This window comes from Salmo trutta, chromosome 4, assembly GCF_901001165.1.
Source record: "Salmo trutta chromosome 4, fSalTru1.1, whole genome shotgun sequence".
NCBI lineage: Eukaryota > Metazoa > Chordata > Actinopteri > Salmoniformes > Salmonidae > Salmo > Salmo trutta.
In genome coordinates this window covers 24,906,587-24,978,016 of record NC_042960.1, presented here as the reverse complement: position 1 = coordinate 24,978,016, position 71,430 = coordinate 24,906,587, and the positions used below count along the sequence as shown (strand labels likewise).

At 42.6% G+C, this 71,430-nt stretch overlaps 4 protein-coding genes across 13 annotated transcripts; 1 reads left to right on the top strand and 3 right to left on the bottom strand.

The window, feature by feature from the left end:
• Positions 1 to 931: 931 nt before the first annotated feature.
• Positions 932 to 7,093, bottom strand: LOC115192122 (paired box protein Pax-6). 7 transcript variants are annotated; one of them, XM_029750276.1, is made up of 8 exons: positions 6,900 to 7,093; positions 3,715 to 3,853; positions 3,131 to 3,298; positions 2,908 to 2,990; positions 2,537 to 2,693; positions 2,327 to 2,397; positions 1,963 to 2,107; positions 932 to 1,847 (listed from the first exon to the last, which is right to left on the bottom strand). In XM_029750276.1, exons 2-8 carry the CDS (start codon positions 3,800 to 3,802, stop codon positions 1,780 to 1,782), a joined length of 780 nt encoding a protein of 259 aa, XP_029606136.1. In that variant the 5' UTR covers positions 3,803 to 3,853; positions 6,900 to 7,093; the 3' UTR covers positions 932 to 1,779. The 7 variants fall into 7 exon arrangements, with proteins under 7 accessions (XP_029606136.1, XP_029606143.1, XP_029606141.1 ...); XM_029750283.1 differs by having other exon boundaries at positions 1,963 to 1,973; XM_029750281.1 differs by having other exon boundaries at positions 3,738 to 3,853.
• Positions 7,094 to 13,171: 6,078 nt separating this feature from the next.
• Positions 13,172 to 21,135, top strand: LOC115191628 (calumenin-like). Its single transcript, XM_029749415.1, has 6 exons — positions 13,172 to 13,184; positions 16,755 to 16,917; positions 18,841 to 19,085; positions 19,898 to 20,070; positions 20,612 to 20,707; positions 20,950 to 21,135. The coding sequence occupies exons 1-6, from the start codon at positions 13,172 to 13,174 to the stop codon at positions 21,133 to 21,135; spliced, it is 876 nt and encodes a 291-aa protein (XP_029605275.1).
• Positions 21,136 to 31,036: 9,901 nt separating this feature from the next.
• Positions 31,037 to 38,414, bottom strand: LOC115192121 (acidic repeat-containing protein). The gene is made up of 6 exons (XM_029750275.1): positions 37,330 to 38,414; positions 34,939 to 35,147; positions 34,699 to 34,767; positions 33,667 to 33,718; positions 33,474 to 33,510; positions 31,037 to 31,449 (listed from the first exon to the last, which is right to left on the bottom strand). The coding sequence occupies exons 1-6, from the start codon at positions 37,892 to 37,894 to the stop codon at positions 31,416 to 31,418; spliced, it is 966 nt and encodes a 321-aa protein (XP_029606135.1). The 5' UTR covers positions 37,895 to 38,414; the 3' UTR covers positions 31,037 to 31,415.
• Positions 38,415 to 40,829: 2,415 nt separating this feature from the next.
• LOC115192119 (splicing factor, arginine/serine-rich 19) lies at positions 40,830 to 70,773 on the bottom strand. Of its 4 annotated transcripts, XR_003877877.1 has the most exons (12): positions 70,529 to 70,768; positions 70,048 to 70,157; positions 69,872 to 69,951; positions 68,350 to 68,453; positions 64,475 to 68,221; positions 62,715 to 62,797; positions 53,931 to 54,218; positions 52,349 to 52,477; positions 49,859 to 49,897; positions 48,377 to 48,505; positions 42,423 to 42,514; positions 40,830 to 42,230 (listed from the first exon to the last, which is right to left on the bottom strand). XR_003877877.1 is itself a non-coding variant. In XM_029750273.1 (11 exons), the coding sequence occupies exons 5-11, from the start codon at positions 68,112 to 68,114 to the stop codon at positions 42,206 to 42,208; spliced, it is 4,230 nt and encodes a 1,409-aa protein (XP_029606133.1). In that variant the 5' UTR covers positions 68,115 to 68,221; positions 68,350 to 68,453; positions 69,872 to 69,951; positions 70,048 to 70,157; positions 70,529 to 70,773; the 3' UTR covers positions 40,830 to 42,205. The 4 variants fall into 4 exon arrangements, 3 of the variants coding, with proteins under 3 accessions (XP_029606133.1, XP_029606132.1, XP_029606134.1); XM_029750273.1 differs by lacking the exon at positions 48,377 to 48,505 and having other exon boundaries at positions 53,931 to 54,152; positions 70,529 to 70,773; XM_029750272.1 differs by lacking the exon at positions 48,377 to 48,505 and having other exon boundaries at positions 70,529 to 70,770.
• Positions 70,774 to 71,430: the final 657 nt, after the last annotated feature.

Sequence of the window (71,430 nt, the reverse complement as noted above, 5' to 3'; positions counted from 1 at the left end):
AGTGATAGACAGAGGGCCATGTTCAAAGACCGACAGTAGATAAGTGCTCTCTGATAAAGTTGAGTTGATGGGTTGGGTGGGTGGGTTAGGAGGTAGAGACAGTCCATAGGGGATAGTGGGGATGTGATTGTTTGAGCAGGGGTTAAGAGTGTCTTGCGTGCAACATCCTCTCGGAATCTCCACACCTCGTTAACTCTGAATCTAATTACACAAATTTAAACATTGCCACGGAAACCCACAAATAATTATGTTAGCATATAGGACCTAATATGGGCATGGCTGTGACTGAGTGTTTGTGTTGATTGTGAATATCAAGATTACAAGAACAGTATACGGTATACATATACACAGTGTGGGTATGTGTGTGTGTACATGTGCATGTGCATGTGTGTGCACATTCATGCCTGTGTGTGTGAGTGCGCACATTCATATGTGTGTGTGTGTGTGTGTGCGTGCATTTGCAAGTTTGTACGAGTGTGTTTCATGTCCTTGTGAGAATTGGTTTGTCTGTCAGTCAGGGCATTATTTACAGTGGGTGTGGTGATGTGAGTAACAAAAACAGGAAATCCACAGTCACATAGGCAGGAAATGCTCCTGCTCAGTGACAGAGTGAGAAATAAACAAAAGCTAAAGACCATAGAACACACAAGCTCCACCAGAAGTCTCTGAGGGGTGGTTCACTAACATAGATCAATATGTTACTGAAGATTTGGTAAATATTCTCACATTGAAATTAGCCAAAGTCTTTTTGCGTTCAGAAAGAAAGCCACTATCAGGATTCCTCTCTTTCCAGCCATTATTTCCCTGTTTTGTACAGTATATGTGGTGTAAATTCACTTGGATTGATTTATTTAAAAATAAAAGCAATGCGCATTAAAACTCTTACATTAATCAAGCTAACCGTCTTATTACTGTTAAATAACAGGCATTGTTTAGTTTCACATTTAGATTTTTATTCTTTGTTTAAACAGCTTCACAAAAAGGAATACACTAAAATGATTAGCATGTTAAAGACACACACATACACGAAATGCAACTACACACATACAAACACTCACTCATGTCTGCACGTACACGCACACACGCACGCACACACACACAGTGCTAAATGTACAGGCGAAGGAAAGGATTTTAAAAGGGGTAGGATTGCAAAAGTCAGATTGAAAGAAAGGTATGGAGAGAGGAATAGGACAAAAATATGGCATCACAGTAACATCCTTATTCACTAGTATTGGTTTTTGATTGTCTTCAACTCTCCTAGCTCATTGGTTACATTAATCCCTGCTCGAATGTCATTGATTAAATGAAATCCATGCTTGACTATGATTGGGGACTTCATTTCAATGCTTGATTGTCTGTTTGATCTGAACAAACATCAAAAGGATTGAGTGAGTGAGTGAGTGAATGAGTGAATGAGTGAGTGAATCTGCTGGGATCCAGCTCCAGTTCATCATTTGATTGCATTGTGCGCTGAGATCAAGCTTAATTGTAATTACTAGTCCCGTATCAATACTTGATTGTCATTGGCTGCATCAGGCCCATACTAGATTGTCATTGGTGGTTCCATGGCCATCCATGATTGTCATTGGCTGTTGCAGGTCATTGATACTTTTATTGGTCGTTTTTGTCATTATTAGAATGACTGATTGTAATCGCTTTGGATTGTAACGGATTGGGTGTTTGCGTATCTTAGTCTGTCACAGTCACAGTGAATAGGTGGATCTTCAGATACTGGCAGGTTTGGTGGTGGTCTAGTGTCATGCCGTAACTGTGTTATTCTCACTGGAGTCTGGTCCAGTACTGACCTAAGTCCTGCTCACTACCCGACACACCAGGAGAGAGATATCCTGGGAGACAAAGAGAGAGAGAAACAAAGACAAGAAGGATGAGTTAGCAAAGTGGTACCTAAACTAAATACTAGATCTTCACAGACACACATGCACACATGCTGCAGAGACTCACCTGTGTTGGAGCTGGCAGAGTGAGGGGGAGGCAGGTGAGGAGAGGGGTAAGAGAGGGAGTCAAACTTCCGAGCCAGGGGGGGAGGAGAGGAGGGGGAGGGAGGGAGCATGCAGGGGTAAGAAGGAGCGGACTGGGGTGGCAATGACTGGAGAGACAGAGAGAGCAAAGAGAAGAGGAGAGAGGGACAGTAACAGGACATGCAGGAAGAGAAAAGAGAGAAGATTGTTAACCAGTGATAGGACTGATGAGACAGAACAAAGATTCAGTGAAAGTTTTGGTTGAAAATGAAGGACCAATAGTCATGTTAACAATGGACGACATGGGGTTCATAGCACAATAAAAAATAAACATTTGTTGAATTTACCTGCATATTGGAGAAGACTGAGAGAGAGCCGTAGCCTGAGAGAGAGTTGTCACTGCGACTGTGCATTGAGGCTTCATCAAGAAACACAGAAATGTTTTAAAATAATATTGTATACAGTAATACACACACATACACACATACTGTACATTAACACACAAACACACACTTGTACAACTACAAATATATTTTAAAAAGTGAATGGTTTCTTACCTGAGCTGTTGCCATGGTGAGAGTGATAGACACCGGTGTTGAAGGAGGTGCTGAGGGGGGCGTGTGCCTGAGAACAGGAAGTCCCGCCCCCTGACCTCTTCTGATTGCGCAACTTCTCCTCCCTCCTCCATTTGGCTCGCCGATTGGAAAACCACACCTGTCAATCAATCAATCAACCAAACTGTAACCATTCAGGTGTGTTTGTGTTCGAATATAACAAATATGTGAAAACTGGTGGTCCCTGAGGACTGGTTTGAGAACTGCTCAGGTACAACTTTGGTAGCTGTCATACTCTATGCTGGCCACTAGGGGGAGTAAAGGATAAGAATAAAGAGACGATGGTTAAACAGACAGAGTGAACTGTTGGTTACCTGAATGCGAGCCTCTGGAAGGTCGATTTTAGCTGCCAATCTCTCTCTGGCAAAGACATCTGGATAATGTGTCCGTTCAAACTCTGTAAGGTGGAGAAAAATTTGTCAAGAAGCCCACACACAGATTCCCGTGGCTTTAAACTTAGCTTTTCCTTCATGTTTATAACTATAATTTAATTGAATCTCCACAGGCCTCAACTGAAGCCTGGGGCTGGGGTTAGACCTTTCTCCAGCGCGTCAATCTGCTCCTGGGTGAAACTGGTGCGATTCCTCTGGAGCTTTCTCTTGAGCTGGAGGTGATGCTGGGCGTCCTCTGCCTCATCCCTCTCTCTTTGCACTCCTTCTCCTCCTCCTACCATCCGCACACTCACGTCATCCACCACACAGCCATCTAATGGAAAGGGGGAGAGAGATTGTTCTAGAACAGAAGGATAATTGAAGCTCTTTTCTTGGTGAAATGAGTGTGTGTTTGTGTGTGTGTGTGTGTGTGTCCACCGTTACTGTCTGCCTGAGTGTAACAAGCGTTTATGCATTCTCCATATCTCCACATGTACGTATACATTTCACTGTTTTGTGTTTGTGCATTCTGTCACTGTAGGTTGGTGTGTGTGTGTGTGTGTGTGTGTGTGTGTATGTGTGTGTGTGTGTGTGTGTGTGTGTGTGTGTGTGTGTGTCTGTGTGTGTGTGTGTTTGTGTCTGTGTGTGTTGTAGCTGTTGACACACTGTTTCTGCTCAGTCATGTGGAAGATTCTCCAGCTCACCCTACGCTGACTCCACGAGTCACACAAACACACACACTATCTGTACCGTGCTGTGTTGGTTGATGGTACCAGTTGTTTGGCCCAGTCCAGCTGGATGTGTTCTGTAGATTCAGCATGCTGAGTTTCTCACACATAACACTTCCCCTTCACCTTCTCTCCTCCAATAAGAACACAGATCAGAACTACTGGAAGACAGGGGGAGGAGGAGATAAAGAGAGGGGAGGAAGAGGAGAGAAAGGTAGAGGAAATAAGTGATAGGGTACATACACTACCATTCAAAAGTTTGGGGTCACTTAGAAATGTCCTTGTTTTTGAAAGAAAAGCACATTTTTTGGTTAATTAAAATAACATCAAATTGATCAGAAATACAGTGTAGACATTGTTAATGTTGTAAATGACTATTGTAGCTAGAAACGTCTGATTTTGTTTTATGGAATATCTACATAGGCGTACAGAGGCCCATTATCAGCAAACATCACTCCTGTGTTCCAATGGCACGTTGTGTTAGCTAATCCAAGTTTATAATTTTAAAATGCTAATTGATCATTAGAAAACCTTTTTGCAATTATGTTAGCACAGCTGAAAACCGTTGTGCTGATTAAAAAAATAATAAAACTGGCCTTCTTTAGACTAGTTGAGTATCTGGAGCTTCAGCATTTGTGGGTTCGATTAGAGGCTCAAAATGGCCAGAAACAAATAACTTTCTTCTGAAACTCGTCAGTCTATTCATGTTCTGAGACATGAAGGCTATTCTATGCCTTCACTCCCTTCACAGAACAGCACAAACTGGCTCTAACCAGAATAGAAAGAGGAGTGGGAGGCCCCGGTGCACAACTGAGCAAGAGGATAAGTACATTAGAGTGGGTAGTTTGAGAAACAGACGCCTCACAAGTCCTCAACTGGCAGCTTCATTAAATAGTACCCACAAAACACCAGTCTCAACATCAACAGTGAAGAGGCGACTCCGGGATACTGGCCATCTAGGCAGAGTTCCTCTGTCCAATGTCTGTGTTCTTTTGCCCATCTTAATCTTTTATTTTTATTGGCCAGTATGAGATATGGATTTTTCTTTGCAACTCTGCCTAGAAGGCCAGCATCCCAGAGTCGCCTCTTCACTGTTGACGTTGAGACTGGTGTTTTGCAGGTACTATTTAATGAAGCTTGCAGTTGAGGACTTGAAAGGCATCTGTTTCTCAAACTAGACACTCTAATGTACTTGTCCTCTTGCTCAGTCGTGCACCAGGGCCTCCCACTCTTTCTATTCTAGTTAGAGCCAGTTTGCCCTGTTCTGTGAAGGGACTAGTACACAGCGTTGTACGAGATCTTCAGTTTCTTGGCAATTTCTCGCATGGAATAGCCTTCATTTCTCAGAACATGAATAGACTGACAAGTTTCAGAAGAAAGTTCTTCGTTTCTGGCCATTTTGAGCCTGTAATCGAACCCACAAATGCTGATGCTCCAGATACTCAACTAGTCTAAAGAAGGCCAGTTTTATTACTTCTTTAATCAGAACAACAGTTTTCAGCTGTGCTAACATAATTGCAAAAGGGTTTTCTAATGATCAATTAGCCTTTTAAAATTATCAACTTGGATTAGCTAACACAATGTGCCATTGGAACACAGGAGTGATGGTTGCTGATAATGGGCCTTTGTACGCCTATGTAGATATTCCATAAAAGATCTGCCGTTTCCAGCCACAATAGTCATTTACAACATTAACAATGTCTACACTGTTGTATTTCTGATCAATTTAATGTTATTTTAATGGACAAAAAATGAGCTTTTCTTTCAAAAACAAGGACATTTCTAAGTGACCCCAAACTTTTGAACGGTAGTGTACATTTGGAGAGAAAGAGAGACACACATACACGCTTGTGCATTAGCTTCCCACGGCGACACACGGGGAGTTCATTACAAACACACTCAGTAATTAGGAGCTACATCCCCTCCATTCTGACACTGACTGTACACACACGCATGAGAGGAGAGAGTAACACTGTCAGCTACCATTAACCACACAGGCAGAACACAACCCCAGACACTAACTACACTAATGATACACGGTCACAATGTAGGGACCAAAATACTCACAACATTACACACATTATTATACACACTCTGACTATGATGCACACACAGACAGAAGGGGAGCGGAAATATGTATGCACACCACTAAAGCTATACTAGTGATACAGGGGAGCAGAATTACACACAACACTGGCTACACCTGTAATACACAGAGAAGGGGGGAATAAAAATACTCACAACACCACAATACTCTAACCTTAAACCTAACTTCACATTAATATGGTACACTGAAAGGAGGGACGAAAGTACATACAACAATACACACTGACTATGTATGATAGTGATACCGGTATACATAGAATTGGAGCAGAAATACTCACAACACTGTCGTTAGCACTATAACTATACTCTAATGACACATGATGATAGAGAAATAGAACAACTAAACACACAATGGACTTTGGAAAAACACGCAATAATAGGCCATAATACAGTAATGATGGAAGAGACTAACAACTCACGACACTGGACACACATTATCATGTTGTGGGGTAAAATATGCTCTAACACTATACACTTCATTTTACAGTTGATTCATTGATCCATTAATCCATTATTAGGATTAAGACTGGAATACATGGGGACGAGACAATTAGTATAAATAAAATCCTGCCTTTTATTCAAAAGTTGTGAGTGTGCTGTGCATTGATGGACTCCCAACAATGACTACAACCAGGTATCATAACCAGCACAGAGCCATACCGGTTAAAAGCATAAGACACCGGACAGGCAGATTTCATAAATCATTATTAGCAGACCTTTAGCTTGAATACATACAAAGTCAAGTGGGTAAAGGTTATACATTACAGAAGAAGAGGAGAAAGCCTGAAACATCAGCGAGTGAGAGCTAGTTCTCTGGCCGTATATTCATAAATCTTGCTAGCGGGGTGTATTTCCTCCTATTTGGCTCACAGTGCCTTTCCGTATCTCTACGTCGAGTCAAAGATCAAGTTATCTTGGTTCCGTGTGGTTTCACCCTCTCTAGTCTAGTTGGTACTTTTGCTCTCTCTCACTGTCTGTCATAAATAGTTATTTTTATGTTTAATTCAAATTTGTCTTGTTCTCTTATTCGGTCTCTGTCTGTGTCTGTCTCTCTCCCGAAACATTAGTGTTGGTTGACAAGTTTAGTGAAAGGACACTCACCTACTCAAGAGAGAGGATGCCGATGGTTTTCCAAACTTGTGTTTCTCTAGTCTCTCCACTGTTTCCAAGGTTTCTCTCTTCCTCCTCTTCCTCTCTTTCGTTATACCCTCATCCCTCTCCTCTGACCTCGCTTTTGTTGACTGTGTGTGCAAAGAGAAAGAGAGAGCAGGGAGGCGAGCCAGAGTAGAGATGGAGAGAGTTAGACAGAGCGAAAGAGAGGAGGCGAGGGAGGGGGGAGTGGGCCAGGGAGAGAGAAACAAGTCTGCAGGCACTCTGGTCCTCGGAGCGATGGATAGAGAGGGAGAGAGAGAGGGAGAGAGAAGGAGGAGGAGGGAGGAAGAGAGGGATGACACACAGACTCAGTGTCAGTGTCAGGTCTGGACTTAATGCCAGGAAAAGGGGTGATGGAGAGAGAGAGAGCGAGAGAAAAAGAGAGAGAGAGAGACGAGGGGAAGGAGGGAGGGGTGGTAAAGGTATGGAGAGAAAGGAAGAAACGCGAAGGGAGGGTGAAGGATGAAGGGAGGATGATGATCACCTATATCAAGTTTTAAACAAGGCCTAGTAACACTTTATTTTGAAGGATGGCTTCTGAACATTATTGAATAGTGTACCCAATTTTATGTAAAAGCCATATAATTCATGATCTGTATGATTACATGTCCTTGCAATGAATGTTTTTAGACATGCACCGGTATTTACTTGTTTATAAATATATAACAAATGATATATAAACGGTCTATGAATAACAACCTACTTAACACAGGCTTATAAGCCATTCATAAGAACACCGTAGGTAAAGCTTTAAAACTGAAATGTGTTCGGCCTTATAGTGTTCCAAAGGGTTTGGCCTGTAGAGAGAAACTCTGACCTTTTGGATACAGAGGACAGGGAGAGAGAGACCACTGGCCCAGTTTTGGCTCTTTCGAGAGAAACTGCATACATTTACATGTGCAGATAAGAAAGAAAGGGTCGCATTCTAAGAACACACAGTTATAGCCATAGTACAAACACTTTGAGGTATACACTTTCATACACAGTACTTTGATTATTTTCTTTACACACACACACGCACACACACACACACACACACCAGTGACACCCTCACACACCAACTTGGTCAGTTGCTATCCTTACGGACTACGATGTGAGGCCCCTCCCCTCCCCACATACACAAACCCTACACAGTACAAGCTGCCAAATACGCTTGCTACGGCATGTTTGGCTTGGTTTCTCTCTGACTGCACTTTGTCACTCGTGACACCACATTTGCATATTTCATTGGATTAGCCCAGAGAACTAGAGAGTCCTTGACAGTACAACAATGAGAAGAGAGAATGCATCTACAGTTTGAGCAAACTTATGTTGAGTCCTGTAGGGTAATATATCTGTAACACAATAGAATATAGTGGAGATGTATTGAGGAGAACTCTATTACTTAAATCCCCTTTATCCATCTTTAGTCTTATTCAGTGTCTGCTGAGTTAGAGAGCTCACTATGTTTTACAGTCATAATACAGCATCTTTTGCCTGATATTCTAAAAACGACACTACAAACAGATATTTTTTGGGAGGTAGACTGGATTGTTTGTTTTTCGTAACACACAAGGTTGGGGTCAATTCCATTTTAATTCAGGAAGTGCCCTGAAAAAAGAAGGAAGTGCTCTTGATAGTATCACTGCTCTTTAATAAGCTTTACGTATCGTCAGGAGTGCCTAAATTGACTTTCAATAAGGATGAGTTTTCACGTCTTGAATTTGAATGTTCTAATGACCTGAATTGATTAAATTGAAATACAACTGACCCAAACCTTAACAGAAGTGCACAACTACTTCAGGAACGACTACTTATAGAAGACAGAGAGAGAATGGAATGAGGAAGAGCATGTTGTTATTATGAAGACTTTAGAAAAAACAAGAGGACTTAAGTATGACTATAATATTAGAAGAAGAAGAAAAGGGGACAGAGAGAGCGAGAGACGGGGGGAGGTGGAGAAGGAGGGTGCCAACATGTTTTATTTCCGGTTGACAAAACTCTGCGCTCTCTCGCTCCCTCCCTCCCTTCTTTCCTTCCCTCCCTCCCATCTCAACCTCCCTTTCTCTCTGTCATTCTCTCTCTGTCATTGGCTACAGAGAATAATCTGAGGTAAGAGATAGATGACAGAAATAATAAGGGATTTTGTTTTCCAAAACAATGAAGGAAAGACTAGAAGATATCTCTGGAAATGTGTTTTAGATGTTTCTATGCATGCAGTCTTTGTGTGAGTGAGTTTATGGGTGTACATGTACACTGTATCTTGTATGTATACCTGTATGCACAAGTGTGTGCTGGGCAGGCTCCAGTCATAAGCAGTCACTTAGAGCCCCAACCCCCCCAAATATAAACGCAACATGTAAAGTGATAGTTTCATGAGCTGAAATAAAATATTACCATACACACAAAAAGCTTATTTCTCTCAAATTTTGTGCATTTGTTTACGTCCCTGTTAGTGAGCATTTCTCCTTTGTCAAGATAATCCATCCACCTGACAGGTATGGCATATCAAGAAGCTAATTAAACAGCATGATCATTACACAGGTGCACCTTGTGCTGGGGACAATAAAAGGCCACTCTAAAATGTGCAGTTTTGTCATACAACACAATGCCACAGATATCTTAAATTTTGAGGGAGCATGCAATTGGCATGCTGACTGCAGGAATGTCCACCAGAGCTGTTGCCAGAGGATTTAATGTTCATTTCTCAACCATTTCTCCAACGTCGTTTTAGAGAATTTGGCAGTATTCACACCTGCTTGTCAAACTAATTTCAAAATCATGGGCTTAATTAGTTGGTCCCTCCTTTGCTGCTATAACAGCCTCCACTCTCCTGGGAAGGCTTTCCACTAGATGTTGGAACATTGCTGTGGGGACTTGATTCCATTCAGCCACAAGAGCATTAATGAGGTCGGGCACTGATGTTGAGCGATTAGGCCTGGCTCGCAGTCGGCGTTCCAATTAATCCCAAAGGTGTTTGATGGGGTTGAGGTCAGGCCTGTGTGCAGGCCAGTCAAGTTCTTCCACACCGATCTCGACAAACCATTTCTGTATGGACCTCGCTTTGTGCACGGGGGAATTGTCATGCTGAAACAGGAAAGGGTCTTCCTCAAACTGTTGCCACAAGGCTGGAAGCACAGAATCGGCCTACCACTTCACGGCTGAGTTGTTGTTGTTCCTTGACCTTTCCACTTCACAATAACAGGACTTACAGTTGACCAGGGCAGCTCTAGCAGGGCCGAAATTTGACGAACTGACTTGTTGGTAAGGTGGCATCCCATGACGGTGTCATGTTGAATGTCACTGAGCTCTTCAGTAAGGCCATTCTACTGCCAATGTTTGTCTATGGAGATTGCATGGCGGTGTGCTCGATTTTATACACCTGTCAGCAAAAGGTATGGCTGAAATGGCCAAATCCACTAATTTGAAGGGGTGTCCACATACTTTTCTGTATATATAGTGTTTTTTTTTTAAATTCAGTCATGGTCTCAACTTACTGTTGAGAGTAAGAATAGTCGAATATACAAGGGGTAAGTTTGAAATTTGGTTGTGCATCAGCTAGTTTTATCTTGTTATGTCAGTCATTGACAGTCACTCAATTAGCCATATCAGCTAACAGTTTTTATATTGGTAAATGTGTCTTGCCAGCTATCTAAACTTGTAGTAATCATGGCCGAATACCGACCGGTCACACAGTACATGTGCCCAGGGGCCCTGACCTCCAGGGGGCCCCTGTTGATTTTGTTAATCACTTTTGCTTGCTTGTGAGGGGCTCATAAAAGGCTAGAGCCGGCCCTGAGTGTGAGTACTGTATATGTATATGCCTGTGTGTATGTGTGTTACTTGAATATTCGTGCAGCTTTAGGGCACATTTTTTCAGTCTCTTGTTAGTTCATCCCTGTCACCCTCTCTCTCTCGCTCTCTTTCCCTCTCTCTCTTTTTCACTGCTGGGGGGAGGGGAATGGAGGTCACCATAGCAACCATGCCGGGACAAATTAATATCAAGTCTTTAAAACAAAACACACAAGCTTACGTGTGCATGTGGGTGTGTGTCTGTGTGTGCGTGTCCTTTTCCCTTTCGTGACTCTGTTACTCTGTGAATTTCCATAAAAGGGGAGTGGCTACATTAATTATGAAATATTCATTTCTATATCCATCTCTCTCACTTTGTCAATTTCCCCCACTCAATTCACTCTTCCCCTCCTCTTCCTTGCTTTTGTCTTTCCTTCTTTCCAGTCTCTCTCTTCCTCCTCTCTCCATCTCTTTGCTGTTGTGTGCCCCCAGGCTACAGTGTGGCACGTCCTCCCTCCATCCCTCCCTCTCCCCTCCTCTCTCACTGCCCCTGTCACCTTCAATTGCTCCATGGAACTAGACACACCGCCTTAGGCGAGGGAAGAGAGGAGCGAGAGAGGAGAGGAAAAAAGAAAGAGAGGAAGAGAGAGACGGAAAGGGAAAGAGAGAAGAGAGAAATGAAACCGAGCGGAGGGAAAAAGTGGCAGACAGGGTATGTGTGAGAGGGAGATAGTAAAAGAAAGGAGAAAGAAACAGCGAAAACGAGTTTGAATTAGATAAAAAGAGAGAGAAAGAGAGACGAAGAAAGAGAGAGGGAGAAAGAGAGAGAGAGAGCGAGTGAGTGAGAGAGGACATAATAAAAAGGTTCTGGTTAGAGGAGGGGATGAGAAAGTCTCAACTGTGTTGTTCAGCAGCATCCTGTGTAAAACTATCCAATAACAGCAACACCTGCTGTCAATCATTGTCCTGACTGAGGAGTCCAACACAGAGAACTAATGGATTCCTGTTAACTAAGATAGCAAATCGGTTCCATTCCCAGAATGTTGTGAGAAAGTCTTTAAATTCCATGAGTTTATGATAAAAACGCATGAAAGGACAAATTTAGTAAATAACACAATTACGTAAATAATAAAATGAAGTAGGACTAAATAGCACAATTAAGTAGAATCAATTCAGAATAAGTGGGACACTTTTTGCATTTCCGTTTGCTGTAACCTCTGTAGACATCTATCCAACATATTAATCCAACATATCCTCAAGAAGTTTCCTAGTCACAAAAAAATCGAATTGTTATCATATTCACAGTAGGCATGACAAACCCCTTTTGTGTACACTGAGTCAAAAGCATATTTTCAGTTCGCATTTGGTAGACTGGGACAGAAGGCTATGTAAACTGGGACACCATTATTATAGTCCCAATTGTACCCCAATAACAATTCAATTCAATTGTGTGTGATTAGGAAACATCTGAGGATTTCAGAAATGTATCATGTATTGGGCTAATATGTTGGATAGATCTCTGAAGAGTACAGAAGACGTAAATGCAAAATGTGTCCCACTTTTACAGAATTCACTCAAATAACAGTACTAATATAAATATTACAAGAAAACATTTACAGGACATAGTACTACAAGTACCAGAGCCCTGCCTAACCTACAGGGGGTCCCTAATGTAAACTGGATCTCATTCCTCCATTAGAAAATCCTATAAAACTGTCCCAGTTTAGCTACTCTATGCTGTCCTACTTTAGCTGGTTGGTAAAGTAGAACAGCTAAAATAAATACTGAAAATTGAAACAAAACATTTTTTATATATTTTGAGGCACTAGACCATATGCACATTTTCATGACATTTTTTTATAATTTTTTTTGTATTTTCACCCCGTTTTTTTCTCCCCAATTTCGTGGTATCCAATTGGTAGTAGTTACAGTCTTGTCTCATCGCTGCAACTCCCGAACTGACTCAGGAGAGGCGAAGGTCGAGAGCCATGCGTCCTCTGAAACACAACCCAACCAAGCCACACGGCTTCTTGACACAATGCCCCATCCAACCCGGAAGCCAGCCGCACCAATATGTCAGAGGAAACACCATACACCTGGCGACCATGTCAGCGTGCACTGCGCCTGGCACGCCACAGGAGTCGCTAGTGCGCGATGAGACAAGGATATCCCTGCCGGCCAAACCCTCCGCTAACCCGGACGACGCTGGGCCAATTGTGCGCCGCCCCATGGGCCTCCCGGTCGCGGCCGGCTGCGACAGAGCCTGGACTCAAACCCAGAATCTCTAGTGGCACAGCTAGCACTGCGATGCAGTGCCTTAGACCACTGCGCCACTCGGGAGGCCAGCATAGTATGCACATTTACATCACACTGTGGCACAGTGCATTATTTATGATCATTTTATAACCTTAACATCAAAATACAAAACAACCTATGTGGCCAATCTTATCATGTGCTTTGCAGGTGAGCTTCCTGTTTGAAGCTTGCTCTGCCCCCCTCTATGGCTGCGTTTCAAACTCAAAGTAGACCTAAACCCTCAGCCCTATGCCCTTGGGGGAAACCCCGCGGCCATATTTGCCATTGGTCCAAATTATTAGCCAAGCAAGGGAAGTTTGCAACGTAAGCTCTTAAACCCTTGTTTTTAATGGAGTTTGCGAGTGTCCAATTATGTTCACTTCGGAGTCTGAAACACCCCATAATTCAATTCGCGATGATTGGATATCCGCTAAGAAAAGTCGGTCAAAACGTAACCTCAACGTCATTATGGAGTCAACATACAAGTGTAAGTAAAAATTAATGTAAATAAGTTAGAAATGGTGCAACTAATGCACAAACATGTCTCGTAAAAGTAATGATGTTTTTTCTTTGGTTAGCTTTTGGAAATTGTCGAAATAAAAATGTTCCTTCTTCAGAAGTTCCAGCTAGACTGGCTAACGTTAGTTAGCTAATTAATTTGCTAGCTATCATACAGTAGGTGTATATTAAAAATTATATAGTTAGTATAAGTAGACATGCCATCATAATACCCTGACTACACCGCTCGTGTTGTGTGCGCGAGCGTTGCAAAAATAAATTTAGAAATCTATGTTATTCAATTATTGCACACACACTGCTCGAGCGTGTCAAAGAGCGTCTGCATTGCCAAGGGCTAAAATAGAAGTCCTTTCTATTTCTGACGCAGATCGCTCTGCAAGTCCTGCCTCTCCCATCTCCTCATTGGTTTATAGAAGCAGGTACCCACGTGTTATCTCCTCATTGGTTATACCCACATGGGTGATTGAAAGACGAACTGTGTTGCTGGTCGGTGTAGTAATACTATGAAAGTTTAGATGCCAATCACCATATAAGTTCAAAGATAAAAAAGCCTGGAAGGAGGAGAGATGACTAGAAACAATTCAGTTGACCGTTTTATGTGTGGATTAATTGTCAGAGTAGAGGACTTTGTGCATTTCTGGTAAAATAACAACTCGATGTTTATATCCCAGGACAAATTAGCTAGCAACAGCAAGCTAGCTAAATAAGACAAATTAGCTAGCAAGTGCTAGCTAAATTGCCATAAATGTTTAATGCTTTTCAACCTGTCCTCAAATTAATGTAATTGGTTCAGAGTTTGTTTTGATATTTTAGCCTGCGTGTTGTGATTGCGTTTGGTGTAGGGGGACATAATAAATGTATGCACGATGGCGCACGCGCGCAGCCGGTTTGGGTTCCGTGTAATCATAATTCACTGTAGCACATATAAAGCAAGCTACCCGTGGCTAAAAACACATTGCGGGTGACAAACGAGTGACGAATTTCCGGGCAAGGGCGGTCTATTTAAATATCATTACTTCCTCCCTCGCCCCTTGCCCCCTGCAAGTGTAAACTCATCAGACGTCATGATACGTCATCAGAAGTGACCACTTAATTTGAGGGCTGAGGGGATAGGATGTGTTAATTTAAATTAATTTTAAATGGACCGCAGGTAGCCAAATGGTTAGAGTGTTGGGCCAGTAACTGGAAAAAGTGTGTGCGAGCAAGGAGGCCTACAAACCTAACTCAGTTACACCATCTCTGTCAGGAGGAATGGGCCAAAATTCACCCATTTATTGTGGGAAGCTTGTGGAAGGCTACCTGAAACGTTTGACCCAAGTTAAACAATTTAAAGGCAATGCTACCAAATACTAATTGAGTGTATGTAAACTTCTGACCCACTGGGAATGTGATGAAAAAAGCAAAAGCTGAAATAAATCATTCTCTCTACTATTATTCTGACATTTCACGTTCTTAAAATAAAGTGGTGATCCTAACTGACCTATAAAGCAGGGAATTTTTACTAGGATTAAATGTCAGGAATTGTGAAAAACTGAGTAGAAATATATTTGGCTAAGGTGTATGTAAACTTCCGACTTCAACTGTATGTGCTAGGAAGGAAGAAGTCCGGAAACGGAAAAGGGAGGATTTTGCAGAAAAAATCTGCTGTGTTTTCTATATTGTTCTGCTCAAAAGGCATCCCAGCCTGCCCTCAAGTGTTAGGTTTCCAGAACAACGTACGCATTCATTATTTGATCAGATAACCCTCTCTGAAATTAAATGTTTCCCCTAAAGCTGAATGCAGACGAATTTCCTTTCTAATAAATAACACGTTAGTCTGTCTTTCCGATATTATTATGGACTTAATTTTCGGACTTTACAGTGGGAAAGGCTACAGTGGTGAGGTTTTCCAGCCTCTCTGTTTTCATATGAATGGGCTAGATGGATGTAAATTGCATTGTGTTTGACCAAACAGTGATGCCTGTCATTCATTGCCATATGTTTATATAAACCTCGGTGTCCCTTTACATTGCTGATGAAAACTTTGTTAAAAATCTTGAAATAGTGATAGTGAGTATTTCGAGATTTTTAACAAAAACCGCGCTCTGGTATGGAGGTTTGCACCGTGCGCGTTCGCGTGTCAATGTAGCGCTTCAAAGCCAATCGAAATCAGTCTCCGCTCCGTTAATCCCATTTCCTCGTTTCTATTGGTTACATTTATTGTCATCGTGACTGGCAATGGTCGACTGAGCAAGCGTGACACCGCCTCCTTTATTGTAGAATTTAAAGACTACAAGCCCAGAAAAAAAACGTGATTGAGACGTGTTGGGAAAAATTGGTACGTTTTTGTATTATTATTATTCATGCATATGCTCCAGTAAACGAATTGAGGGATTTCGGTTGTATAAAATAAAAACGTGTACAGTTCGTTATTGGAGTATTTTTATTAATTAACTAGGCAAGTCAGTTAACAAATTCTTATTTACAATGACAGCCTAGTGGGTTAACAGTGGGTTAACTGCCTTGTTCAGTCAGATTTTTACCTTGTCAGCTCGGGATTTGATCTAGCAACCTTTCGGTTACTGGCCCAACGCTCTAACTACTAGGCTACCTGCCGCCGCAGTTAAGAGTAGCCTAGACTCATTGACATAAAATATGTAGGCTACCTAACTGCATCCCTTTTTTTTCTTCATTTACAGGCATTATTGATGTAATTCATTGTTGTGTTCATTATTCAGAAGACTTAAGACAACAGACATTGACTGAGTTATCCTAATTCAAGTCTGGACTCAAGACAGTAGCCTATAAATAGGGGGGAAAAGTTTAACTAACACTATATGTACATAGTGTTTCTAGTTTGTGGGTCATGGAAGCGGCAGTCATGTTCAAATATAGAAGAACATTGTAGCCTTTTCCTTTCTGAATATACAATAATTAAATGCATTTTACAATAAATGTTCCCATTCAGGTCAGTCGGAGTATTTTCCCATGCATATATTATCAAACACTGAAACTCCTGTTGTAGCCGTCCGCTAAATAGTGATTGTTGTCTTTTGATTATATACAAAAATTCATGTTCAATGAGATATGGATCAATCAACTTCACAAGTGAAGAAACTGCCATAATTTAACAGTAATTGCATGTCACGTGATTCAAGGCTTCTGTTGGCTTTGAGAAAAATATTGGAGCTGATAGAAAGTCACTACCGTCCCTCATTCTCATCCTCGGGGTGGCGGTAGCTGCGCCCGCTAAAGAGAAGCATGTCCATCGCCATAGTGACCTGAGTGACCATGCCCCTGACGACTCCACTGGTTTCCATTATGAACACGAAGCCTTCCTGGGCAAAGAAGAAGCCAAAACCTTCGACCAGCTGACCCCCGAAGAAAGCAAAGACAAACTTGGGTACATTATGTTACACGACACCCAGGCTGGTAGCGTCCCAAATGGCCAATATGCACTACTTTTGACCAGGGCCAATATTTCTTATGTTATGTATTTCTTTAGACCCAGGTCCATATTCCCTATGTACATCAGTACCTTTGACCTGGGCCCATAGGACTCTGGTCAAAAAGAGTGACCAATGTATGAAATAGGATGCCATTTGGGATGTAGACCCACTCTCACTGCTCTAGGTTAGAAGTTACCCCCGGGCGCATATCTAGGATCAGCTTGCCTTCTCTAAACTCCTACAACTATTAGGAGGAGAATGCAACTGACCTGAGATCAGTGTCTAGGAACAACTTCATCCTACTCCAATAGACACCCCTCCCTTTCTTTCTCTCTTTCTCATCCCCTTGTGGTGCATTATTTCATACACTAATTCTGTATCCCTAGCCCTACCCATCTGGCTAAGTCAACATTACATCCTGAATAATTTTCATTTTTGTTTTACCTTCAATCCTATTTCTCTCTTTCTACACATTCATTCCCTGCTCTTCTCCCTCCTCCAACTACCTACGCTTGCACTCTTCCGTTTGACTACAGTCATTGTGTTTATGTGAAGACATCTCACCCCTGCCTCTGTCTTAGCAAACTGTTAACCTTGACTTGTTCAATCAATCAATAAAATGTATTTTATAAAGCCCTTTTTACATCAGCAAGTACACAGTATCTCCCTCAGTTTTTTATTTCCACGTTTTCAAAAAACTTAACTTAAATATCTGTTCCAAATTAAGATTCAATGAAGTCTGCAGAACGGTTGGGGTGTCAGCTAATACATGAGACATTGACTTTGAAAAAAATCTATTTTGGTTATTATACTACAGTAAGGGAAGTGGATTTACACCCAGTAACGGAATTGCTGTAACATAATTTCATCATGGGTCCTTGATCTGTACTACACAGAAATGTATAATTTTGGATATGAATGTCATTCTCTTCATGGTGATGTATCCTAAATATTCACACAAAGGTATAAATATGCAATATCCTCCTAAGCATATTTGGGTATTATTATTTTAATGAGCTCTGCCCCAAACAAGACCAAATTTGGGTGTAACATGTGTTACGTTCCCTAGAAAGAAAACAAAAAATGTTGCTTAAAAAGAAAGGGGGATCTAACAAAGACTCACTGACAACAAACAAAACAGGTGGGGTTTTAGGAGGGGTTCTAAAAGACACTCATGGGGGTGTCCACTGAAAATTGCATAGCAACAAAAACTGGGACCTAAAAGACACTCACCGTGAGTACCCACTAAATTTGCCAAGTAAGAGGCATACAAATGGAAAAACCCACACCAAACTTAAAGACAGGAAGCAAACCAAAAAGTTTAGCAAAACAAAAACAGGGAATATCAGACAAAGGAATGTTTTTCTAGACATCAAATAGGGAGCGCCAACTGAAGGTGTTGACACTGCACATCTCAACTGAAGCACTGGGCCAGCCGCTCTTAAATATCACTTGGGCCAGCACAGGTGAAACACCTTCTAACTAACGAGATGGACAAGCCAGCACAGATGTAACACATACTGACTAACAAGGTGACACCAATTGGTGTGCCCTACGTGCTAATGTGCTAAAAGTCCAAACTCAAAACATAAATGGCAAAAACTAAACCTGTAACAAATGTATATACAGTATGCCTTCATTTCTCAAAAATATACTCTTAGCATTAATTTGACACCCAATTTGATATGCTCCTATAAACTTCACGTTGGTGCTCATGGGTCCTTTTACATGGAAATGACCTTATACAAAAACCAAGCCTAAAACCCTAAAGAGCAAGCAATGCAGATCTTGAAGCATAGTTACTAGGAAAAACTCCCTAGAAAGGAAGGAACCTAGGAAGAAACCTAGAGAGGAACCAGGCTCTGAAAGGTGGCTAGTTCGCTTCTGTTGGTAGTATGCTTAGTTGGCTTGTTCTGTCCCTTTGGCAGGAAGATTGTAGATCGCATCGACACAGACAAGGATGGTTTCGTGAGCCGTGGGGAACTTGACCAGTGGATCAAACACAGGCAGAGGAGGTACATTGAGGAGAATGTGCTGAAGCACTGGAAGGAGTACGACCAGAACAAGGATGGGAAGATCGGCTGGGAGGAATACAAAAACACCACCTACGGCTACTACCTGGGTACGACAAGGGAGGGTGTGGGTGTGTGTGGGTAGCCTAACTTTGAGGCAAATGAGCGAGGGGGTTGTGACTTCAAAAGGGTAGTCCCAATTTACCAGGGGTGTACAGTCAGCGTATAATTAGTAGGCTATTTGGGTGCTAAAGATTGTTGGAATGATGGGCAGGGTTGGGCACAACCAAGATACTATTTATGTAGGGTCTAATTTGATATAATTACCATGTGATATGAGGAGAGATTGATCATTAGCTACAAACACAATCCAAGAATGAGATGGGAATGAGAGGAGAGAGCTCAACGTGACAGTATAGTAGTAGGCTATACAGCTATGTGATAGTGGTGTCATCTTAGGTTCGTGTTGTTAATACAAAGGCAGGGGAAGGGGTTACCACAATATCCATGTCTTTTATCCTTGATACAAAGAAACAAACACAGGTGGAAAACAGAACATGTTAACACATTTTTCCCTTTGGAGTTAAAGTAGAGATAATCTATAGTAGAGAGGGTAAATTAGTGACACATATCACTGATAAACTCTGATACAAAAGGTTTTAGTAGGCTAGACTTTGACTGCAGTATACAACCCAAGAGTATTTACACTGACAGTGTAGTTCTGGGCCAGTATGAATAAAGTGTCACAGAGTAGGAGTGATCAGTTTAGCCTATTAGGTCATAATAAGTAACATTACATGGACAGGGGGGACCTGATCCTAGATCAGCACTCCTACTCTGAGACGCTTGATGCATACAGACCCTGATCCTTGCTTTACAAAGCCATGTCTTGACTCTGAGATTGTCCTCCGCTCCCTTGCAGATGAGGAGTTTGACGACGTGGATGACAAGGCTAGCTACAAGGCCATGCTGACTAGAGACGAAAGGCGCTTTAGGACAGCTGACCGCGACGGGGACGGCATCGTCACCAAGGACGAGTTCACCGCCTTCCTTCACCCCGAGGAGTATGACCACATGAAGGCCGTTGTCATACAGGTCAGTCAGAGGACTGGGATCAGTCAATAGTCACAGGATCAATCAAATTCTGAGGAACATCCAGGTGTTTCACTTCAGGAAGACATTGACAAGAACGCTGATGGAAAGATCACCCTTGACGAATACATTGGTTAGTCTCTCCTTCAACCTACTACCCTTTCCAAACAGATAGCATACAATATGTAATCAACCAAACATAATATCTGGTTCTTTATACATTTTATGAGAACCAAAAATATTTCATTTATTTTATTACTAATTTATGAGTGATATTCTTGGGTCCACAACCAACTGTATATGTTAAATGAAAGTGCTAGTACGCATACACAAACAGAAGATAACCCAGAGATGCACAGTAGGCATGATTTTGAAAGTGATTTTCTCCTCAGCGAATGGACCAGTGGTTTTCAAACCTCTCCTCGGGGACCCCCCAGACATTTCAAAATGTTGTTGTACACCTGAACTAGCTCATAACCCCTGGAATAGACTTTAGAATTACAACGCCTACTGTATAAGCTGTAATCTGTTCTATCCACCACAGGGGACATGTTCACACCTGAGAATGGAGAGAGTGAACCAACCAGACTGGGTGCTGATGGAGAAAAAACACTTCACAGAGTTTAGAGACAATAACAAGGTACACTAGTCTGCTGCTACTGGATCACCTTAACAACATCATCTCCTTATACATTACTATAACATCATTATAACATCACTTTTTAAGTCAGTACACTTAAGGTACCCTACCCCTCAGACCAGCTATGTCAAAACTTACACACACACACCCCTCTTTCTGTGGACATACTAAGTTAACAGGTTTGTGTCTGTTGTGTTGTCAGGATGGTTTGTAACAGCGCTCTATGCGTGTTGTGTTGTCAGGATGGTTTCCTGGATAACCATGAGATAGCTCAGTGGATCCTGCCAGGAGAGATTGACCATACTGACAATGAGGCTAAGCACCTCATCCACGAGATAGACACAGACCAGGTACGCATCTCCCCAGTCTTACTGCCTGAACTCTCACCCTTACCCCAAACCAAAAGCCCCATACCTGTACACTCTTAGAAATGTTTCTTAATCCACTTCCACACACAATCTTATCCCCTCCAAAGCACCCCTAGCCAGGTGTCCTCTTCACCCCTCCCCATCCCTGTACCCCACTAAAACTCGCCATCTGTGTACACCTTTTTACCCTCACCCTACATCTAACCACCCTCATAACGGCAACTATCGTGCAGTGCACACCCCCACCCGTTCACGCCCCTTCCTCTCTGACCTTCTCACACCTTCCCCCAACCTCACACCTTGACTTCCCATACGAAAACCAAATAACATCCTGTTACAACTGACAACTGCATTTGGTGACATGTGCAACGCATAGACCTATCCTACATTACAGGGAGTAAATTGTATTTTTTATTTAATTAGGCAAGTCAGTTGGGCTCCCGAGTGGCACAGCGGTCTAAGGCACTGCATCTCAGTGCTTGAGCCGTCACTACAGACTCCCTGTTTCGAATTCAGTCTGTATCACAACCAGCCAGGATTTGGTGTCCAATAGGGCGGCGCACAATTGGCCCAGCGTCGTCCGGGATTGGCCGTCATTGTAAATACGAATTTGTTTTTAACTGACTTGCCTAGTTAAATAAAGGTTACACACACACACACAATAACACATTCTTATTTACAATGACGGCCTACCCCGGACGACGCTGGGCCAATTGTGCGACTCCCAATCACAGCCGGTTGTGATACGGCCTGGAATCGAACCAGGTCTGTAGTGACGCCTCTAGCACTGAGATGTAGTGCTTTAGACCGCTTCACCAATCGGGAGCCCTGTGTTTGTGGTAATAATACAAGAACAGTCTCCTAGCTGTTTAAATGAGGAACTTTAAAAAAAATAGTAGCATTTATGCTAAAACAAAACAGAATATGCATCCCAAATGGCAACCTATTCCCTGTATAGTGCAGCACTTCAGCCCTATTGGCCCTGGTCAAAAGTAGTGCACTAAAGGGAATAGGGTAACATTTGCGACATTACAGAGACTTATATGAGGCTGGGAGCAGATTCAGGGCTCTCTCTCACAACTCACACATTGTCAGCCTGAACACAGCTAATAATCAACATATTGGAATTAATTGGGGGTAATGACCTGTTAATTATAATGAATCTCTCTCTCCATCTGTCCTTCATTCACGCTTTCTCACTTATCTATACCCTTTTCATTCCATTCTCCCTCTTCATCCTTCTCAATCATGACTGCAATGAATGGTGATGGGCAGGACCTGAAATTCGCCTCCTCCGCGATTGGACGATTAGGATGACAAAATAACCAAGAGGGAGATTCTGGTCAATTGGAATATGTTTGTGGGGAGCCAGGTGACCAATTACGGAGAGAGAAGATCTCACCAGGAGACATGACGAGATTTGATGAAGTCATGCAAAGGCATAGGGAGAGGTTAAGGGCTCCACGCAAACGGAGCTCTGTTTGCATTGCTCTCTGCGTAGTTCTATGTACTTTTGTGCGGCAGAATTTTTGGAACGGACCGTAAGATAACCCAATGTAAACCTGATACACAAAATGTTTAAAATATCTTTAAATAATGTCTGAGGTACAGGAAAACAAACACTCACTTAATAGGGCTGACTGACCTCTGACCTCTGTTCTGACTTCCTGGTGAGGCCTGATCACCCTGACTAGGAAGACAGGAGACGTTTTTTTTATGGGTTATGTAAAAACAAATAATTAAGAAAAAGTTTATAATTTATCAATAGTCCTGTGTGATTCGGACCGCGAGAAGGACAGAGAGAGAGAGAGCTGTCTCTAGTCTATTTATCATTACCTTATGGGATACAATTATTTCCTTATGGAGTTATCAAGAGAGAATTCGATTTGATTCAAACTAATTTGTTTATTTTTTATTTAACAGGCAGTGTTGTTTTTGTTTTGTTTTTGTTTCTCTCTGTGTTCTCTTCCCTGCTTAAATAGAGTTATGAACACTCTGGGGAAATTGAACTGGCCCGCCTGGTGTCCCAACTTTGTGTCATCCTTCGTACAGTACACTAGATATGAACCTGGGGACTACAGAAGCATTGTAATGATGAGTTAAAGGAGATTTTTATTTATTTAAAAGTAACACAGAGACTTGATAGAATCAGTCATCGGATCATAATATAGTTCAGATCTTTTGATTTGTGTCTTGTTTGAAATAATGGTTTCTTCTTTTTCACGCCATCCTTCCATTCTCACGGTTATGGATTGGATTGACCTGTATTTGTGTCTCCTGGTATGGTGCGAGTACAGTGGGGGTAAACCTAGGCATTGAGTGACGATGAGAGAGGTTGCATCTCTGGAGGCGCCAGTTAAGCTAGGTGCGGCCTCCGCATGTGTGGGGGGTGGGACAAGGGGGTTATCTGAGGCAAATTGAGTGGGACTAGGGGCTCCACAGTAAAATAAAACAATGAGAGCTGCCCTAAACAACAGTATACAAGGCATATTGATATTAGAGAAAGGCATAAAGCAATTACAGGTGTTGATTGGGAGAGCTAAGACAACAACGGGTGAGACAGCAACGGGTAAACAGCTAGGACAACAACAATGGGTAAATGGCGATGAATGGGCAGAGAGGGTCAGTTGGCCACACTCAGGGCCTGAGTTCGAGGCTGGGGCCGACAGATAAACAAAATGAAGTACCGTGTTAATGAGCAGTCCAGCAGGCATCAGCTGTGTAGCCGAGTGATCATAGGGTCCAATGAGCAGCAATAAATAGAAAGAAAACATAGTAGAAAGAAAACATTCTCAATCACTACTCCTAATACACACAGATCACTCTCAAACCACATTTAGCCTTTCCCCTATTGCAAAGGTTTAAAACAAAACAAAAATTAGAGCTGTCTCCATATTGGAAGGCATTGTTTTCATTTTAGTATACCTTCAAAAAGTTACCCTATATTTTTATTACCAATCTCTGTTTTATATTTACGTTTTGCTTCAATATTTATTAAATGTCTATTATTCTAAGATGCATATGTAATGCTTTGGAGAGATCAATGTGTATTAACTATGTGGCACTAGTCCCCAGTAGATGTCACACTCGGTCCATAATAAGTCTGGCACCTGAGATAACATAGACAGGGAAAAAGATGCAGTCTCCATTTCACCTACTCACAAATTGGTTTAAAACATCATCATTTGGGATATCAACGAGAACGCCATACAAGTAGAATATATTGTAGCCTTTTAAGTTTAGTTAACAGAAAATCATGTTCAATATTCATTGGTTCTTTTTCACTGGGTATGGGCTTATTTCATTACATTTACATTTTAGTCATTTAGCAGAAGCTCTTATCCAGAGCGACTTACAGTAGTGAATGCATACAATTTCAAAATGCATTACCAGGGTGGAGGAAATCTTCTAAGTTCTACTGGTTAGGGGAAAGTCAAGTGCTGTACAATGCTTTAACCTTATCATTTCTCAAATGATCCATAAAGGGACCACTCTAAACATTTCTCAGAATACTCTTTTCACCACTCACGTACGTCTACGTGTGCTAGTTGTATGTTAGTATTACTATTCATGCTTCTCATGATCATCATAACAACCCATTATACTCAATATTATGTTACTTTATCTCTAGTAACCCATACCTCCATACACATTAACATTACACATCAAACCCAACTGTAGATCCAACAGCGGTGTTGGACAGACCCTAGATAACGTTAGAAATTGAAAAACTGGGCTCACAGAACTGGTTGGGGCATTCTTTCACCTCTTTGACAAATGAGCTAGTCCCCTACCAGCTCTCATTCACTCAATCCTTAATAGCTCAATTTCAATCCTCTTATTATTGCTGGGTTCTGAAAATATGAAATATACTTATACATGTCACTGAGGGAGTGCGGAGGTTTAGAGGGTCTACACCAGAAGTTAATGGTTATAGGAGGAAGGTATATAGTGTGTGCAATTAATCTTGGAATGTGTTGAGTGCAGGGAAGCGATTACATGTGGCAGGCATTGATAAGGAGAGAGAGCCATGGATTAGTGATGGAGGGGGGTTGAGGTCAGGTCAGGTCACCTTAAGGGAGAAATAAAAGTTTATGGCCCATATCACTTAGTGTCCTGCCTAGCAGTAAAGAACGATGTTTGTACAGAAGTGTAGGAGGAGACTCAGCCTATGAGAAAAGGTTAAATGTCAGTGCTTGTGTGAAAATATCTTTGTCTAATGCAGCTGTATTGATCCTCTGGGAAGAATAAACTTGGTTAAGCTTTCATAGTGTCAGTTGAGTTTTTTACTCTGAGAATTAGAACCTAACATTATCCACATTTCAATATCTTAATCACCCAAATTTCAATCAATTATTTTATTGTCCAAATTCCAATCAGCTTAACACGTCCTTTCCACACTCACACAACTCTCACACCAGGGCTAAACCCCTTGTTCAGTTAGTTAGTCAAGCACTCAATACTCTCAACCATATTCACTTAGTACTATTCCCAAACATACTCAGTAATCTCCCTTATTACTTGTCATTACCTCCTATGCCTACATACAGTATCTCAGAAAAGTGAGTACACCCCTCACATTTTTGTAAATATTTGAGTATATCTTTTCATGTGACAACACTGAAGAAATGACACTTTGCTACAATGTAAAGTAGTGAGTGTACAGCTTGTATAACAGTGTAAATTAGCTGTCCCCTCAAAATAACTCAACACACAGCCATTCATGTCTAAACCGCTGGCAACAAAAGTGAGTACACCTCTAAGTGAAAATGTCCAAATTGGGCCCAATTAGCCATTTCCCTCCCCGGTGTCATGTGACTCGTTAGTGTTACAAGGTCTCAGGTGTGAATGGGGAGCAGGTGTGTTAAATTTGTGTCATGCTCTCACACTCCCTCATACTGACTGGTCACTGGAAGTTCAACATGGCACCTCATGGCAAAGATCTCTCTGAGGATCTTAAATAAAGAATTGTTGCTCTACATAAAGATTGCCTGGGCTATAAGAAGATTGCCAAGACCCTGAAACTGAGCTGCAGCACGGTGGCCAAGACCATACAGCGGTTTAACAGGACAGGTTCCACTCAGAACAGGCCTCGCCATGGTCGACCAAAGAAGTTGAGTGCACATGCTCAGCGTCATGTCCAGAGTTTGTCTTTGGGAAATAGACGTATGAGTGCTGCCAGCATTGCTGCAGAGGTTGAAGGGGTGGGGGGGTCAGCCTGTTAGTGCTCAGACCATACGCCACACACTGCATCAAATTGGTCTGCATGGCTGGCGTCCCTGAAGGAAGCCTCTTCTAAAGATGATGCACAAGAAAGCCCGCAAACAGTTTGCTGAAGACAAGCAGACTAAGGACATGGATTATTGGAACCATGTCCTGTGGTCTAATGAGACCAAGATAAACTCATTTGGTTCAGATGGTGTCAAGCGTGTGTGGCGGCAACCAGGTGAGGAGTACAAAGACAAGTGTGTCTTGCCTACAGTCAAGCATGGTGGTGGGAGTGTCATGGTCTGGGGCTGCATGAGTGCTGCCGTCACTGGGGAGCTACAGTTCATTGAGGGAACCTTGAATGCCAACATGTACTGTGACATACTGAAGCAGAGCATGATCCCCTCCCTTCGGAGACTGGGCTGCAGGGCAGTATTCCAACATGATAACCTCCTCCCTATCTTTGCGTAGTCTCTCTAACACTTCTAGATTAACTACTGGAGGTGGAAGTAGACATGGTGGGTTCATAGGAATAGCCACCGTGGGTCTAAACCCTCTTCCATACAGTACCATCTCCCTTGCCTGGGTATTACCCACCCAGCCAAAGCTTGTGTTCTGTTCCCATCATGCCTGAAGCACCCCTTTCTTAGGTTGAGACACCCCATGTCCCTGTAGATTGACCCAATACTTAATTGTCAGCTGCTATATACTAAACGAAAAACATCCCCACAGCATGATGCTGCCACCACCATGCTTCACAGTAGGGATGGTGCCAGGTTTCCTCCAGACGTGACGCTTGGCATTCAGGCCAAAGAGTTCCATCTTGGTTTCATCAGACCAGAGAATCTTGTTTCTCATGGTCTGAGAGTATTCAGGTGCCTTTTGGCAAACTCCAAGCAGGCTGTCATGTGCCTTTTACTGAGGAGTGGCTTCCGTCTGGCCACTCTACCATAAAGGCCTGATTGGTGGAGTGATGCAGAAATGGTTGTCCTTTTGGAAGGTTCTCCCATCTCCACAGAGGAACTCTGGAGTTCTATCAGAGTGACCATCGGGTTCTTACCAAGGCCCTACTCCCACGATTGCTCAGTTTGGCCGGGGAGTGATGGAGGCCACTGTGTTCTTGAGGACCTTCAATGCTGCAGAAATATTTTAGTACCGTTCCCCAGATCTGTGCCTCGACACAATCCTGTCTCGGAGCTCTCCGGACAATTCCTTTGACCTCCTGGCTTGGTTTTTGCGCTGACGTGCACGGTCTACTGTGGGACCTTATAGACAAGTGTGTGCCTTTTCACATCATGCCCAATCAATTTAATTTACCACAGGTAGACTCCAATCATATTGTAGAAACATCTCAGGGATGATCAATGGAAACAGGATGCACCTGATCTCAATTTCGAGTCTCATATCAAAGGGTCTGAATACTTATGTATACATTTGCAAAAATGTCTAAACCTGTTTTTGCTTTGTCATTATGGGGTATTGTGTGTAGATTGATGATGGAAAAAAATATTTAATGAATGTTATAAGGCTGTAACATAAAAAATGTTGAAAAAGTCAAGGGGTCTGAATACTTTCCGAAGGCACTGTACATGTAATGTTAGGATTATGTGGTTGTCTCAACTAGCCATCTTCAGATGAACAAACTTACTGTAAGTCACTCTGCATAAGAGCATCTGCTAAATGACTAAAATGCTAAATTCTCATATTACTGTATTAAATCGTTTTTACATAAAAAATAATGTTTGTCACATGATTAGACATGTATCATTTGTACAGTTCTTTATTAAAAATGTAGTTATTTGTTATATTTGACTGTATAAAATCTTGCAGTACTACTTATTTCTCTGAGAATGAGGCGGATAATAGAATTTAGCAAAAAAAAACATGATTATTTGTCTCTGAAATGAAACCATCAAGTGATGTCATGACTAATCATGTCATGGCATGATTAGATATTGAAAAAACACACCAATCTCTTTAATAATTTCAGAAAATCTTTTGCGTTTTGGAATAAAACTCTTTATATTTAGAGTTGGCAAACTAACAACTTCCTCAATGGTCAATTAGTCCTGCATAAATTATCTTATGTGATATTAGTGCCCAAAAAGATGTAGGCAAATTAATCTCTATATTGAAAAAAAATCGGAAAATTCTGGAACCCTATTTTGAATTGTAGGCCTATTGTCAAACCAAACATGTATGACAATCACTGGTTAAGATTGCACATCAAAGTATCATGCATTCCTGCTTGGACATACTAATTAGTTAAAGTTAGTATGGAGCCCTGTGTATGCTCTCACCCGAATATATAATATGTGAATTATAAGATCTGTGTAAACGCACGGCACCAGCTCAATCTCCCATTGCTCTACAATATCTCGGGGTTGCCACAATATACATTCCGCAGAGGCGCTGGTTCAGCTCTGTGTGCAATTAGGATCATTTAGTGGACTATGTGCAGGGTTGGGCAGTTTACTGAAAAATGGAATCCGTTACTGATTACAGTTACATAAAAAATAAAGTAATCTGTAACGTAATCCTTTTGATTACTCATAATGAGTATCGTAATCAGATTACTTTATAATTACTTTAATTTATAACACACAGGCATATTTTTTTACGTTTTTAAAAACATGTAACTAATTATTCCATTTAGTAACATTACTATTTTCAATTTGGGGACTAGTGTGAAATACAGCTCTTATAATTGACATATTGTATATTCTATGTGTGAGAGCATACACAAGGCTCCATATTTTCTTTTTCCTAGCATTTTCAATGGGTGGATCAAGCCTATGATTTGGTCATGCCACAATTGTATTGCGGGTCAGAAAATAGAAAGAAATTGTAGTCTAATGATCATATCGAAACCCATTCATTGTGCTTAATTCTAAGTGTACTAGACTACTAAAATGGTATGATTTCATTAAAAAAAAGTAAACTAATAAACATGTCCAAGCAGGAATGATGATACTTAGATGGTTTGACAATAAGCCTATGAAATTATAGATATAGATATTAATTTGCCTACATCTTTTTGGACACTAATATCACATAAGATAATTAATTTGGGACTAATTCAGCACCTGAGGAAGTTGTTAGTTCGCCAACTCTAAATATAGTCTAATTATTGCTGATAGTTTGCATTGTAATTGATAGGTCTATTTAACATTACATTTAATGTAGCCTATGCACTCACCGTGAATGGCTGACTTGAGTACCCTTCGCTTGGTACCCTCTTCTTTTCAACATTAACAATATGTGTTCAAAACAGTGTTTGAAATGTTGCACAATCAGAAAGCATTTTCTCTCCCACTACTCAGAGACAGAGTGAAAATACAATGTAAATAGGCTGCAAACTAAGCATCAAGCAGCAACTCTATGGAGTCCATACGACTGTCTGATTGACCAGTGGGCCAGGTGTAAATGTTATGGCAGCCTTACCTACTCATTCATTCATTCATTCATTCAATTGGAATACAAAAGAATCCATCACCAGGACAATAGATTCTTGCCGAGTTGAGAGCATGCGAGAAGTCTTTACGGTGTGTGAAATGACAGCAATGCTGACAAAATAAAATGTTCCTATTGATGTTAGATGAAGTAATCCTAAATATAATAAGATGTTTTTAATACATTAACTGTAATCCCGATGACAACTTTTTTAGTTAGTTACTTCATTTTGGTAATCGGATTACATAATCCCCATTACATGTAATCCATTACTACCCAACGTTGCCTATGTGAATACTACTTGACGTAAAAATATTGATTTGCCCAAAAACTATATTAGAGGTATGTTCAAATGTTATGCAGTAATAGTATTTGACCCCAATTATGTTGACCTGTGAAGACCAAAGACATATACTGAACAGAAATATAAGTGCAACATGCAACAATTTCAGTTAACAGTTCATATGAGGAAATCAGTCTATTGAAAAAAATCTATGGATTTAACATGACTGGAAATACAGATATGCATATGTTGGTCACAGATACCTATAAAAAATGGGCCTCACAATAGGCCTCAGGATTTTGTCACAGTATTTTTGTGCATTCAATTTGCCATTGATAAAATGCAATTGTGTTCATTGTCCGTAGTTTATGCCAGCCCACATGACGCCATACACAAATTCTCTAAAACTATGTTGGAGGTGGCTTATGGTAGAGAAATGAACATTAAATTCTCTGCCAACAGCCCTGGTGGATATTCCTGCAGTCAGCATGCCAATTGCATGCTCCCTCAAAACTTGAGACTTCTGTTGCATTGTGTTGTGTGACAAAGCTGCACATTTTTAAGTGGCCTTTTATTGTCCCCCAGCACAAGGTGCACCTGTGTAATGATCATGCTGTTTATTAATCAGCTTCTTGACATGCCACACCTGTCAGCTGGATGGATTATCTTGGCAACGGAGAAATGCTCACTAACATGGATGTAAACAAACTTGTGTGCAAAATTTGAGAGAGATGTATAATTTCTGGGACAATTTATTTTAGCTCATGAAACATGGGACCAACATGTTGCATTTATATTTTGTTCAGTATATACTGTACATTCTACTCAATGGCAGTCAACAATTTACACTCTACGCTTATATTCCCCATTACAAAATATGAATCTTCCAATTGAAGCTGAAATTATAAAATACCCAATGTTTGCTCATATCTGCCAACATAGTTTGTTCTATTATAGCCTAATTCTATCTGCATTTTTCATTTGATATGACAGTCCACATGAAAACAGTACAGCACAAATGTTTAAACTTCCCCTTTAGTTTATTTCATACAACCCCACTGTGTTTAAGAAACACAGATATGACTTTTAAATACGAATGCATGTTCCTGAGAAGAATACCATAAACCTGCCATCTAACAATAATAAACAAATATCTCAATTAAAGTTATTCTCATTACAACTTCTATAGGCTATCCATTATATCCAATATGTGTATCCAATCTATCCAATATCTCTATATCCAGTTTGCATGTTTGTGGTGTTCTCTGTCAACAACAAAAAAGACAGAAAAATTATTTATAACTTATTAAAAGTGAAAATAATGACAGTGAATATAAGAGACAATACAATCCCTTGGCTGCAGCATCTTCCTTGGCCACATGGTGGCGACAGGGGCTTATTTGTCAGCTTCGAAGACGTCGGCTACAGTCCTAACGGATAAAGGGAGACAAGTGGTTGGTTTATTGAATTTACTGCGCATCAGTCTTCACATTTCTACTCACACGGGTAGGCCTATTGAAAGAATCACAGGGTGAGGTGCATGTGCATTTGGGTGTGATAGCTTGCCATTTGGATTTGCTAACTATATATATTTTTCTCACCAATCTACACACAATACCCCATAATGGCAAAGAGAAAACATGTTTTTAGAAATGTTTGCAAATATATTGAAAAGGAAATACAGAAATATCTCATTTACATAAGTATTCACACAGTCAATATTTTGTAGAAGCAGCTTTGGTGGCGATAACAGCTTTCAGCCATCTTGGGTATGTCTGTACCAGCGTTGCACATCTGGATTTGGGATTTTCTTCCATTCTTCCATGCAGCTTTTCTCAAATTTGGTTAAGTTAACGTTTCTGTTGGAACGTAAATCTTCACCCCAGTCTAAGGTAGTTTGCAATCTGAAGCAGGTTTCTCATCAAGGATTTGCCTGCATTTGGCTCAATTCATTGTTCCTCTTTATTCGTACCAGTCTCTTAGTCCCTGCTGCTGAAAAGCATCTCCATAGCATGGTGCTGCCACTACCATGCTTTACGGTAGGTATGGTGTTAGATGGGTGATCAGCTGTGCCTGGTTTTCTCCAGACATAGCGCTTTGCATTCAGGCCAAAGAGTTACATTTTTGTCTCATCAGACCACAGAATATTTTGCCTTATGATCTCAGTCTTTCACATTCAAACTCCAAGCATGCTGTTGTAACCAATGTGAAATTGCTAGTTAGTTAGCATTGGTGCGCGCTAATAACGATTCAATCGGGTGATGTCACTCGCTCTGCGACCTGAAGTAGTTGTTCCCCTTGCTCTGCAAGGTCCGCGGCTTTTGTGGCGCGATGGGTAACGATGCTTTGTGGGGTGTCAGTTGTTGATGTGTGCAGAGGGTCCCTGGTTCAAGCCCAGGTTGGGGTGAGGAGAGGGACGGAAGCTATACTGTTACACTGTCATGTGCCTATTTCTCAGGAGTGGCTTCTGTCTGGCCACTCTCCCATAAAGCCCAGATTGGTGTAGTGCTGTAGAGAGTCTTGTCATTGGGTTCTTGGTCACCTCCCTGACCAAGGTCGTTCTTGCCCAGTTGCTCAGTTTGGTCAGACGGCCACCTCTAAGCAGTTCCATATTTTTTCAATTTGGGCTCTTGGAAACTTTCAACACTCTAGAAATTGTTTTTTACCCTTCCCTAGATATATGCCTCATCACAATTATATCTGAGAGCTCTAAGGACAGTTCCTTAGACTTCATGGTAATACAATTGCAAATATTTCTAAAAACATGTTTTCAGTTTCTCATTATGGGGTATGTTGTGTAGATGGGTGAGAAAAACAATCAATTTAATCCATTTTGAATTCAGGCTCTAACACAACTAAATGTGGAATAAGTCAAGGGATATGAATACTTTCAAAACGCACTGTAGCTAGCTACTTCCCTCGCCGTAACGTTAACTGTGAGAAAGCAGTGCTCGACAGGCGAATGACACTGTGTACTGATGTACTGATACAGCTGCCCAGTGGGAAGCACCTCAGGTCGGCAGGCACCTCGGTACAACACCGGTGTGCACTGGTCATTTGCACTGGCTTGTCCTGGTGCTTTCCGAAGGCAGTAATGTTAGCTAATTGTAAAATAAACATAACTATTTTTAACTAACGGCTGGCATTTAATGTCTGTTTTTTTTTGTGTGTAGCCCAAGACATCTTTCCACATTGTGTGGATAATTGTTTCTCCATCCATTCGATACGAGCCGTGCTGTTAGAAGCAGCCTCAATGGCAGTGGGCATGTAGTGAGTGACTCAATGCTAATGGAGGATTCCGGTGGGGCGCTCCTTGTAGTAACTGCATTCCGCAGATAGACATTATTTGTCATTTTGAGAATAAACGTAATTCTGTGTCAAATGGAATGTTGATAGCTCACACTGAGGCATTCAAAGGGTGTTATGTCACTGTGAATGTGTAACTGTGTCTTACTTATAGATTGATCCAGTCAGCTCGTCCAGAAAACCACCTTGGGGATTAAAAACATACAGTGAAGCTGATGTTTCTGCTGCCTGGCTTTCAACCTCAAACATTCCTCTAATAGCAACTAATGACATGTCTACTGTTTTTTACAAGCAGTTCATACAATCATTCCTTATCAAACAGTCCCACACCCCTGTCTTACCTGGTTGGCAAAGTGTGCTGCAAATGGGACACACGTAGCAGAATTTGCACATCTAAAGAAATAAGCAGAAAAATGTAAGGCATTAAGAGAAGGATAAGAAATAAAGGAGGATATAACATCATAGGACATAACCGGAGGGAGGAGCTTCTCTGATCTGACCTTGTCATTGCATCATAACCAGCCCTCTTGATGTAAAAAAAAAATCATCATATTAAGATCAGCTTCCTACTTCCGAGGAGCATGCCCAAATGCAAAATTAGAGTCAACTCATCGTTATGATAAAAAGTGAACCCCACTATCAAATTATCTTTCGAGAGTCACCCAGTCCTACAGTCACAGGCGTCATCATGTTTTACAACCCTCTCACCAGCCACGTTCGCGATTACAGCCATAGTCCCGATTATTATGCAGTAGTGATTATAACAGAGTTATGTGGTTGTCATGATGTCTTTCAGTGTAGACAGTTGCACTGCATAGAATTCTGCATGCCAAAGGAAGGCTCTGCCTAAGTCACCATATCTAGATCCTATCTGATTTCTGCTTAGTTCAAGGGTAACAGTGAGGTTTGATGATGATTTGGTCAGCTTGATTTTGACTAGTCTTTCTTTTCACAACCGCTGTATGTAGCGTGCGTAGCGTAGAGAGCTCCCAGAGATTTGAGAGACTAGGTTTTGACTGGCTCTGTTGTAACCTTGCCTAGGACCTGAAGACTTGTGTTAACTTCCCAAGCTAATTATAATGCAAAGTCTTGTGGTGCACGGACTGGGTTCAAAATCCAGTCCGTCTCATTTTCATACTGTCGCTGGAAACAACATTTTTTGGGGGTTCCAGGTAGAACCATTTTGGATTCCATGTAGAGCCCTCTGTGGGGTTCTACAATTGGAACCCAAAACGGTTCTACCTAGAACCAAAAAAAGGGTTCTCCCTGGAACCAAAAAAGTGTTCTCCTACATGGACAGCTTAAGAACCTTTGTGGAACCCTTATTTCTGAGGGTGTAGGTTACTAGTGGTTGAATGGGAAGGTCATTTTACCTGGCAGCTGTCACAGTTCGCAGACTCATCTCCCTCTGCACATGGGCACTTGTTGCAGGTGTCACAGTGCTAAGAAGGAGAGAGAGAGAGATAAAGAGATGGGGGAGGGTGAGAGAGGGAGAGAGAGAGGGGGAAAATGTGAGAGAAAAAAAGGATGGGGAAAACATATTAAAAGGGTGCAAATTGTTTTACCAATAAATGTAACCAAACTGGTGTTTTTATCTAGAAGGTGAGACCTACCTCACAGTATTCACAGTATGAACAGAGGGATCCTTTGTGATACAGTTGACCGTCATCGTCCTCCTCCTCTTCCTCATCGTCATCATCATCACCATTATCGTCATCAGCTGCATCATCATCATCATTGTCATCATCATCATCGTCGTCATCAGCTGCAGCCGGTACATCATCATCATCATCATCATCATCGTCATCATTACCGTCAGCCTCTGTAAAAGAAGTTCTTCATTCCCATCCTAACACATATGTGTGTATCTGTACATTTTCTGTGATGGTGTTCATGAATGTATTTTGGTTTGTGTAGCAAGGTAATAGTGTAACAGGATGGCAGTGTAGAGTTCATTCATACTGTACAAAAACTCATTTCCTACATACAGTCCCGCATGCACACACTAGTTCAACACGCTCATATTCTGTAGACACACACAAATTCTAACCACAGACACAAACCAGTACAATGTATAGACTACCTCAAGGAACATGCTTTGTACACACAAATACACGTAGGTAGATTATAATCACAAATGCCCATAAAGAAAAGTCTAGTCATTTGAAATATATATAGGTTCACACTCAGTATGACCATACAATAAAGCAATCCACACTAAGATGAACATTTTAACTTTTCCTGTTCATTTGACTCAAACAGACTTTGTTTCAGTACTATCTCCCACCTTTTTTATACTACACAGATTTACTCCATGCATGTAGTCAGTCACCAAACCCATGACTCTAGGCAACAACAGAAGTACATCCATGCAACTCTTCATGATCAATTGATTTATTCTATGATTGAAAGTAGGGTTAGAGAGACATGATCAGAGGGGATATTTTGTCACAGTTTTCACAGAAAGGGGTTGTTTCACAGTCAACAAAAAAAGAAATAAATAAAATCCACATAAAAGTAAGAGCAGAGTCAAACACTTCTATTCATGCAACACCTGGAGTAACTGTCATGTCTTGTCAGTTAGCTACCTGAAACAGATATATTTCTCTCTTTTTCCAAATACTATTTTTTTTTCTCCAAAATATGAAAAACCTCATCAACATCTACGTCGAGTCCCAGGCTAGAGGTAGCCCACACAAACATTGCTTGACCTGGTGTAAAATCTCTGATATCTGACATGTAATCTAACTAAAGAGGTATCATACGCAATTATACAAATGAATGTATTATAAGAATAATTAATATTCCAATTATCCTCTCTAAAGTGACAAATGACGAATGGCCATATAAATATTTTAAATTAGTTTAAGAAAATAACGGAAGTTTCTGTTGTCAGCATGTGAATGATTATCTTTGTACAAATATAATAGTCTGAGAACCGTTTGAGTGAGTTTGAGTGAGTATTACAAAATATTAATGAAAACATTCACAGATGTGTTATTAATATGCATTCAAAGATGATGTAAAAACATAGACCAGGGTTGCATATACAGTACATTAATTTCATTGGAACTATTCAACATAGTGACAAAGAAGGATGCTCTACAGAGAAAGAGAGAGATCGAGAGATGTGGAGAAAGAGAGAAACTCTATTGACCCTCTATTACTATTACCACTCCTTACTACTCTTATCTAGTAAATTAATGAATTCTTTAGCCCTCATGTGCCTCCCCTCACCCCTCACCCCTTCCACCTCCTCCTCCTCCTGTCTGTCTGTCTATCTCTATCAAGCCTCCTCTTTCTACTGTCTCTCTTTCTTTCTCTGTAGGTTAACATGGAGGAGACACAAATACAGGTCAATCCAATCCATAACCGTGAGAAAGGAAGGACGGAGTGAAAAAGAAGAAACCATTATTTCAAACAAGACACAAATCAAAAGATCTGAATTATATTATGATCCGATGACTGATTCTATCAAGTCTCTGTGTTACTTTTAAATAAAATTTAAAAAAATCTCCTTTAACTCATCATTACAATGCTTCTGTAGTCCCCAGGTTCATATCTAGTGTACTGTACGAAGGATGACACACAGTTGGGACTTCAGGCGGGCCAGTTCAATTTCCCCAGAGTGTTCATAACTCTATTTAAGCAGGGAAGAGAACACAGAGAGAGTCAGACAGACACAGCAAAGGTAATGGACAGCTGTAAAGGGGTGAAGGTTGGATTTATGTACTAGTCTGTTTTCCTATATCTACTCTGATTGGACAGCTGAACTGAGTGACAGGCTGAGCTGAGAACTAACTGACAAGGAGACATTTTGCAGGGCATGGAGAGGTAAGGAGAGGGGAGTGGCCAAGGTGTGGCTAAGCCCCTCCCCTCTCCCTTTCTCTTCTGATATAGTTTCAGACAGGCAGAGAGGAGTGGGGTTAGGGTCACACAGAGATCATGGCGAGGGAAGGTGGGTAAAGAATGCAGCATAATTTAAGTGAAAAGACGTAACTTACCTGTGTGGTCATCGTCGTCATCATCGTCGTCATCATCGTCGTCATCATCATCATCATCATCATCATCATCATCATCGTTGTCATCATCGTCATCATCATCGTTGTTGTCATCGTCGTCATCATCATCGTTGTCATCATCATCGTCGTCGTCATCATCATCGTCGTTATCATCATCGTCGTCATCGTCGTCGTCGTCGTCATCGTCGTCATCATCGTCGTCATCATCGTCGTCGTCGTCGTCATCATCATCGTCGTCATCATCATCGTCGTTATCATCATCGTCATCATCATCGTCGTTATCATCGTCGTCGTCGTCATCGTCGTCATCATCCTCGTCGTCCTCTTTACTGTCCCCATCATCATCATCATCATCATCATCATCATCATCATCGTCGTCGTCATCTCCTCCTACATCCGCTGCATGCTCCCCATCATCATCAGCTACTACATCCTGTTGGGGGGCCAGCGGCAGGTCTTGAGCCTTGACGCCAGGGGCAAGAGGGGTCTGGAAGGTGCAGAGCAGGGCTAGGAACAGTCCCAAGAGCCACGTCTTAAAGGAGGCCATGATTAATCTCAGAACAAAGGGTTAAGAGTGAGGGACGATAGATAAACGAGGAGAGTGAGGGATAATACCAGATAAACGAGGGATCACTCCCTTTGCAGTGCAATGGTTTAGCACGTGCACACTGACACCCCCAGAGTTTGTTGCCTTTCTATCCCACACACACACAATACACCCACACACACACACAAACCCTAAGGAGAGCGATGGGGAACGGGCACCAGTTATAAAGAAGTGCACACAATAGGCCTATGTAATGCCCAGTTGAACGGGGATATTCCAAGTAGAAATCCAGACACTTGTTCTCAACTCCTCACAACACGACGATAAACCAAATCCCTCCTGGAAAAGGTAGGTGTCCTTCTCCTTTGGAGAAAAAAAAGTAACCCTCTTGTCCTCCTTAAATAGTGCTTGTTTACTCCACCCTTTAAAGTTTAAGCATGCAGTAAAATGGCACAGTTTGAAGAGACCCCGTTGCAGACCCGACACAGACGGCACTAATGTGGGACGGGCAGGAGAAGAGAGAGACCAACCCGGGGTGTAAGATGAGAAGGAAGGGGGGCAATTAGGCTGAGTGACAGGGGCAAATGCTCCACCGTTGACCATGCTTGCACCGTCTAAAATGGAATGAACAGGGAAGAGAGGCACATAGCGAGAGGGAGGGAGAGAGAGGGGCAGATATTGCTTGCTTTTTTGCCGTCATCAAATGTTCAAGTTTAACTTTAGAGAGGACGGTGGGAGAAGGAGGCTCAGGCCAGGATGACCATATATCGTGAAAGAAGGGTGGTGGAAGGAGGAAGAGTTGAAATAGCAAAAGAGAGAGTGAGAGGGGTGATATCAGAACTATATCAGTGGAACGAGTGAGGGGGAGAGAGAAAAGAGAGCGTTGGTGAGCTATCATATCAGCTATCAATTGGGAACTATTTGCCAATGTCAATGCCTATGCCAATTAGTTTTGTACCAAATGTTCCACTTAGTTTTTACCCACCATTTTTATATGCCCACCAACCCACCACTCTCACAATTCCAGCAATGTAGGAACAAGCAATGAACCAGCCCTTGGTTACACACACACATTACCAAGCATTGCAGGGCACAATGATCAACAATGAATGGCCTGGTCTTCACACTCAACCCATATAGCCTTTTCACTACCTTCCTTCTGAGTACACCCCCTCCCCGGTACCCCTTAGCCCTGCCAAACATGTAGCCCCCAAAATAGCCACTCTATTTAAAACCCTGCACTCCCAGAGTCAGTGTAATGTGACCATCCCTGGCACTGTGAGTTGACTGACACTCTGAAGATACCACCGTCTCACTCTCTCTCTCTCTCTCTCTCCTCTCTCTCCTCTTTCTTCCCCTCCCTTCTGATACTCTATACCACCCTCTCTCTACCCCTCTTTTTCACTCTCTCTCTCTTTCTCTATCCCCCTCCTTTCATAATCCTCTCTTCCACATCTCCAGCTGCTCCCCATGAGAGGTCAGCGAGAGGAGCCTCTGCAAACTATATCTGCAAAGTCTCCAAAATGAAGCCAAACCCAACCAATCAGGGCCAAATTTACCCAAAGCTTTTGCACTTGTTGCACCTCCCTTTATTTCATCTTTCGTTCAACACTCTGTTATATTCCGATTGGAAAATAAAAGGTGCAAACTTTCTGCACTGATTAGTGAATCTGGCCCTATGGTCCCCACCCCATTTCTCACTACTACCAGCCCAAACTTCTGTATTACTGTGTGAAACAGTTATGATTGAGACCACCAAAGTAGAGAAAGAGAGTGATATGAGATGCAGATGAACAAGAGGAGAGATATGCAACACCGAAGACTGCATGGCGAAGACTGCAATGTAGCTGAAAGTGGAGATGTCTGCAGACATGCCTAAGACATATTTCTCTCTCCATTTGGATGAGCTGCAGTATACACGACCTGCCTCAAGCTGGGTTAGAAACGCTTGACCCAAATATTTAACACTTGGCATCTTTAATAACATCTTCAATGTACAACGTTCCCTGAAAATTTGAGCTCTAACTCTGAAATTAGTGAATGTCAGAGGGCCAGTGTTTTTACACTGGCCTAGCTAACCTTCCTTCAGGTTACCAGGTGCTCCCTGGGAAAAGGCCACAGCTAAGGGCAAATGTGGACACTAGCCCTCCGCAGCCTTCCTCCCTCAACTCAGTTAACAGCACGTCTACTCGGACAAAAGGTGCTAATAACTCCAAACTGATATTTGATAATAGCTGGTTATTAATACCCGTTGTAGAAGTACGGTTGTTGTGGAGTGAAAAGGCAGTAAGAGTCGGTAAAACCCAGTTTTAAAGTACACATTTAGGCTTCGGTCGGTTAGAAAGATCTGACGCTACAGATGTAGGATCTTAATTTGAGCCAGTTTGCTACAGCGGGAAAATAATCCTGCAGCAACATGAATTGTGAAGTATTATGTGGATTATAATTAATGGGCATTTTTGTAGGGGTTGATACATTTTTCGGGAAAATCAAGTCTAAAATTTCCAAGTGGAAATAACAAACCTCAGAAACCTTTTTAAACCTCAAATATACTACAAGTTTTACGTTTCCTGAAATGCAGGAAAGTTCTCCTGCAACAGGGTGTAACGATCCAACATATGTAAAATAACTCCATTCATTCACCTCCAACAACATGACCCAAGCTCTTTCCCTGTAAGGATCGGCTGAAGCGGAGAACAGTAGTGGAAAAAGTACCCAATTAACATACTTGAGTAAAAGTAAAAATACTTTTATAGAAAATGACTCAAGTAAAAGTGAAAGTCACCCAGTAAAATTCTACTTGAGTAAAAGTCTAAAAGTATTTGGTTTGAAATATACTTAAGTATCAAAAGTAAATGCAATTGCTAAAATATACTTAAGTATGAAAAGTAAAAGTATAAATCATTTCAAATTCCTTATATTAAGCAAACCAGACAGCATAATTTTCTTGTTTATTTTAATTTACAGATAGCCAGGGGCACACTTCAACACTCAGACAAAATTTACAAAAAAATCATGTGTTAAGTGAGTCCGTCAGAACAGAGGCAGTAGGAATGACCAGGGATGTTCTCTTGATAAGTGTGTGAATTTGACAATTTTCCTGTCCTGCTATGTATTACAAATGTAACGAGTTTCCAAATAGAGCACTAACGGTTGCAGCAGTTGTAACAGTCTGAACCTTCATGTGTTTTATCACCACATATACTGGTGAAATTCCTGTGCTTAAACTGTATACAGCAATTCACCATTGAAAAATGTAAGAATTTACAGAGGTACTTAAAAAGGTTATTTAGCAAGCAAATATTCTGCTATACAGAGGGAGTAAAAGGGTCCAAAGACTCCAAATAGCTACATTTAAAGGTCCAATGCAGCCATTTTTATCTCAATATCAAATTGTACCTAAAGCAGACATTGCCATTGGCTGCATGGAGTGGAGCGTTAAGAGAAATCCCAATGCAGCCTTGTTTACAAGTTCAATCACTGGAATTTGAGATGTAATCTACACCTCGATTAGGATGATAGAAATCCTCATGATTTAGTTTATTGATTTTTCAAATTGAGAGTAATTGTTTCAATATACTCTACACTTTCTTGTTTTGAACTTATAATGCGAGATGGGCAGGTGTGGCTTTTTGACAACGATCACAAGAGCAGCTGCTCACCGATTTGACGGCTCGTAACAAAGGCTGCATGCCGTTATTACTACTGTGTCTCTGCACATCCAATGGCAATGTCCGTGACAGCTATAATGCCGGGAGGCGTTTGGTGATTTGACAGCTCCAATGCAGTTACACCTCCGACATCGCCTTCATTAAAACAATGTTGTCAGTTATCATGGGTTAAGGCAGAACTGATTAAATGTAGCTTAGTGGAGCATTTTTTCAAGTGTAAAACCAAAAAGCAACATACAAACAATCTATGTTTTTGTGATTGTGTCAGGTTGAATGTGTTTGTACTTGGTCATGTCATTATGTAGGTAGAGAAATTTGAATTGCACCTTTAAAAATGTTTGTACATATTACATTAAGAACAGATTGCCCATCCACAGGAACAAGATTCCTAGACCAACATTGGAACAACAAAGTGTAACATAGAAGAGCAACAATAGTCCACATACAAAATGACAGCAGTTCAAATAATCAAAGTTGAAAAACAACATTGAAAGGATGGCTGAATGAGCATCGAGTCCATCTTTGGCATTTCCCCGAACCACAAGAGGAACATTCGTCATCATCGACATCGATGGATTGCTAAAATGTGTGTGTGTGCGCGCGTTCTAGATTTCACTGTTCTCCATCAGACATGGGTCAGCTAGTTGGAGAGAGAGGGGTCAGATCTGAAAGAGAAAACAGAACAGAAACTGAAATTAGCACAAAACTAAGTAATAAAATTGACTGGGGATCAATAAAGTTAATTTACATTTTGACTGGAAAGGTCTCTCGGAGGCAACCTTACATAGAAATAGAACATGTATGTAACCTATATCATATATAGTGTATGTATTAAATATATCTGTATGCAACCTTACCTCAGAGCGGGTGGAGGACATGTGGGTTTTATCAAGTTACTCTGAAAGAGAGCCTCTGTCATCCAGGAGAGGGCACTAGAACAGTACTCCAACTGGGAATGAGAGAGAGGGAGGGAGGGTGAGAGGGGTGACAATGACAGATTGGCTCTGTACAGTGCTGAGCACGCAGATACAACAGCAGCAATCCAAATGCAGAGAGAGAGAAACCAGAGGAGGCACATTGGGCCTGTCATGCCAAATAATGTCCCCAGGCCAAATAATGTCCTCCTCTGCATCAGAATGGGATTCGATAAACTATTAGCGTCCGTTGCTATATCAATGGTGTGATGACCTAATAATTTGAATTTTGGAGGTCATTACAGCCTAAATGACGTTCTTTTCATCATCGTTATGCAGACAAGGCTGATTTCTGCGACAATTTCGCTGTTTAAATAAGTTTTGTTTAGCTAATAAAATGAAAACAACATTAATTCAAACTACTTTTGGGTACCTTGTTAACATTACAACATGAAATCCATGTCTTAAATGTTGCTACCTTTTGGGAAATGGGGCAAAAACGTGTAATCTGCTTGACACTTTACAGTTACTTACCTTACAGATCACGAAGTCAGTTAATTTCCACTCCATTCATATGCGAATCAGTTTGATAGATACACTGGCTTGTCTGGCTGTCATGTTTTTATTTTAACCTGCCCTTATCAACACCGAAATAATACAATTTCAGTAGTCCTCTATTATGATTAAAAATATACATATCTCGCATAGCTCATTAGTACCTCCTTGTGGTTGAATATATAGTAACTTTAGGATGTTAAATGTTTTGGAAAATGAAACCTCTTGAAACTGCTTTTTATCTATCTGAATATTTTCTTCACTGTCTGGAAACAAGATTTAATAGTGGCTGAGACCATACTATTTAAGAATATAAAGATGTTTATCTTTTCACCAAATTGCCGAGGGGAAATGTCATTACCACTACATCATAAAATGTGCTATTTTAGTTGAAAAGGAAATTACCGAAATTGTGCATATGGTATTTTATATAATATTTCACAAGAATTTAATTTTTTTCATGTTATTGATTTACTATTTGGAAGTTTTCTTAATCATATGTATTAATCATTGTCATGTCTAAATATGCCTTGATGATACTCAGAAACATGTATTTACCACATCAAAATCTTAAGATAATTTCTAAAGGAATGTAAAATATTGAGAACAAGCATATAAGGTTGACATTTGGGAAAAATCATCAATATCAATTGTAATTTAATGCACCTTTATCTCAAAAATATGTACCTTGATGGTAATGACTTAGTATTGTGGTAATGACAGAGTGGTGGAAATGCCATTTCATATAAAACTGATATTTAAAATACCATTTGGAACTCGGTAGTGAGTGTTACATCACAGGACAGACAATTTTTACAAGCTTCAGCACTTGGCGGTTCCGTTCAGGTGCTTCTACACCTGCATTGCTTGCTGTTTGGGGTTTTAGGCTGGGTTTCTGTACAGCACTTTGAGATATAAGCTGATGTAAGAAGGGCTATATAAATAAATGTGATTTGATTTAAGCTTGTGTGGCCTACCACTTCGTGGATGAGCCGTTGTTGCTCCTTGATGCTACCACTTCACAATAACAGTACTTACAGTTGACCTTGGCAGCTCTAGCAGGGCAGAAATTTGACGAACTGGCTTGTTGGAAAGGTGACATCCTATGACGGTGCCATGTTGAAAGTCACTGAGCTCTTAAGTATGGACCATTCTACTGCCAATGTTTGTCTAGAGTGGCTATGTGCTCGATTTTATACCCTTTTCAGCAATGGGTGTGGCAGAAATTGCCAAATCCACTAATTTGATGGGGTGTCCACATACTTTTTATATAGAGAGTACAGTTGAAGTCGGAAGTTTTCATACACTTAGGTTGGAGTCATTAAAACTCGTTTTTCAACCACTCTACAAATGTCTTGTTAACAAACTGTAGTTTTGGCAAGTCGGTTAGGACATCTACTTTGTGCATGACACAAGTAATTTTTCCAACAATTGTTTACAGACAGATTATTTCACTTATAATTTACCGTATCATAATTCCAGTGGGTCAGAAGTTAACATACACTAAGTTGACTGCGCCTTTAAACAGCCTGGAAAATTCCAGAAAATGTCATAGCTTTAGAAGCTTCTGATAGGTTAATTGACATCATTTGAGTCAATTAGAGGTGTACCTGTGGATGTATTTCAAGGTCTACCTTCAAATTCAAGGCCTCTTTGCTTGACATCAAAGGAAAATCTAAAGAAATCAGCCAAGCCCTCAGAAAAAAAACATTGTAGACCTCCACAAGTCTTGTTCATCCTTGGGAGCAATTTCCAAATGCCTGAAGGTACCACATCATCTGTACAAACAATAGTGCGCAAGTATAAACACCATGGGCCACGCAGCCGTCATACCGTTCTGTCTCCTAGAGATGAACATACTTTAGTGCGAAAAGTGCAAATCAATCCCAGAACAACAGCAAAGGACCTTGTGAAGATGCTGGAGGAAACAGGTACAAAAGTATCTATATCCACAGTAAAACGAGTCCTATATCGACATAACCTGAAATGCCGCTCAGCAATGAAGAAGCCACTGCTCCAAAACCACCATAAAAAAGCCAGACTACGGTTTGCAACTGCACATGGGGACAAAGATAGTACTTTTTGGAGAAATATCCTCTGGTCTGATGAAACAAAAATATAACTGTTTGGCCATAATGACCATCGTTTTGTTTGGAGGAAAAAGGGGGATGCTTGCAAGCCGAAGAACACCATCACAACTGTGAAGCACGGGGGTGGCAACATCATGTTGTGGGGGTGCTTTGCTGCAGGAGGAACTGGTGTACTTCACAAAATAGATGGCATCGTGAGGAGGAAAATTATGTGGATATATTGAAGCATCATCTCAAGACATCAGTCAGGAAGTTAAAGCTTGGTCGCAAATGGGTCTTCCAAATGGACAATGACCCCAAGCATACATCCAAAGTTGTGGCAAAATGTCTTAAGGACAACAAAGTCAAGGTATTAGAGTAGCCATCACAAAGCACTGACCTCAATCCCATAGAAGATTTGTGGGCAGAACTGAAAAAGCATGTGCAAGCAAGGAGGCCTACAAACCTGACTCAGTTACACCAGCTCTGTCAGGAGGAATGGGCCAAAATTCACCCAACTTATTGTGGGAAGCTTGTGGATGGCTACCCGAAATATTTGACCCAAGTTAAACAATTTAAAGGCAATGCTACCAAATACTAATTGAGTGTATGTAAACTTCTGACCCACTGGGCATGTGATGAAAGAAATAAAAGCTGAAATAAATCACTCTACTATTATTCTGACATTTCACATTCTTAAAATAAAGTGGTGATCCTAACTGACCTAAGACAGGGAATTGTTACTAGGATTGAATGTCAGGAATTGTGAAAAACTGAGTTTAAATGTATTTGGCTAAGGTGTACGTAAACCCCCAACAAGGGGGCAGCTTGTGCAAATGTTTCCCCGGCTTGTGCAGAAAACGTGATCTCAAAGATCAAAAGATCTCTAGACATCTTTGAAAGACAGTCTTTTGTCTTAAAGGGGCAGTGTTGTATTTTGAGACATACTTGATTAAGCTAAGTAGCCAATAGTCAGAGGGTAGCATAATTTGTCAGATTTCTTTTGTTATAATGGTATGGGAATAATAAAAAAATGTATTTTGTAAAGTGGTTTCTTGCATCAAACAATACAACATTTCCAGTCATCTCCTTGTCTGAAGAACAAGTGGAAAACAGGGTGATGTCAAGCCCTGCATGGTTTTTTTTCTCCAAAAGTCTCATGGAATTTAGGCCTACATTGAGCACCACACATTGGCTGCTACTGTAGGCTGAATGATAGAACAGCTATTTTCATGTTAAAATGTTTTAGGATGGATTTTCTCAATTGTTTTTGATGGTATGCCACTGGTAGGCCTACATTATGATCAAATAGCCACAGTAGCGTACTTGGCCATTGTTAAAACTGTACCTTAAAGAGGGTACAGCCTTAGGGGTCTCAGTAAAAGTCTGCTGGAAGTTGCACATCATTTTCACAACGTTCAGGTTTGTGCTCAGCCGACCTTAAATTTGCTCAGTACCGAAACAAAGAGGGAACATTGCCCTCCTCCCAATTCAATTAACCCCTGGCTATCAGATTACAACAAGGTTTACGAGTTCAAATGGAGACATCAAATTCAAAGCAATTTGTGCACTGCCTAAATGGCTGACTTGCAAAACAAACTGGCACTGTCTCCAATTTCTAAAAGTGAGAAAAAAGGCTGCAGGCTGACAGCTGCTCTCCGAGTGACGCTTTGCATGGTCCTAAAGTCATTTTAATCAGGATTGGAATGATTTTAGCCTACTTTGTTGTTGCTTACTTTACATTTTTTGCCTTGAGCTAGGGTATGGCGACTGCCCCTGATAGAAATGTGCCGTTTTCACATATGTAGACACGGTTTAGTGCTGGAGATGATGAATAGGAGGTTGAAAAGTGTCCAAGTTCATACAAAAAAACATTACACGTATAGTGAGGTCTTGATTTTGTCTAAAGTAACGGTTAGCAAATTACATAAATTGAGAAAGCTCACTTTATTTAACCTCATTGCCAACTTGTAGATTTTTGCTGTATAGATCATGTATTGTGGATGTTTTCAATGTATTTCCAACACTTTCAGATAATGTGATTAGTTATAAAAAATAAAAATGGTGCATTAAAATGTCAAAAAGTTGATAAAACTGATTAACTCTGACAGCCTTAATAATTCTATACTTATATAATGTTGAGGTGCTCTTGATGTTGCTTGGAGTTGACTCTTTTGGGACTGTCTCATTGGTTCCAATTCTGACAAGTCAAACACTTGTAGAGAAACTGACTGAGGTGTTCACTCACGAACTAACTACCGGAGACCTGACAATGAAAGGAAAGAGCGTGTGCTGATATATCCACCAGTTTACACATCCCAGGCACCCAACACACGTTGACTCACCTTCTATATCTTCAACTTCCAACACGATTCTATTTCTTGGGCGTCAACGAGTAAAACATTTTATATTTTGATTATGACTTAAAATAAGCTCTAACCTAGTAGAAAATGGAACGTGTGAAACCACCAAGCTACAGAAGACTTCATTTTCATGGTTGCTTTCAGTCAGCTCTGACGTCACAATTTATATGCTTTCAATGTGTATTACCGTTTTATTTTGTCTGTTTATTTACTGATAGCACTAATAGAAACCAATGACGACCCAGACTAAGCAGAGTAGTAGCGTGAAATTGCACCTAAAAACATGTTGAGTTTACAAACATTAAGAACACCTGCTCTTTCCATGACATATACTGACCAGGTGAAAGCTATGATCCCTTATTGATGTCACTTGTTAAATCCACTTCAGTGTAGATGAAGGGGAGGACAGGTTAAAGAAGGATTTTTAAACCTTGAGACAAGGATTGTGTATGTGTGCCATTCAGAGGGTGAATGGGCAAGACTAAATATTTAAGTGCCTTTGAACTGGGTATGGTATTAGGTGCCAGGCGCACCGGTTTGTGTCAAGAACTGCAACACTGCTGGGTTTTTCCACGTGCAACAGTTTCCCATGTGTATCAATGGTCCACCCCTCAAAGGACATCCAGCCAATTTGACAACTGTGGGAAGCATTGGAGTCAACGTGGGCCAGCATCCCTGTGGAACGCTTTGGACACCTTGTAAATTCCATGCCCCGACAAATTGAGGCTGTTCTGAAGGCATAAGGGGATGTGCAAGTACAACTCAATATTAGAAATAATGTTTGGTGAACTCAGTGTAGGCCTAGGATTTCAAGCTTTTGGTTGATAAGGGAAGGGGATGGAACTGGGCCTTAGTCAAAAAGTTGATGAAAACTGATTAAATCTGACAGCCTTAATAATTATATACTTACATAGTTTTGAGGTGCTCTTGATGGAGTTGACTCTTTTGGGACTATTCCATTGGTTCCAATTCTGACTGCCTGACTGGTCAAACAGTTATAGAGATAAACTGACAGGAGTGTTCACCCACTAACAGAGACCTGACAATGAAAGTAACAAACGCGTTGATACATCCAACATAGTACACACATCCCAGTCACCCAACACACGTTGACTCATCACATAGCTTCAACTTCCAATGTGTAAACCCATCAAGTCGCAGAAGTACCTCATTTTCATGGTTGCTTTTAACAGTCAGCTCTGACGTCACAAGTCATCTGCTTTCAATGTTTAATTCGATGTCCGTTTATTGACGGATAACTCATTTGTGGTCATGGACTAAAAAAATTACTCACTAACACTAATAGAAACCAATGGAGACTCAAACAGACTAAGCACAGAGTAAGTGTCAAATTGCACCTAAAATCTATGGTCAGTTTTGCAGTTCCCTACTTTAATGGGTAGGGTAAGGATTGTGTGGAGGATAAAACTGATCCTAGATCTGCCTCTGTGTATGACAGAGAGCGATACACACAGATGCGTACAATTTCTTTAGGCTGCAAAGTGGCTCTTCTTTTAACTAAAGTGTTTACATTCTTACATAACTTAAACATTACCTACAGTATTTAAGCCTGGTTCAGAAACAGCCCTTATAAAGAATCTATTACAAACAGTTCACTCAGTCAGTGACAGGTATGCTGCAAGCCTGTAAAATCCATAGCTTGTAGGACAGTGACACCTTGCGTTCATTTATTTCACTCTCTGCCTAAGCACTGATCAGAGTACAAAAACCTTCAGGATTGGTTTCCCGGACATAGAGTAAGCCTGGTCTTGGACTTAAAGCGAACTCGATAGAGAATCTCCTGTGCTCAGGAAAACGCCCCTCAGAGTACAGACTTCAAAAAAGAGACAGGAACAGAAAATCAAGTGTCAAATCTCTATATTTAAACCAGCCGACCAACAACCTGACTATTTGACAGGTTTATACCACACAGAGAGAAAGGAGAGTCAGTGTAGTGTAGTGTACTTACAGTATGTACAGTATGTGTGCGCGCACGTGTGTGTATGCATGTGTGTTCTGCATCGCTCCCATAAACATTGTCGTTTTTTTAATTCATATACTGCGTGTGTATATTTTGCAGATATCTACGCAATATTTCTGTACAGCAAGACACACAGGAGACGAGAGAGGGGGCGGGGGGTGGTTACGAGTTTACATGGGGACAGCAAATAGGGAGGTGAATAAAACAAAATGTCACTCTACGGCCTCAGTGGGCCCAGTCACGTGCAAAGAGTGGGCAGCAGAACCAATGGGAGTAGGGTGAGAGCGACCCCTGGTCCAATCAATAGGAGGAATCCATCTCTCTGTCCTCCCTCACTTCCTCATCCATCTTTCGACCGTGCTTCCTGAAGTACTTGTACCTCTGAACATAAAGCTTGACCAGGTTGCTCACCTTGACCGGGTTGATCTCTCCCTTTCGACTGTGGCAGATCTGAGAAGCAGAGACAACCACACACACCGGTCGGTATTAGTCATAAACACACTATATCAAATTGCTGTTAAACTAACTACACAGTAATTACGCTAGGCTGTAATTACTTACAATGTAACGTAATTACATCTTCCAATTGTTATTGTGTTGGAACATAGTTACATATTCTGCATTATAAACCGGATAGTTTGCATCCTGGATGCTTAATGGCTGAAACAGTATTCCAGCCTTGTGTATATTAGACAATATACCACGGGTATGATGCAAAAATACTTGTTTACTGTCCTTTTTTAGGTTGGAAACCAGTTTATAATAGCAATAAGGCACCTCTGAGGTTTGTGGTATATGGCCAATATACAGTTTCGCGTCGTGCATAAGAACAGCCCTAGGCCAATGCCGTTTTAGAGAAATTGTCAGTATGTCTAACTGGCCTAACACTGAACAAAAATATAAACACAACATACAACAATTTCAAAGATTTTACTGAGTCACAGATAAGGAAATCAATTAAATAAATAAATTAGGCTGTAATCTATGGATTTCACATGACTGGAAATACAGATATGCATCTATTGGTCACAGATACCTTAAAAAAAAGTATGGGCGTGGATTAGAAAACCAGTCAGTATTTCGTGCGACCACCATCTGCCTTATGCAGCGCGAGACATTTCCGTCGCATAGAGTTGATCAGGCTGTTGATTGTGGCCTGTGGAATGTTGTCCCACTCTTCAATGGCTGTGAGAAGTTGATGGATATTGGCGGGAACTGGAACACCCTGTCGTAAACATCGACCCAGAGCATCCCAAACATGCTCAATGCGTGACATATCTGGTGAGTGTGCAGGCCATGGAAGAACTGGGACATTTCCAGCTTCCAGGAATTGTGTACAGATCCTTGCGAAATGGGGGCATGCGTTATTATGCTGAAACATGAGGTGACGGCGGCAGATGAATGGCACGACAATGGGCCTCAGGATCTCATCACATTATCTCTGTTCATTCAAATTGCCTTCGAGAAAATGCAATCGTGTTAGTTGTCCGTAGTTTATGCCTGCCCGTACTATAACCCCACCCCCACCATGGGGCACTCCGTTCACAACACTGACTCCCACACAATGCCACACACGCTGTCTGCCATCTGCCCAGTACAATTGAAACCGGGATTCATCCGTGAAGAGCACACTTCTCCAGCTTGCCAGTGGCCATCAAAGGTGAGCATTTGCCCACTGAAGTCAGTTACGACGCCAAAACTGTAGTCAGGTCAAGACCCTGGTGAGGACTACAAGCATGCAGATGAGCTTCCCTGAGACAGTTTGACAGTTTGCGCAGAAATTCTTAGGTTGTGCATACCCACAGTTTCATCAGCTGTCCGGGTGGCTGGTCTCAGACAATCCCGCAGGTGAAAAAGACGGATGTGGAAGTCCCGGGCTGGAGTGGTTACACATGGTCTACGGTTGTGAGGCCAGTTAGACATACTGCTAAATTCTCTAAAACGGCATTGGAGGTTTCTTATGAACATTACATTCTCTGGCAACAGATATGGTGGACATACCTGCAGTCAGCATGCCCATTGCACGCTCCATCAAAACTTGAGACATCCTTGGCAGTGACAAAACGGCACATTTTAGAGTGGCCTTTTCTTGTTCCCAGCACAAGGTGCAACTGTGTAATGATCATGCTGTTTAATAATCTTCTTGATATGCCACACCTGTCAGGTGGATGGATTTTCTTGGCAAAATAGAAATGCTCACTAACAGAGCTGTAAACAAATTTGTGCACAAAATTGAGAAATAAGCTTTTTGTGCATATGTTACTTTTTTAATATTTTATTTCAGCTCATGAAACCAACACTTAACCTGTTGCATTTATATTTTTGTTCAGTGTATTGGCCAATATATCACACCTCCTCGGACCTTATTGCTTAAATATAATACACTACCTCTGGCCTTATTTATGAAGTCTACTTCCAACAACTGCCAATACCTGTTTGTGGAAATTCTATAAACATTCACAAACCAGTCAAAAGTAATTGTATCGACACCACTCAGTCTAGTAATTACGCCAATCTTTTAACATTGTCTTAGCCAATCTTTTAAAATGTTACAAACAGGTTGTTTTTCCTATGGAACAAAATGCACCTACACTCCGTTACTGAGAGACACTACAGCCTAAACCCAAAAGCCTGACCATTGCTGAGCAGACTTTTTTGTTCCAGCCCAGCACTAACACACCTGATTCAACTACTGAGCCAACTGTTTATCAAGTCATTCATAGAATAAGGTGTTTTACACCATCGAATAACAAAGTTAACAACACTGTGCTAAGCCACGTAACAACACTGTGCTAAACCACGTAACAGCGTACTTAAACCATGTAATAACATAACATTGTGCTAAACCATGTAATAAAGTAATGCAGCTAAAGCAGGTTTATGGTTAGAGGGCTGGGTTACCTTGTGCACTGCCTTCCTCAGGATGTCCTTGTAGTCGTCCTTGTTGATGTCTTTACGCTGGTAGTAAGGCTTAATAGCCAGCTTCACCTCCTCCACCGCACGCTCCTGAGTGTGGAGCTTCTTCAGGTACTGAGAGCGAGAGAAATGAAATAAGAGGTGCAGTACTAGTGTTGCACGGTATACCGATACATCAGTACTTTTTAGATACCAGAACATGAAAAACTGTTTTGCAGTAGAATTAGTTACTTTCGGTACTTCTGTCAAATGTGTCTCACGGATCAAGCCGTTCTTATCAGCGCAGTCGACCCCTTATTATAGAGCGCACAGTGCCTGCTCCACTTGCGAGCCTGCACTGGGAGTCTGGGCTGCATCATATAAGCTCCCACTCATACTGCACAGAAGTTAAAAGAGTTGAATAATGCGACAAGGCATGTAGATGTTGAAACTGTTAATTACTGTTCGCAAAACAAAGTCGATACAGGCTAGAACCCTTTACAATGGAAGAATATACCGATAGTGTCCAGCTTTGTAGGCTAACTTTCCTTGCTAGGTGACAGCTAAAGCTAACATCGATTCACTACCCTAGACTTTGTTTGTGATGATATGCAACTAAGGCATAATATATTGATTTCATAGCTGATTGCCAATAAAAACTTTATGGATTCACTTAGTCGGTCTCTTTCTCATCTCTCCAAAAGATGTACATTTTACATTTTAGACACAAAATGTCCAAAAGATGATCTATTGCTTCAGCGAACTGCCTGCCTCCCTGTGGCTCAGTTGGTAGAGCATGGTGTTTGCCACGCCAGCATAGGTGTGCAACGCCAGGGTTGTGGGTTCGATTCCCACTGGGGGCCAGTACAAAAAAAAAAATCCATGAAATGAAATGTATGCTCTGGATAAGAGCGTCTGCTAAATGACTAAAATGTAAATGTAATGTAATGACATCATTACTCATTAAAGAGACAAAGCTACTTCTAAGCAAATGCTGTTGATGAATACAATAAAATGTGTCCCAAAATGGAAGGGAAATGGTTTGTCATCTGTAGCCCCATGGAATCACCCAAAAACAAGCTCAATAACTCAATGCATGCACACACTCCTATTGAATATGCATTCACCTGTATTGTGGATATGCTACAGATTTATTTACCATTCAAATAAATGATTACCATTATGTAGTTAGATAGTTTGACTTAGGTAAAAACAGATTGCATAATTGATTCATTAATGCACACATGGCTGTCTCTGAAAAGAAAAACATGTAAAAAAAAAAAATGCAAATGTGTTGATATTGAACTCAAGATGCCCAACAATTGAACAGAGCAGTAGCTGAGCATATCTGTCTGGATCATGTGCCATTCTGTAACTTTAGCTAATATGCCTTTTTTTGCCACGGTATCGTTTTGGTATCGAGCATCGTGATACTAAACCTAGTATCAGTAATGAAGTCAACATTCTAGTATTGTGCCAACACTATGCAGTACTGTACTGATAGTCAGATGACCTTATTCCTTTCCCCACACACACGTAATTGGAAGATATGGGAGCGGTAGAAAGACATGATTTTTAATGGTGCTACCTTGTCAGGGTCCTTGCTCTCGTTGTCCCAGCCTATATCACTGGAGTCTCCGGACCCTCCCAAGAACCCAGAGGGCATGGGAGGGGGCGGGGTCTGGGCACAGCCACCACCCAAAGACATGCCAAGGTGCAGGTGGCTGGGCGGGGTTTTGGTGCAGCCCACCAATGGTAGAGCGCTGTGCAGGATGAACTGGGCAGGGGTGGGGCCAGGGGAAGGAGGAACCTGGGAGGAGGAAGAAGAGGAAGGGGCATGCTGCGATGAATGGTTCTGATTGGTTTGGGAGAGAATCTGCAAGAGAGAGAGAGATGGAAGGTATGATGAGAAACAGTTGGTCAGATATCGAACACCTTCAAAACAATCCAAGACAAATACGTAACACGTATACAGTGCCTTCAGAAAGTATTTACCTCCTTTGACTTATTCCACATTTTGTTGTGTTACAGCCTGAATTTAAAATGGATTCAATTGAGACTTTGTGTAACTGGCCAACACACAATACCCCACAATGTCAAAGTGGAATTATGCTTTTAGAAATGAAAGGCTGAAGTGTCTTTAGTCAATAAGTATACAACCTCGTCAGCAGGTTCAGGACCAAAAACGTGCTTAACAAGTCACATAAGTTGCATGGACTCACTCTGTGCAATATTTTTTTTATTTCACCAGGTAGGCTAGTTGAGAACAAGTTCTCATTTGCAACTGCGACCTGGCCAAGATAAAGCAGAGCAGTTCGGCACATACAACAACAGAGTTACACATGGAATAAACAAACATAAGGTCAATAATACAGTAGAAAAGGTCTATATACAGTATGTGCAAATGAGGTAGGATAAGGGAGGTAAGGCAATAAATAGGCCATGGTGGCGAAGTAATTACAATATAGCAATTAAACACTGCAATGGTAGATGTGGAATGGTAGATATGTATATATGAATGTGCAAGTAGAGATATTGGGGTGCGAAGGAGCAAGATAAATAAACACAGTACGGGGATGAGGTAGTTAGATGGGCTATGTACAGGTGCAGTGATCTGTGAGCTGCTCTGACAGCTGGTGCTTAAAGCTAGTGAGGGAGATGTCTCCAGCTTCAGTTATTTTTGCAGTTTGTTCCAGTCATTGGCAGCAGAGAACTGGAAGGAAAGGCGGCCAAAGTAAGAATTGGCTTTGGGGGTGACCAGTGAGATATACCTGCTGGGGCGCGTGCTACGGGTGGGTGCTGCTATGGTGACCAGTGAGCTGAGATAAGGCGGGGCTTTACCTAGCAGAGACTTGTAGATGACCTGGAGCCAGTGGGTTTGGCGACGAGTATCAAGCGAGCGCCAGCCAACGTGAGCGTACAGGTCGCAGTATATGGGGCTTTGGTGACAAAACGGATGGCACTGTGATAGACTAAATTGGATACAGAGTGTTGGAGGCTATTTTGTAAAAGACATCGCCGAAGTCGAGGATCGGTAGGATGGTCAGTTTTACGAGGGTATGTTTGGCAGCATGAGTGAAGGATGCTTTGTTGCGAAATAGGAAGCCGATTCTAGATTTAATTTTGGATTGGAGATGCTTAATGTGAGTCTGGAAGGAGAGTTTACAGTCTAACCAGACACCTAGGTATTTGTAGTTGTCCACATATTCATAAGTCAGAACAGTCCAGAGTAGTGATGCTGGACGGGCGGGCGGGCAGCGATCGTTTGAAGAGCATGCATTTAGTTTTACTTGCATTTAAGAGCAGTTGGAGGCCGCGGAAGGAAAGTTGTATGGCATTGAAGCTTGTCTGGATGTTAGTTAACACAGTGTCCAAAGAAGGGCCAGAGGTACACAGAATGGTGTCGTCTGCGTATAGGTGGATCAGAGAATCCCCAGCAGCAAGAGTGACATCATTGATGTATACAGAGAAGAGAGTCGGCCCGAGAATTGAACCCTACGGCACCCCCATAGAGACAGCCAGAGGTCCGGACAACAGGCCCTCCGATTTGACACACTGAACTCTATCAGAGAAGTAGTTGGTGAACCAGGCGAGGCAATCATTTGAGAAACCAAGGCTGTCGAGTCTGCCAATAAGAATGTGGCGATTGACAGAGTCGAAGGCCTTGGCCAGGTCGATGAAGACGGCTGCACAGTACTGTCTTTTATCGATGGTTATGATATTGTTTAGGACCTTGAGCGTGGCTGAGGTGCACCCATAACCAGCTCTGAAACCAGATTGCATAGCAGAGAAGGTACAGTGGGATTCGAAATGGTCGGTAATATGTTGGTTAACTTGGCTTTCGAACACCTTAGAAAGGCAGGGTAGGATAGATATAGGTCTGTAGCAGTTTGCGTCTAGAGTGTCTCCCCCTTTGAAGAGGGGGATGACTGCGGCAGCTTTCCAATCTTTGGGAATCTCAGACGATACGAAAGAGAGGTTTAACAGTCTAGTGATAGGGGTTGCAACAATTTCGGGCAAATAATTTTAGAAAGAGAGGGTCCAGATTGTCTAGCCCGGCTGATAATAGCATTTAACATGATTTTTGAATGACTTCCCCATCTCTGTAAACCCACACATACAATTATCTGAAAAGGTCCCTCAGTCAAGTAGTGAATTTCAAACACAGATTCAACCACAAAGACCGGGGAGGTTTTCCAATGCCTCGCAGACATTGAACATCCCTTTGCGCATGGTGTAGTTATTAATTACACTTTGAATGGTGCAGCAATACACCCAATCACTAAAAAGATACAGGAGTCCTTCCAAACTCAGTTGCCGGAGAGGAAGGAAACCCCTCAGGGATTTCACCATGAGGCCAATGGGGATAAAAAAAAAAATGTTTAAATCCCCCCCCAATTTCGATCTTGACTCATTGCTGCAACTCCCCAACGGTTTCGGGAGGCGAAGGTCGAGTCATGCGTCCTCCAAAACATGACCCGCCCGCTTAACTCAGAAGCACCAATGTGTGGAAGGAAACACCGTTCACCTGACGACCGAGGTCAGTCTGCAGGCTCCCGGCCCGCCACAAGGAGTCGCTAGAGCACGATGAGCCAAGTAAAGTCCCCCCGGCCCAACCCTCCCCTAACCCGGACGACGCTAGGCCAATTGTGCGCAGCCCTATGGGACTCCCGATCACGGTCGGTTGTGAAACAGCCCGGGATCGAACCCTGAGTATGTAGTGACGCCACTAGCACTGCAATGCAGTGCCTTAAGACAGGTGCGCCACTCAGGAGGCTCGACCAACGGTGAATTTAAAACATTTGCAGGCTGTGATAGGAGAAAACCAACAACATTGTAGTTACGCCTAAATGACAGAGTGAAAAGGAATCCTGTACAGAAAAATAAGGCACTAAAGTAAAACAGCAAAAAAATGTGGCAAAGAAATGAACTTTGTCCTGAATACAAAGCATTATGTTGGTGCTAACAACACATCAGAGTACCACTCTTCATATTTTCCAAGCATGGTGGTGGCTGCATCATGTTATGAGTATGCTGATCATCGGCAAGGACTAGGAATTTTCTTTGTATACAAAGAAACTGAATAGAGCTAAGCAGAGGCAAAATCCTAGAGGATAACGTGGTTCAGTCTGCGTTCCAACAGACACTTGGAGACAAATTCACCTTTCAGCAGGACAATAATCTAGAACACCAGGCAAATGTACACTGGAGTTGCTTACCAAGACAACATTGAATGTTCCTAAGTGGCCGAGTTACAGTTTTGACTTAAATCTGCCTGAAAATCTGACACCGCCTAGTATATAGGTCATAGACGAAAGGAAGCTTGGCCCCAGTGATGTACTAAGCCGTACGCACAACCCTCTGTAGCGCCTTACGGTCAGATGCCGAGCAGTTGCCATACCAGGCGCTGATTCGACCGTACATATTCAAATCAACCCCATCCCAGTCTGCTGTCCCCACATGCTTCAAGATGGCCACCAACTAAATGACTACTGCCCAGTAGCACTCACTTCTGTCCAAAATCATATCACCTCCACCCTACCTGTTACCCTAGACCCACTCCAATTTGCTTACCGCCCCAATAGGTCCACAGACGATGCAATCGCCATCACGCTGCACATTGCCCTATCCCATCTGGACAAGAGGAATACCTATGTAAGAATGCTGTTCATTGACTACCGCACAGCATTCAACACCATAGTGCCCTCCAAACTCATCATTAAGCTTGAGACCCTGGATCTCGACCACAACCTGTGCAACTTGGTCCTGGACTTCCTGACGGGCCGCCCCCCAGGTGGTGAAGGTAGGAAACAACATCTCCACTCCGCTGATCCTTAACACTGGGGCCGCACAAGGGTGTGTTCTCAGCCCTCTCCTATACTCCCTGTTCACCCACGACTGCGTGGCCATGCACGGCTCCAACTCAATCATCAAGTTTGTAGACGACACAAGTGGTAGGCTTGATTACCAACAACAACAACGAGACAGCCTCCAGGGAGGAGGTGAGGGCCCTCGGAGTGTGATGTCAGGAAAATAACCTCTCACTCAATGTCAGCAAAACAAAAGAGATGATTGTGGACTTCAGGAAACAGCAAAGGGAGCACCCCCCTATCTACATCGACGGGACAGCAGTGAAGAAGGTGGAAAGCTTTAAGTTCCTCAGTGTACATATCACGGACAAACTGAAATGGTCCACGCACACAGACAGTGTGGTGAAGAACACACAACAGCGCCTCTTCAACCTCAGGAGGCTGAAAAAAAACGTGGCTTGTCACTGAAAACCCTCACTAACTTTTTACAGGTGCACAACTGAGAGCATCCTGTCGGGCTGTATCACCGCCTGGTATGGCAACCTACCTGCCCTCCAGGACACCTACAACACCCGATGTCACAAGAAGGCAAAAAAGATCATCAAGGACAATAACCACCCGAGCCACTACCTGTTCACCCCGCTTCCATCCAGAAGGCGAGGTCAGTACAAGTGCATCAGAGCTGGGACAGAGAGATTGAAAAACAGCTTCTATCTCAAGGCCATCAGATTGTTAAACAGCCACCACTAGCACATAGAGGCGGCTGCCTACTTACAGACTTGATATCATTGGGCACTTTAATAAAAGGAACTAGTCACTTTAATAATGCCAAATTAAGAAATGTTTACTTATCTCGCATTACTCATCTCATATGTATATACTGTAACCTTAACTATCTATTCTTTACTATCTATTGCATCTTAGCCGTTCGATCACTGCTCATCTATATATTTTATACTTATATATTCTCATCCCATTCCTTTACTAGATTGTGTGTATTAGGTTTTGTGGTGGAATGTTAGATACTGCTGCACTGTCAGATCTAGAAGCAAAAGCATTTCGCTACACTTGCAATAACATCTGCTAACCATGTTTATGTTCGCAATAAAATTTGATTTGAACCAGTCAGGAAGCTCTCAATAGTGCAGCTGTAGAACTTTGAGGATCTGGGGACCCATGCCAAATCCTTTCAGTCTCCTGAGAGAGGGCAAAAGGTGTTGTCATGCTCTCTTCACGACTGTCTTGGTGTGTTTGGACCAAGATAGTTTCTTGGTGATGTGGACACCAAGGAACTTGAAACTCTCGACCCGCTCCATAACAGCCCTGTTGATGTGAATGGGGGTGTGTCCAGCCCTCCTTTTCCTGTAGTCCACGATCAGCTCCTTTGTCTTTATCATGTTGAGGGAGAGGTTGTTGTCCTGGCACTACACTGCCAGGTCTCCAACCTCTTCCCTATAGGCTGTCTCATTGTTGTCGGTGATCAGGCCTAACACTTGTGTCATCAGCAAACTTAATGATGGTGTTGGAGCTGTGCCTGGCCACACAGTTGTGGGTGAACAGAGAGTACAGGAGGGGAATACGCATGCACCCGAGGGGCCCCCTGTTTAGGATCAGCATGGCAGATGTGTTGTTGCCTACCCTTACCACCTGGGGGCAGCCTGTCAGGAAGTCCAGGATCCAGTTGCAGAGGGAGGTGTTTAAGTCCCAGGGTCCTTAGCTTAGGGATGAGCTTTGTGGGCATGATGGTGTTGAACGCTGAGCTGTAGTCAATGAAAAACATTCTCACATAGGTGTTCCTTTTGTCCAGGTGGGAAAGGGCAGTGTGGAGTGCGATTGAGATTAAGTCATCTGAGGATCTGTTAGGGCAGTATGCGAATTGGAGTGGATCTAGGGTTTATGGGATAATGGTGTTGATGTGAGCCATGATCAGCCTTTCAAACCACTTCATGGCTACCAACATGAGTGCTACGGGGCGGTAGTCATTTAGGCAGGTTAACTTCGCTTTCTTCAGCACAGGGACGATGGTGGTCTGCTTGAAACATGTAGGAATTACAGACTCAGTCAGGGAGAGGTTGAAAATGTCAGTGAAGACGCTTGCCAGTTGGTCCGCACATGCTTTGAGTACATGTCCAGGTAATCCGCCTGGCCCCGCAGCCTTGTGAATGTTGACCTGTTTAAAAGGTCTTGCACACATCGGCTACAGAGAGCGTGGATCCCACAGATGTCCGGAACAGCTGGTGCTCTCATGCATGCGTCAGTGTTGCTTGCCTCGAAGCGAGCATCAAAAGGCATTTAGCCCATATGGTAGGCTTGCGTCACTGGGCAGCTTGCGGCTGGGTTTCCCTTTGTAGTCCAAAATAGTTTGCAAACTTTGCCACATCCGACAAATGTCAGAGCTGGCGTAGTAAGATTCAATCTTAGTCCTGTATTGACGCTTGTCTGTTTGATGGTTAATCTTTGGGCATAGTTGTTCATATAAGCATCTGGATTAGTGTCCCGCTCCTTGAAAGCGGCAGCTCTAGCCTTTAGCTCGGTACAGATGTTGCCTGTAATCCATGGCTTCTGTTTGGGATATGAACTTTCAGTCACTGTGGGGACGACGTCGTCGAAGCACTTATTAAGGAGGTCGATGACTGATGTGGTTTTCTCCTCAATGCCATTGGATGAATCCCGGAACATATTCCAGACTGTGCTAGCAAAACAGTCCTGTAGCGTAGCATCCGCATCATCTGACCATTTCCATATTGAGTGTGTCACTGGTACTTCCTGCTTTAGTTTTTGCTTGTAAGCAGGAATCAGGAGGATACAATTATGGTCAGATTTGTCAAATGAAGGGCGAGGGAGGGCTTTGTACGCGTGTGTCTCCGTGTGGGGAGTAAAGGTGGTCTAGAGTTTTTTCCCCTTTGGTTGCGTGTGACATGCTTGTAGAAATTATGGAAAATGGATTTAAGTTTGCCTGCATTAAAGTCCCCGGACACTAGCAACGACGCTTCTGGATGAGCCTTTTCTTGTTAAGTGCGATCTTAGTACCAGCATCGGTTTGTGATGGTAAATAGACAGCTACAAAAAATATAGATGAAAACAAGAAAAACTTGTGTGGTCTACAGCTTATCATGAGGTACTCAACCTCAGGCGAGAAATACCTCGACTTCCTTAATATTAGACATCGTGCACCAGCTGTTATTGACAAATAGACACACCACCACCACCCCTCTTCTTACCGGATGTAGCTGTTCTGTCTTGCCGATGCACGGAAAACCCAGCCAACTGTTTATTATCTGTGTCGTTGTTCAGCCACGACTCGGTGAAACATACAATTTTACAGTTTTTAATGTCTCGTTGGTAGGATAGTCTTGAACGGAACTCATCCAGTTTATTCTCCAGGTGATTTCACGTTGGCCAATAGAACGGATGTTAGAGGCGGGTTACCAAATAGTGCTATCTTGTCACAACAATCGATTGGCTCAAACGTTAACCTCTTAAAAACTTCTTCAGGATCGGTGTCCCTTCCATGGGACGGTTGAGCTAACGAAGGCTAATGCGATTAGCATGAGGTTGTAACTAACAAGAAAATTTCCCAGGACATAGACATTCTGATATTGGCAGAAAGATTAACAAGAATTGAAGCTAAATGCACTGTCCAATTTGCAGTAGCAATTACAGTGAAAGAATACCATGCTATTGTTTGAGGAGAGTGCACAATTTTGAACATGAAAAGTTATTAACAAATTAGGCACATTTGTACAGTCTCCATACAACATTTTGAAAAGAAATGCAATGGTTAATTGGATCAGTCTAAAACTTTGCGAATACAATGCTGCCATCTTGTGGCCAAAATGTAGATTGCACCTGGGCTGGAATAATACATTATGGCCTCTCTTGCATTTCAAAGATGGTACAAAAAAAAAGAAAAAAAGAACGGTTGTTTTTTTTCTTTGTAATATCTTTTACCAGATCTATTGTGTTATATTCTCCTACATTCCTTTCACATTTCCACAAACTTCAAAGTGTTTCCTTTCAAATGGTACCAATAATATGCATATCCTTGCTTCCTGAGCTACAGGCAGTTAGATTTGGGTAAGTCATTTTAGGCGAAAATTGAAAAAAAAGGGGTGGATACTTAAGAAAACAAATGAACTTTTATCAAGGCACACCTGTTAATTGAAATGCATTCCAGGTGACTAGCTCATGAAGCTGGTTGAGAGAATGCTAAAAGTGTGCAAAACTGTCACCAAAGCAAAGAGTGGCTACTTTGAAGAATCTCAAAGATAAAGTATATTTTGATTTGTTTAACACTTTTTTGGTTACTACATGATTCCATATGTGTTATTTCATAGTTTGTCTTCACTATTATTCTACAATGTAGAAAATAGTAAAAAGAAAAGAAAAAACCCGGAATGAGTAGGTGTGTCCAAAATTTTAACTAGTACGTACATACATACATACATACATACATACATACATACATACATACATACATACATACATACATACATACATACATACATACATACATACATACATACAGATAACGGAATATAATTACTCAAAGACACACACACCTGGCTGGTAGCATGGATGAACTCCTGGGCTTTGGCTCTACTTGCGATATTGGCCTCTTCCATCTTAAACAGCAGAGCTGTCACTGAAATACAGAGAGCATGGGATTAGTAAAACCTTATACATATTATATGCATTGCATAGTAGCAACAGGAATACACAAAAACGTACCAAAACTCCACTTGTTGACATTACACTGTGTGCACAATTATTAGGCAAATTGTTTTCCTCGGGATTCATTTTATTGTTGAACAAACACAATGCTCTCAGTCAATCCAAAATGTTATTGAACCTCAAACCTGAATGTTTAACAAAGGAAAAGTGAGTTGTGGTCTTTCTCAGGGAAATATATAAGTGTGCACAATTATTAGGCAACTAAATTACAAAAATAATTTCTCTCAACTCACTTGTTTATTCTCGATTTTTAGAGTAAGTGTAACAGATAAGTAACACAAAATGACAATTATATAACATTTTTGGCCTTTAAAAAATATTCAGTGACCAATATAGCCACCCTTATTTTCAATAACTGCCATGAGCCTTCCATCCATGGAGTCTGTCAGTTTCTTGATCTGTTCACGATCAATTTTCACTGAAGCAGCAACCACAGCCTCCCAAATGCTGTTCAAAAAGGTGTATTGTCTTCCATCACTGTAAATCTCACATTTGAGAAGGGCCCACAAGTTCTCAATAGGATTTAAGTCAGGTGAGGAAGGGGGCCAGGTCATTATTCAGCCATTTTTGAGGCCCTTGCTGGCTAGCCAAGCAGTGGAGTACTTGGATGCATGTGATGGAGCATTGTCCTGCATAAAGATCATGGCCTTCTAGAATGCTGAGGACTTCTTCCTGTACCCCTGTTTGATGAAAGAATCTTCCAGAAACTGGCAGTAGGTTTGGGAGTTGAGTTTCAGTCCATCTTCAACCCAAAAAGGTACAACTACCTCATCCTCAATGATAGCAGCCCATACCCAGTACCCCTCCTTCACCCTGCTGGCACCTGACTCAAAGTGGTGCCCTGTGTCCATTACTGATCCAGCCACGGGCCCATCCATTTGGTCCATCAAGAGTCACTTTCATTTCATCTGTCCATTAAACCTTTGAAAAATCTGTCTTCAGGTATTTCTTTGCCCAATCTTGACGCTTCAACTTGTGAATCTTATTCAGTGGTGTTCTTGTTTCAGTCTTCTTGACCTTGGCCATGTCTCTGAGAAATTGACACCTTGTACTTCTGAACACTCCAGGTAGGTTGCAGTTTTGGAATAAGGTGGCACTGGAGGATAATGGGTTCCTGGTAGTTTGACGTTTAATTCTTCTCAAGTCTTTTGCAGTTAATTTGCGCCTTTTCTTCCCCATGCGTTTTTTTGCGCCCCAGTTGACTATTCGCAACAAAACGTTTGAATGTCCGGTGGTCACACCTCAATAGTTTAGCTATTTAAAGAGTGTCGCATCCGTCTGAAAGGCATTTTACATTTTTGGTTTTTCAGTGTCAGTTAAATACATTTTTTGGCCCATTTTACCTGAGGTAATGAGGCTGCCTAATAATTATGCACACCTTGATATAAGGTGTTATTCCCTTTCGCCACACCCTCCCTCATTACACAAATTCATATCACCTGAAAATGATTAAATACAATAAGCATTCAAGTTTATATGGTTTGGAGTTCGAAAATGTGAATAGAAACAATGATAAGATCAGAATACTCACTTGCCTAATAATTGTGCACGCAGTGTATTATAATGAATGCTAGTGACAGAGACTTACATGCTAAAACTCCTCCGGCCGTGCAGTCCACTCCTGTCTGCAGACTCCAGGGGAGGGTAGGGGCAGCAGAAGGGGGAGGAGGCAGCAGTGGCAGCTTGTTGGCCGAGGAGGAAGAAACAGAAGAGGAGGAAGAGGAAGAGGGGTCTGTGGAGGAAGGAGGAAGGGAGAGCAAGGCGAGGGCAGAGCCAGATGAGGAGGAACAAGGGGGTGAGGCCAGGGATTTGAGGCCTTCGTCCAGAGGGAGGGACTTCATGTTAGAGGGGCCGTACTGTGAGGGGCCTCCCCCCTGGGAGGAGGGTAGGGACGAGGGACTGGAGGGGGACAGGTTGAGGGTGCTCTGGGTCTGAGCAGGGCAGTCCTCGGGTAAGAAAGAGGGCTCAGGGGTCTTACAGCTGCTGTCCACTGTCTGAGAGTCGGGAGATGACTCCCGAGCATCACGCGAGGCGGTGAGGGAGGGGGGAGGGGTGTGGGGGGGTGAGGAGGATGGGGGGAGGACACTGGTGGAAGAGGATGATGAAGAGGATGAGGAAGGAGTTGGACCAGCTGGACCAGAGTGCGGACTGGAGGGTTTAGCCCCCACTCCTGATTGGATGTCGGAGGAAGACCCACCCCAGCCGCCGCCCTCAGAGCTACAGTTGGCCATAGCGCCACCCACGTCCGTCAAACCGCTGGCTAAGCCTTTCTCTCCCCGCGTCTTCTTCGCCAGCCTCCTCCTACGCTTGGTTGCTAGGGACAATGAGGGCGAAGACGCCGAGGAGGATGTGGTAGAGCTGGGCTTGGCCTTCTTGGACTTCAGCGCTGCCACCGTGGGATTAGCCAGCAAAGAGGAAGGTGGAACGGCCAGGGAACGACGTTTTCCCACCTTCCCCAAGTCCTTGTTGCGTCCACTCAGCAATAGAGGCTCAGAACAGGGCTTGAGGAACGGAGACCTGCTCTCATTGTCCCTCCTAAAGACCACAGCAATGGAGCCTCCCACCACCGGCACCCCAGAGCCCCCTACTGGCCCGCCCACCCCGAGGAGCTCCATGCCCAGCTTCCCCGAGCCCACCGAGCCCCCCGTGGTGCTGCTCACGCCCTCACGCACCAGCACTGACACTTTGGACTGCAGCTTGGCTTTCCTCCCACCCCCACTTAATTTCTTGGACCTGCCAGACCGACCAGACTCTTTCTTTCCTCCTTTTTCCCCACGCTCTTTCTCCTTCCCCATCTTCCGCCCTCGTTTGGCCGAGGGGAGGGTGGTTGGGGTGGAGGCCAGGCCGGGGGTGGCTTGGGTTGGGGAGAGTGAAGGTGTGGAGAGCCCCTTGCCTTTGGGTCGAACCGAGGAGGACGACTTGGACTGACCAGCTTTCTTGCCCGTTCGTGATTTCTTCTTGAAGTGGTGGCGTCCAGGTTTGGTAGCGGTCTTGGATTTGGCGCTGAGGGCAGCGGGTTCCAGAAGCTGGGGAGGGGAGTCTTCTATAGAGGGGTAGTCTGAATCCAGAGCCTCCCCGTCCAGAGAGTGCATGTCTATCTCCAGTTTGTCTGAGAAATGGTCCGAGTCATAGCCATGGTAATGTGACGGTGGCGAGAGGGAGAGGCTCCCACGCCGGCCAATGCTGTCTTCTAACTTTTCTTCCGAGCGCCGACGGCTCTTCTTCTTCCTCTTGTGGGGCTTTTCGGAGCCCTGGGAGGGGCTGCGGGGGGAGGATGGAGCCAGCGGGGGGGAACCGGGGAGAGTGGTGGTGGTGGTCGTGGTGACCGTGATGGTGCGCTTGATGGCGAACAGGTCAGAGCCATTGAGATCCTGGATGGATGGCGGCACCACGGGTCGACCATCTCGACGTCTCTCCCTGTCCCTTTCTCTGTGCCTTTCTCTCTCCTGGTGCCTGTCCCTTTCCCGGTGCCTTGGTTCTATGCTTCCTTTGGACCTCTTGGAGCTGCCTCTTTCTCGGCTGGTTAATTTGCGGACGCCGTCTTGCTCTCTTTCCCTCTTTATCCGGCTAGAGTGTCCATCCCTCTCCCTTCTCCGGGTGTCGTCTTTCTTTCTGTCCTTGTCTCGATCGCCGTCTCGTTCCCCATCTCGGTCTCTGTACCGGTCTCTGTTATTCTCTCTGTCTCTGTCTCTCTCTCTGTGTCGGTCCTCTGAATTGTTTGACCAGGAGCGGCCCCCGTGGGCCTGCTGCACTGAGGTGTTTTGTGAGCGGGGGCGTGCTGAAGATTCCGGGGTGCTCCGTCGTCTCTTCTTCCTCTTCCTGCTGTCGCTTCTGCTGTTCCTCCCTCTCTCCTCCTCCACCTTTGTTTTCTTCTCTTTCTCACTCCGCCGCCCCCTCTCCCTGTGTCTTTCCTTCCTCTCACCACCATTCTCTCCACCACCATCCTTTTCTTTCCTTTTCTTCCTCCTCCTCCTCTCCTCCTCCTCCCCTACCTTGCACTCCTTTCGCTTACGCCGCTCCCTCTCCTTGGAGCTCTTGGATGACTTGTGGCTCTTGTCCTTCTCGGCAGTGAGCGGGGAGGGGGGCAAAGGGACGGTGTGAGGAGACGGTGGGAGGTGCTGAGGCGAGAGAGAAGAGGGGAAGGAGGAGCGGTATCTCGCCTTACGCCGGCTGACCAGCTTCCTCCTCAGATCTCCCACCCCGACCACCACCACCTCCTCTTCTTCCTCCTCCTCCTCCTCCTCCTCCATGGGCTCCCCATCCTCCCTGCCAGGCATCACCGGCCCCGCCCAGTCCCCCTCAGCCCGCACCGACACAAAGCTATCCCCGTCCAACACCCTCAGGATCCTCTCCGGCTTGGCTCCCCTGTGGAGGAAAGGACTGCCAGAGGAGATGGGGAGGACGAGAGGAAGGACTCCTTCCCGGCCTCTCTCCTCCCTCTTTCCTCCGTCCCTCTCAGTGGCCCCAACGATCTCACCCTCCTCAATCTCAGAGTGGTCCGAGTGGTTCGCCTTCTCTCTCCTGTCCCGTACTTTCACCCGGGGCTCTTTGGTTCGGTCCAGCCTCCTCCGAAGGGGGAGAGGGAGGGAGCGCGGTGAGAGCGGGGGAACAGAGAGAGCGTCCGTGGAGTCTGGAGGAGCATTGTCTTTCTCCTCTCCTCCTGTCCTCCCAGTCTCTGCCTTCCTTCTCTTCCCTCTGGCATCGCTCTCCTTGCTGCTCACGCTATTCCCTCTCTCCCTCCCTCCCCCCGTCTCTCGCTCCTCTTCCTCTCTCTCTGAGAGGGGAGAGCCGGTTGGATCAAAGGGGTCATACTTTTCCCCTTCCTCCTCCGGCGCTCCTTCCTCCCTCTCTCCTTCCGTGGGGTGAAATGGGTCGTAGATCTCCGTCTCAAGCTCTTTTTGTCCGTCGGTGCCCACAAGGGGTGAGAGGCATAACAAGGGATCTGAGGAGGAGAAAGACGGGTCAGAGTGAGAGGAGGGGGGAGCCAGGGAGGCGGAAGTGGAGGACACCACGTCACCCATCATCATGCTGTTGGCCCTTCCCTCCTGGATATCGTTGTGGTAGCTGGTTGCCACGGCACCAGGAGAGGAGGATGAAGAGGAAGGTGGGGAGGCGGGAGAGGAGGAAGATGTGGAGGAGGGCAGGGGGCTCTTGGCAGTCTCTGTGATCCCGTGAGGAGGAGGGACAGCAGGCATCCCTTTAAGGCCTGGGATTTGAGTTAAGTCCATGGCCAGGATGGGAGCTGGGCCTGGGGTAAACTGTAGTCCAGAACTCCCTGGAGCCTGGGGTTGTGGGTGGAGGAGGGATACTGAGGGCCAGGGATCAAAGAGCAACACTGAAAGATGAGACAAGAAATGTTAGGCCTTTATCAACCACCTGGGGCCCACAATCTGTCAAGTGTGTGTGTGTTTGGGGGAAGTAGAGTACTGTATGTGTGTATTAGAGTTGGCACAAAGTATTTACCTGTCTTCCTGCTGCCTATACCAGGGGTGACAGTGGACAGGATACTGAGCAGTGACGAGCGTTCCACTCACACCTCAGCTGTCAACTCCACTTCAAGGTCAGAACTGGAATACAAATACATCACTCATGAAACCATGCACAGTGGAACTGGCACATCTAAATTCCCTGTTATGTAATTCATTATATAGGGTGTCTCACTCTCCCATACATTTCAGCTTACTTTTCACTCTGACATCCTCTCTTTAGCCAGGCATGTGATTTTGGCCCCAATTTATCTGTCCCAGACAAGTTTGAAATCGGAGACAAAATACCCATGGTGTTGCCTACTCGAAGCTAGCAGCTGTCACCGATGCTCGTTTAACCTCCCTGGGCGAGCGTCCCACCCTAGTCAACAGCCAGTGGAATCGCGTGGCACGAAATACAAATACCACATAAATGCTATAACTTCAATTTCTCAAACATATGACTATTTTACACCATTTTAAAGACAAGACTCTCGTTAATCTAACCACATTGTCCAATTTCAAAAAGGCTTTACAGCGAAAGCAAAACATTAGATTATGTCAGGAGAGTACCCTGCCAAAAATAATCACACAGCCATTTTCAAAGCAAGCATATATGTCACAAAAACCAAAACCACAGCTAAATGCAGCACTAACCTTTGATGATCTTCATTAGATGACACTCCTAGGACATTATGTTATACAATACATGCACATTTTGTTCAATCAAGTTCATATTTATATCAAAAAACAGCTTTTTACATTAGCATGTGATGTTCAGAACTAGCATACCCACCCAAAACTTCCGGTGAATTTACTAAATTACTCATGATAAACGTTCACAAAATACATAAATTATTTTAAGAATTATAGATACAGAACTCCTTTATGCAATCGTGGTGTCAGATTTTAAAATAGCTTTTCGGCGAAAGCACATTTTGCAATATTCTGAGTACATAACTCGGCCATCACGGCTAGCTATTTAGACACCCACCAAGTTTGGGACTCACTACTCAGAATTACTATTAGAAAAATTGGATTACCTTTGCTGTTCTTCGTCAGAATGCACTCCCAGGACTTCTACTTCAACAACAAATGTTGTTTTGGTTCCAAATAATCCATAGTTATATTCAAATAGCTCCGTTTTGTTCGTGACTTCAGGTCATTATCCGAGCGCATTTCGTGACAAAAATAATTCTAAATATTCCATTGCCTTTAACCAAAGCGTCAAATCATTACAGCTCTGAAGCTGACAAGCAATGTTATTCAATTAAAAATGTATTGGCTTGACATTTCAACTCTGTATGGCAAGCGTGAATGTCTGACTGAAAACGTTTATGAGGCGGCTTTGAGCCACAGCTCGTTCTAGCTAATCTAATTACATCGTTTTCGCGAGACAGCGTGGTATCGCGAATCCTCACGACCATGGGAAGAATTTTATAGTGTGTGAACCACTACATTGGCAAGACAAACAAATATAGGAACGTTTTTCAAATTAATGTAGCGTTTGCCGGAATTACCTGTCGAGGAGATGCTGTGGAGAGCAGTGAAGAGAGACCAGGCAGGAAAGTGTTTCGGGGGTTGCAGTAAGGCCAGCTCCCTATATGAAGGGGACAGACAGACAGACAAACACACACATTAATAGCTGCTACAGTCAATGGAAGAGCTTAAAAAACACACACACAATAACACTCACCAGTTCGCTAGGCTCGTCATCTGGGTTCTCCCTATCACCTTGGTAACACCTCAACCTCGTCCTACTCCTTTCTTCATCCTTCTCTGTTTCCTCTTCGCTGGAGTCTTTGTCTGATGATACATAACTTAAGTCAAATCACATTTTGAAGAATCTTGCAGTGTCGTGTGTGACGATGTTAGCTAGCTATCTAATTAGCCTTTGCATTAACTGGCAGTGGCAAGCTAACGTTAGCTGTTGCAAAATACCTGGATCAGGCCGCACTCTCGTCTTGTTGCTTGCAACACCAGTTGACCCGGCGGGTAAACTACACAAACTAACTTAACTAGCAAATACACTTGATCACTGATCAATCGTCACGTTTTCACTGGAATCAGATTCGTCGCTAGCTAGCCAGACCTGCCAGAAATAGCAGTAACGTTAGTTAGCTAGCCAGGTTTGCTAACGTTAGCTCTCCTCCTAGCTACACCAGTCAAATACATACCTTAGATCCAGTTATATGTTTTGTCCGTTTAAATCCACAATCTTCAACTAACCTTTATTTTCTAAAACGTGAAATTTACATTTAAAATACAGTATTAAAGGTTGAGATATTGTTAAAAGCACAATAAGAGGCCCATCCCATCCATCGCCGACATTTTACTTCCCTTCACTTGAAACAAGGGCCGACGGGAATTGACGTTTTTCGTTGATCGCGATAATTTTGGGGATATCTTCTTCTTCTTCTTATTCTTCTTCTTATTATTCTTCTTCTTCTTCTATGAGGTTTAACGGCGGTTGGCATCCAATTTGTTTCATTACCGCCACCTACTAGACTGGAGTACAACTCCCTTGTACTTTACTTGAAAAAGAAACATGTACTAAATAAATACCCTACCATCTAACACTATACTCACAAATCAAAATTATATTAAATAAAATGAACACCCCCCTACTCCGCTAATTGAATGTATTTATTCCTACCTCGTCATCACACTGAAAGGATGGGACATCACCACTTAACACATCCTGTAACTCTTCTGCTGTCAAGTCTCGCACACCCAAATACCTCTCTGCAGCTGCCACCACAACCTCAATTTTCTGAGACTTACGATCCATTCCTGCAGTACAATTAATAACCATTGCTATAAATGTTAAAAATCCAATCTTACTGACAATTAACACATTCCACTACTTTCCCCAATACTACAGATTCCTTTGTCTCATGGCCTTCTGCATATTTTTCACACCTTGGACCCTTCCTCCGACACACTGCTGTCACATGCCCATAAGCTTGACACCTGGAACATCTTAATGTATTCGGCACATACACTCGTACAGGATAACTTATATATCCTAACTTCACTTTGTCAGGCAAAGACTCAACTTCAAAACTCAAAAGAACAG

Coding starts and splice junctions, on each gene's coding strand:
- LOC115191628 (XM_029749415.1), top strand. Junction 16,918..18,840: donor GAAAGCAAAGACAAACTTGG/GTACATTATGTT, acceptor AAAGGTGGCTAG/TTCGCTTCTGTTGGTAGTAT. Junction 19,086..19,897: donor CACCTACGGCTACTACCTGG/GTACGACAAGGG, acceptor GCTCCCTTGCAG/ATGAGGAGTTTGACGACGTG.
- LOC115192119 (XM_029750272.1), bottom strand. CDS start 68,114: ATGGACTTAACTCAAATCCCAGGCCTTAAAGGGATGCCTGCTGTCCCT. Junction 49,898..52,348: donor TGAGGAAGGCAGTGCACAAG/GTAACCCAGCCC, acceptor TCTGCTTCTCAG/ATCTGCCACAGTCGAAAGGG. Junction 42,515..49,858: donor GAGAGATCAACCCGGTCAAG/GTGAGCAACCTG, acceptor TCTCATTCCCAG/TTGGAGTACTGTTCTAGTGC.
- LOC115192121 (XM_029750275.1), bottom strand. CDS start 37,894: ATGGCCTCCTTTAAGACGTGGCTCTTGGGACTGTTCCTAGCCCTGCTC. Junction 34,768..34,938: donor CATACTGTGAATACTGTGAG/GTAGGTCTCACC, acceptor TCTCCTTCTTAG/CACTGTGACACCTGCAACAA. Junction 33,511..33,666: donor CAGCACACTTTGCCAACCAG/GTAAGACAGGGG, acceptor TTAATCCCCAAG/GTGGTTTTCTGGACGAGCTG.
- LOC115192122 (XM_029750276.1), bottom strand. CDS start 3,802: ATGTGTGAGAAACTCAGCATGCTGAATCTACAGAACACATCCAGCTGG. Junction 2,991..3,130: donor GATTGACGCGCTGGAGAAAG/GTCTAACCCCAG, acceptor TCCACCTTACAG/AGTTTGAACGGACACATTAT. Junction 1,848..1,962: donor CTCTGCCAGCTCCAACACAG/GTGAGTCTCTGC, acceptor TTTGTCTCCCAG/GATATCTCTCTCCTGGTGTG.